General features: G+C 35.4%; 5 protein-coding genes across 7 annotated transcripts in view; 1 reads left to right on the top strand and 4 right to left on the bottom strand.

Annotated features, from left to right (window-relative positions):
* LOC143602573 (D-ribulose kinase-like) overlaps positions 1-1,528 on the bottom strand; it is a 4,985-nt gene extending 3,457 nt beyond the window's left edge. For 2 of the 3 annotated variants that reach the window (XM_077079635.1, XM_077079634.1), the window contains exons 1-2: positions 1,391-1,528; positions 1,117-1,307 (exon numbers count right to left, since the gene is read on the bottom strand). In XM_077079635.1, coding sequence (XP_076935750.1) covers positions 1,117-1,181 — 65 coding nt within the window. In that variant the 5' untranslated portion in view covers positions 1,182-1,307; positions 1,391-1,528. Of the gene's footprint in view, positions 1-1,116; positions 1,343-1,390 lie in introns of those variants that run through there. The other variant, XM_077079636.1, reaches the window with a different exon arrangement.
* A 16,021-nt stretch (positions 1,529-17,549) lies between these two features.
* On the bottom strand, positions 17,550-18,404 carry LOC143602572 (uncharacterized). Its single transcript, XM_077079633.1, has one exon. It carries the CDS (start codon positions 18,402-18,404, stop codon positions 17,550-17,552), a length of 855 nt encoding a protein of 284 aa, XP_076935748.1.
* Positions 18,405-48,737: 30,333 nt separating this feature from the next.
* Positions 48,738-49,541, bottom strand: LOC143602571 (uncharacterized). The gene is made up of 3 exons (XM_077079632.1): positions 49,302-49,541; positions 49,044-49,235; positions 48,738-48,947 (listed from the first exon to the last, which is right to left on the bottom strand). Exons 1-3 carry the CDS (start codon positions 49,539-49,541, stop codon positions 48,738-48,740), a joined length of 642 nt encoding a protein of 213 aa, XP_076935747.1.
* A 13,357-nt stretch (positions 49,542-62,898) lies between these two features.
* Positions 62,899-69,562, top strand: LOC143602569 (DNA (cytosine-5)-methyltransferase CMT3-like). Its single transcript, XM_077079631.1, has 20 exons — positions 62,899-63,159; positions 63,437-63,474; positions 63,560-63,662; positions 63,754-63,861; positions 63,933-64,052; positions 64,129-64,228; positions 64,312-64,508; positions 64,592-64,657; positions 64,736-64,987; positions 65,429-65,487; positions 66,100-66,166; positions 66,262-66,591; positions 66,667-66,735; positions 67,649-67,732; positions 67,809-67,896; positions 67,977-68,089; positions 68,158-68,262; positions 68,348-68,391; positions 68,476-68,649; positions 69,391-69,562. The coding sequence occupies exons 1-20, from the start codon at positions 62,899-62,901 to the stop codon at positions 69,530-69,532; spliced, it is 2,520 nt and encodes an 839-aa protein (XP_076935746.1). The 3' UTR covers positions 69,533-69,562.
* Positions 69,563-69,677: 115 nt separating this feature from the next.
* LOC143602574 (uncharacterized) lies at positions 69,678-70,706 on the bottom strand. Its single transcript, XM_077079637.1, has one exon. The coding sequence runs from the start codon at positions 70,614-70,616 to the stop codon at positions 69,678-69,680; it is 939 nt and encodes a 312-aa protein (XP_076935752.1). The 5' UTR covers positions 70,617-70,706.
* Between the last annotated feature and the right edge of the window lie 1,383 nt (positions 70,707-72,089).

Genomic DNA, 72,089 nt, shown 5'->3' with positions numbered 1-72,089 from the left:
ATACGTTATTTTGTGAGCTCGTTTACTTGATGTGTTGAAAGGCGAAGATGTAACTATGGTCTATGGGTCATGCTTATTTGATACGAGAAGAAATAAACATATACTTATGGGGTCCTTTGAACTCACCAACCAGTTTATAACCCATTTAACACATTTATTGCTACCTGCTTACAACTTGCCAACCCGTTCAAACCGTTTACAACTTGATTACAGCCCGTTAATGAATGTGTTGCACTGTTGCACACGTTGTGTTCGGGTTAGACGATTTTAATTATGTCTGAGTTGTGATTGATGCATTTGACAAGAATATATACATATTTCATAAATTCAACCCATCAAATGGACTAATATTTATCTTCAAAATTGACAATATATTTTGGTTTTTTGGATCATTTTATTATTATTTAACATCTTAAACCTTTGCAGCCCAAAGTTCCTTTGTGAAGATTAACTTGATGCCAAATTTATATCAAAGTAATGTGTTTGAAATTAAAATCCAGAATTAAACTGTGATTCTACCAAGAACCCTACATGGGGCTTATATTTACAATGCATACCACCATTAAATTCTTCGTTACGGTTTGCCTGAATATATTGTACCAGATGGGAAATCAAGCAAACAAATCATGATTGTAAAGTACAAGAATAACCATACCCAGAAAAAATCCCACCAATAGCAAAGCTATTAGCAGGGTCTGGGGAGCGTGAGATTTAGGCAAACTGTACCAAAAACAAATAAAAGTTTGTAAAGTACAAATCTTTAATTGATGTAATTATGTAAATCTTACCATATAATGTATATGTGTGGGCCTTTAGGGGCAAAGCGAAATTACACTGGTTTTGACGTTATTTTACTAATTTTGTGAAAATAACGTTTAAAAGTTGTGGAGGGTTAATCAGGCGTCATGTGGTGGCGTTGATAACCGAAAGACAAGAGTACATGCACCAATTGGCCGATGGTTGGGATCTATGTGCCTTATGTCCAAGGCTTGACGCAAAACTATTATGGAGCTGGGGTCTCACCGAAAACAACCACTCTATTCCTACGGGATTACCCTACCATAGCTTTGTTATTGATATGATTTATCAAGTACGACGATGATGATGCAATCTTACCATATATAGAGGATAATCCCTCTTTCCTTCAGAATGTATAACCCCGTCCTTGTCGATAATCGCATACCGAGCTCCAGATGTACCGAAATCCATCCCTAAATATAGCTTTCCCACACCTTCAACATCGTTGATCGACTCAGCTTTACAACTACTCCTTTGTAATCGCATTCGCCTTATTAATTCTGAATAATCTGCAATGTTGTTGCAAACCCATATATATGTAATTATGAACAATTCAGTAGTGAGAATTCAAACCCAGCAAAACAAGGCTTACAAGTATTCGAGTTGCTAGATTGCATTAGACTTCTTGGTTTTGATTTATTATTATATTCATATGCAAGCTGCTTGTTGTTGCAGAATAATAATAATTTAGTTGTTGAATTATAACTACCTGAAATGTTGGGAAAGTGTGTCTAGGAATTAGATTATTCGTAACTTTAACAGTAAGCATCAGTAGCTAAGAAATAATATGGTTGTAAAAAACCCGACTGGCGGCTATTATTAAAATCGCTAGTCCCTACCAAACGCCCGATTAACAACTACTAATAAGGATAAGTGAAATGAAGACGATACTATGAAAATGTTGGAGAGAGCAGATGTTATAATGATGAAGTGAGGCTGCTGCTGCCATTTTGAACAAATGGATAATACGAGTAAGGTTGTAGAGGAAGCATAATAATTTTGATGTTTTATTATTATTGTTATTATTATTATTATTATTATTATTATTATTTTAACGGACAACGAATCCTCCAAATATGTTATTGACTAAATTTAATTCATTGGGATACACTCATATTTGAATCCGGTAAAAAGCCTTACCTAAAATCGACGCCCGTACATATTCGTCCGAATGCACGATAGTGCAGTGAGATAAAACTCGTTAAGTTCAAGGATCCAACTAGCGAAAGTCACATACTCGCATAGTCTCTCATCATCACCCTAGAGCTTCTGAAACAAAATATTGGGAGAAGAAATTGACACTAGATCACATGAAAACATCAAGTGTCTCTCTTACCATTTCACCACTGGGCTCATCGACAATAACTTTGATATTTAATAATAATTAAAAGTTTTGAATTTCCCATCAATATTTAATCATATTTAGTTTTTGATATAACTAGGATTTAAAACCCGCCGTTAGACCAATTACGTGACAAAGAAAAAGAGCCGTAAACTTTTAACGTTAGTCAAAACATAAATGAAAAGAATAAATATACAACCAGCTATAAAAGAACTTGAAACGTTAAAAAACACTATTGAAGCATATTATAATAATACAGCCTCGTATGTTGCGGTCGGACGTTAAATTAATCAGACCCGTTTTGTGTTAAGCAATTAAAATTGTCAACAATCGAACTTCAGGCTCATATCATATTCATGGTTGCTTGTTTCCAAGACCCATAGTTGTGACGCCAAGAGTTTATCATCATCATCGACCTACGTAAACCGAAAGGGTGTAGCATAATTGTCAAAGCATTTCGTCAAACACTTCATGTGCGATGTACCTAGTAGGGGTGTTTAAAGTCTGATATCCGAAAATCTAGAAATAATAATAATTATAAAAAAATTAAAGAACTACTTTTAAAAATATATTTTGGCTATCCAAAATATCCAAAAAAAATTATCCAAAGTATCCAAAAAATATCCGAAATATCCGAAAATTATTCAAAATATCCAAGAATTAAGCGAATTTTAAAAATAATATTTATTATTTAATAATTAAAAATATAAAAATTCGGATTCGAATTTTTGGATACAAACTCGGATTCAGATTTTCTTAAACACCCCTAGTACCTAGGCTCAGAAAACTAGCACAACCTTTCAAAAACTCAAATGGTCATTAAACACCTCAAGTGCAGTGCAGTGCGTCTAACGTCACAATAGATGCAAGGCACTGCACATTGTAATTTACTATTTCAGCTGCTGAAAATTATACGCATACTTTCCAAATCATATATTGTTTGACCGCACCCATGCAACCATGAACATTGTAGAGTTGTTGAACTAAGCCTAACCCAGCTCCCACGGTTGATGCAAGTATGCAAGCGAGCGTACCAAGCGAGCATTGACTTCTCAAACCAAGTCATCCAGATTTTTGGACTCTTTCTCCTATCTTTTTAAAAACATTTCTTCTCTTTTCATCTTTCCCTAACTCAAGAACCGCCATATCTACCTAATATTTTGTAGCCTTCATCAGTTTATGTGGGCATATTGGTTTTGTTGATATGATTTAAAACATATCATGAGACCTAAGGCTAAGGGAGTAAGGGGTATACACCCCTCAACACTATTCCTCTCATTCACGACGTCAGCTTTCCCTCATCATTCAACATCACCCTTCAACCTAGAGATATACACCCTTAAACACCATTCTTCATTTCCTATATTTCTTTTTTATTTAATACAATTTTTACATTTAAAATATATATTTGAAGTTATAATATTTAATAAAATAAATTAAAATGCATAAATTAAAAAAGTGAAAACGATTACATTAATTAAAAAAATACAAACCATAAACTAAAAAACTAGGGAAAAAAGCTAATAAAAAGTAACATAAGGAACTAAAAACTAAAACTAAAAAACTAGAAAGTTAAGTTATAATTTTGGCCAATTTTTCGTTTCAATGCCAACGTCAACTCGAGCTCTTGTTCTTGAAGATAGCTAAGATCTCGAGTTAAAAGGTAAATAACTTTCCGTTCGGCGTCGTATTTCCGCTCGGCCTCCATTAAACGAAGCTTTTCCCGTTTTATCTCGGCCGTCTCTTCGCTTATTTTTTGCCTTATTTTCATTTTCTCAATTTGCAACTCTTTAAAAACTTGTAAACTCATCATTTATAAAATTCAACTTCGGGTCGTCGATTGAAGACGATCCGAATCGTTTTCCCTTTGCCTTATCCCTCCCAATCGGGCGTTCCATTTCAACCGAATCGTCATCGCTAAAATCCATATTAAGATCTTGGTTACAACGGGCATCCGAACGACCCGCACTATAGTCTCCACTTTCGGACGTTTTTTGTCCGCTTCACCGACTCAACCTCGTTCAGCACCGAATGCCACTTCGCACAAAGTCGAACAATTTCCCAAACTTGTGGGTAGGGAAAGACATGCTTATGTTTGGCAACATATCGATCGTTTGCCAAATTGTATATATCGACGTCATTACTACCACTCGTTGGATTATCCTTGGCGTTGTTGTAGAGATTGTTAAGCCTTCCCACCTTTTTATTCATCTCCCTCAATTTTCCGTTTATGGAACCATGTCTCCGATACATCGGGACTGATAAAATTTCATGATATTTGAGTGTGAACGGTCTTCCAAATACTAGATTCCGTTTGAGCATTACCTAATAACATATAAATAAAATGTAAAACGTAAACATATTAAACAATTGATATCTTTAAAAAAATTAAAATTGTAAACAATACCCTTTGACGAATTCTCGCTTTCGCTAACCTAAGCTCTTGCCAAAGCGACTTCTTCGGTAGTGTTCCACATGTTAACCTTCTCTCAACCCGGAGATTCAACAATCAACAGTTTCGGGTTGGGTCTCTTTAGGGCCTGTTTTTTTGATATATTTGTTTTGTGGGTTCGGATTGGGTTTCCGGCACCACCTCTTGGCTCTTGAACATCGTCATCGGTATGAAGGGTTTGAGTTGGATTGCTTTGTCGTTATAGCTATTTGTTATACTTGATCCATTCGTCATAACCTAAAACCGCACCTTGCGTTACCTCCGGAGTAAAGTTGGGATCCATTTTGGGTTAAAATGTATTTGAAATTGGTTGAAATGTAGAAGAGTAGAATGGTAAAAATATGTTGAAATGAGTTGAAATGGATTGAAATAGGTTAATATATATATATATATATATATATATATATATATATATATTAAATAAGTTTTTTTTAAAAAAAAATTGACCGTTTGCAACGGTCACAAAACCAAGACAAAGGGCTACTAACACGAGTGACCATCCTCAGTGAGGTCAGGTCAAGCGTGACCAAAAATAGGGGGTGGGGTTTGCGTGAGGCCGGTGATGGTGAGTGGCCAAGTGGCTGCCACCTAGGACCAGTGCGGGTTACCCACTGGTGTATACCCCCTTCGCCTAAAGAGTTATGTCTATGTCGACAGCGCAGACACATGATTTTGCTCAACGGGTCCCATTTTTCCGATGTTCAAAATTTTCAGATCGGTTATTATTCGGGCCGGGTCGAGGCATTGTTCCATACTCCCATTAAAGTGCTTTGTTGTGATAACTATTCTGCTTACTTACATGATCAATCAATCTCTCTTTTTTGTTCTAACCATGATATCTATAGGTCACGCATGCATCTTTTGGCCGTTTTCATTGAACAAATAACAAACCAAGCAAAATACTTTATCCGTCTTTACACTATACTCTAACCAATACGTAAAGTCGTTAAACCAATCGGGATGAAATAGTCTTCATCTACCACCAACTTCTACCTTATGGCATTTTCTTTGTAGCAAGTGTAATTTGTAATTTTTGTCAACTTTGCTTAAAATTAACAAGAGATTAATGATTTCATGTCCAACTTGATATTAGTTGCTTATGAATACTTTAAAGTGTTAATTTTATGAAGATTATTTTTGCTAATCTTTCTTGTTATTTAGTTGCATAAGTAACCAATCTGAATCCCTATGATGATTTGATATCTATGGATTGGATGATTAATTTAATTATGACTTACAAATCTATTAATTAATGTTAAAAAAAGTTTATTATTAGGAGAAAAAACGAAAGTACATATAGCATATGCAACGTCCTTTATAGTATTTACTTACTACTACAAAACTTGCTAGATAAAGATCGTTGAAATTTACAACTGACAATAACGGTTGCAACAAGATGAGCTAACCATGGGAAATACTTTATATATATATCGTTGATGATTGTGCAAAGTGGACAAGGAATGGAGTTCAATGATTTATGGTTTAAGTTGTTCTTGTAAGAGTTTTGGTTTTATATTACAGTTTCGTGTGATATAACAATTGGGTTGCACTGAATTATTATTGTGTTGTTAGCGGATAATGAAAAGTGGTTAGTATCAGGTGCAACATAATCCGATATGTGTCACTTTTTCTTACATAATTATTGATGGTTTTAATTTAAATGTGAATATGTGATTTATGGTATCTGATGACGAATGTTGTTTTACTAAAAAAAATTATGCATGAGTCAATTTTTGTCGTTTGTTTTACAGATTACAAAAGTGGAGATATATCTCTCAACGAGCATAGATAGTAATGGAATATGTTTTGTTTGGGTTCGTGTTAATTTTTTTATATTGTCTGTATTTATGTATGTGTAACAAGATATAGTACTTGACTGATAGAGCATCCCCTTTATTCTCTATTCTTATCTTTATAATTACATTAAAAACACATTTTTTCTTCTTATTTTCAACTAAATAATATTTTTTATACATTTATCATTACTTTTTATTTCTCCTTCATTCACACCCACTTTCACAATACATTAAAGAATTATAGAGGTGAATAATGTGTTTCTTCAAATTTAACAATGAACAATAACATTTTCTCTCTTCTCTCACAACTACTTTTAACCATCTCTAAAAAATGAAGAATCCCCTCACATAATTTGAAGAATGGATTAGGAATGATCTTAATTATCATATAATAAGTCACTAAGAGGTGTCTTTATTTGGTTAATGGCAAATAGGTTTATAGAAGATCCTGAATAGCATGTAGGTTTATTTGATAATGCTAGCCAACAATCTCATTCCGTAAGTATGATGTACCTTATTGGCAGATTGGTCTATCTTGTAATGCTAGCAGCTTCATTTCATTTTTGACAAATCATAAAATCTATAAAACATGTTAGCAGTGCGATATTATTCGTGGATTGATATTTACTCAAATCATTTTGATGCTTAAACAATTAGGATTGTGTGGCTTGATAAGTTGACAGTCGTTGTTCTATCTGTTTACTCTTTGACAATAGTTCAATGTTGTTTCGACGCCCATATTAAGCATATATATTTTTCTTACTACTTTCTTATTTGATATTTCTATGGTAGGTTTTGGTGGAGCATGTATCTTCTTTATGTATTTGTTTTCTTTTCTTTATACATTTTATTATTCTATTTGTTTTAAATATTTTAACTTGAAATATTTATTATGTGGGTTTATTTCTGGACCATAACGAACATATTTGATAACGATTGAATTCACATCGACTGATCGCCACAATGCCCATGTTTTAACGATCGAGTAAACATCATTTTAAATATGTTATCTGTATCATAAGCTATACAAGTGTATGGTATCATGTGTGTATACTAATTTATGCCTAACGTGTTATATGCTTATTTGGTTAGACAGTCGTAATAGCCATCACCCGGTTCATCTGGCACCGCGCTTATTGACAACTTACTTGCTTGCTTATTTGGTTGGACTGTCGTAATAGCCATCACCCAGTTCATAAGGCACCGCGCTTATCGACAACTTATTTACTATTGTTTATCTCACTTGACACAGTTTGCAATTTTATTTATTATTATATATTCACAAAATCTGGTGTTTTACTCACTCAACCTAGTGTTGACGAAATTATTGTATTTTTAACGCATATGCGGGTTATCGTGTGATATGATTACCAAGTTGGTTTGAAGAAACTTAGGATTACATGCTATAGAGAATAAACAAGAACTTGAATTTTTATTTTGTCCTTACTTGTTCTATTTATGGAATCATGTACTTTGACTTTTTGAAATTTGTTGGATTACTTAAATTGGAATAATATATATTATAATTCTAAATTTTTTCATGATAGTACCTTGAGAGCTGTGAGCAATCAGCTCACGCCCGACATTTCCGTCGTAGGTTGGGGTGTGATAGATTGGTATCAGAGCCGAAGGTTTAAGATAGGTCGTTAGTGGTGCCATAGTAACATGCATAGGAGCCCCATACGTGCTTATATGTTTGCCTTATGTGTTCAAAATTAGGTGTTTATAGCTTTACTTAGTAAAATTATTTGTTCTTATTATTTTATTGCTATGCACGCACACACAATTCCGAGGCTATGCCTCAACTTTCAAAGATAATTTTTCTAAATTAATAGATTGCCTTTTATATTTGGGAAAATTCCTTAAGAATTCCCTACTTTTGTTTTTATCTTCACCTTAAGGCTTGGTAGTATGACAAGTTCCAGTAGTAACTGGAAGGGAGAGTACTGTGAGTTGGGCATTGGCAAACCGGTTCCGAGAACCCAAAGTAAGACGCTATTCCTTACCTGGAGGATAACTTGGCCACAATACTCGAACTTATAGGCCAAAGCATGAACAAAACTGTCATACGACCGACACCGGTTACCGAATTCACGGTGGTTCGTGGCTAAATTCGGTCTTTTCTGATTATTGTGTTTTGATATTTAAAAAGTTATTTGAGTGAAGAATCCATGGAACACATGGGCACGCCTGCTATCCATTTTTCAATTTGTGTTGTGTTTTTGTTGGAGTAATCATACGTGGTGATTCACGGGATACTCCAACTACCCACATTTTATTTCGTTGGTTCGATAATTAGTTGGTACAGTTAAAATGCCATGGAACGCTCATGGGCCGTCCAACTCTATTGTATTGATAATTCGTTAATTAGTTGGGACAGTTAAAATGCCATGTAATGCTCATGGGCCGTCCAACTCAGCTGTTTTTATTCGATAGTTCGTCGGGCCATTCAAATTGCCATGGAAAACTCATGGAAGGCCAACACACAAACTTTGTTTCGTTAATTGTTTGTTAACTTAGGTTAATCAAATAAATTTTTAACTTTTAAACTGACCTCATCTCCTCGTGTAGTTATCACGTATTAATCATATTGACTACATCATCTAATAACTATTTACGCAATGTACCATTTATCTTGTAATCTCTTACTTTTATTCCTCATGAAACGACACAAATCCCCCACTTCTAAAAGCAAATTTTTTATAAGTTATCTAAGCAATTAAAGTTTTATTAGTAAATGATTTTCCTCAACTTATTCTTATAAATCTTTATTTTTGATCTTTGTAGAATGTCTTCCCTATGAAACCACCGTCATCCTCGACATCAATCGATTGATTCTCATCACCATCGTATAGCTGCTTGTATAGCCAAAGAGTAACTGCTGTGATCCCTAGGTTAGTGACCCAAGTTCAAAACATCCATGCAACCGATCCAACCTTTTCCACTAATCCCTCTTCTGGTAACCGCAAATCATCTACCTTCACTCAGTCTCACAATAAGAAACGTAAGAACCCGACTGCAACCAATCCTAGCCAACCACAAGCCTCTTCAACTTTTCCGAAAAAGAGACCTTACAAGAAACGTAAGAACCCCATCTGCAATACCTGCAACTGTCACCACCCGACCAACCTCAATCGTCGTCTTTGCACCAATTGTAACCGTTATAGCCACCTTTCTAATATTGCCGTCAAGTCCACAGTGCACCAACTTCTCCACAACGATTTCAGACGCCCATTTCTCGAAACGGTACCATGCCATCTACTCAACCCGGTGTTTCTAATACCAGTGCTTGCTACCAATTTGGAGACCCAAATCATCTCTGTAATTCGTGTCCTCATCGTATCCATGCTCAACAAGCTCAAACTATGACTACACCCTACTACTTAACCCATGCTCACCAAGCTCAAACCCATCAACCTCATGTCCTTCAAGCTCCTCCTATTAATCAAGGTCAACCTTACTTAACCCAACTCTATCAAACCTCGCACCCACAAGCTCAAGTTTACCGAACATATTTTAACCAAACAACCCTCATGCAAACCATTCAAGCTCAAGTTATTCAAGCAATGCCGAATCAATCTGCCTCGACTACTCAAGTCTTTGTGAATGCAACTCCTCAAGGTGCTTCAAGCCAAATCAACTAAGCTACTCAAGGACGCCGGAGACTTTTGCCGTTTTCTTTATCTATTATAATTTATCTTGTCTTTTTCAATTATGAATTATAACGCCTATTATGGCATTGAATTATTTCGATTTAAACTATTAATCTTTTGCATACCCTATCTTATGAATAAAACTTATTTTTATTAAAAACTTACTTCTATCTTGTTTACTTATCCTTCATTTATTAACAACAATTATTAATAAGTTACCCTTTTACAACTTTCATGACTTATACTTTTGTGTTAAAAGATGTCTTAGAAACTCTTTAATATAAATCCACCGCAACTTTCTAATGTTTTATACATTGGTTTTATAATTAAAACTCATTAAAACTTTTGTTTCCTCAAAACCGTGTATTTTCAAACGTTTGTAAACCCACACGATTAGACGAATCATGTGGACCATTCGACGATAACAGTAATTATGGTCCGGAACATAATTATTGAAGTCATCGCATGGAAATCATGATACGTACAATTGTGTGTCGTAATATAGAATCGAAAGTAGTTGGGATAACGGTACAGATGTAAAAATGATAAGGACACGGTGGATACGCCGATGGTACATCCTATAAGTAAGTGCCCCTATCGGATTTTCATTTGGAGCGTTGTTTTAACTATTCAAAGTTCTGTGTTATTATAAATTTTAAACAATATTTTAAAACTTTCCTTTTCTCAAAATTTAATTGCTTTGTTATCGTATCTTTTAATTTCGGGACGAAAATCCCTAAAGTAGGGGAGATTGTAACAACTCGGATTTTAAATTATTATTTTATTAACCGTTACACGACCCGTTTTATTCGGGAAATTTTATCTAATAGATAAATATCGCATTTATCGAGTCATTATTATTATATTAATATGTTAATATTATTATTTAAATATTTATTTAATTACTAAAACAACTTTGAAAAATATACATTTTCATTTTCAACCCAAAACTAAACTTGTAACCCTTAATGCTCCCATCCCTAATCTTCAGGGACCAAAGTGCAGCATTTGATTATCTTATTATATTATTATCTTAACCTGTATCCATAAACCAAATTCACAACCCAAGACCCATTGGCTAACTTGGACCTCAATTATCAGCATAATCATGGAAATTGTTCAATGCATATCGTTATACTTGCCTTAAATGTTATTACTGACATAGTTAATCAGGAAATTGAGATCAATTGATACGTATTGCAAGTTTAAACGAACAGTCTATATCGATTTTGGGTATTATACCTTAGAGACTATAATAATCCAATTATTTTCGTCTCCACACTCCCACAGACATCGCCTGTCGAAACCCTAAAACCAATTATATTTTCGTTATTGTGTGTGGTCGTTCTTAATCAAGTTATTGGTCGGCTACTGACATCGCAATTAAACCCGTCTTATGACGTTATCGGAGGTAATTGTTTAGTGCTTTCAGTTTGCCTACAATCAAGAAGCCTTAACCTTAAGGTTAATTGAATCAAAATTAAATGGATTCATCAATTTGATTTCTAGGGCTCTTATTGTATTTTAGGGTTTCGTCTGTTATTGTTATAAATTATTATTATCAGTTAAAAACCAAATAACACACCAGCTCGCATGGTTGGTGTGTGGTTGTGTTTATGGTTCAAGCCGTTGGGGCGCAGGTTCGAACCCCCTCCCAGCCCTTTATATTTTTGGAAATTGTTTTTAAGTTTTAAGTATCATATTAACCCAACTAGGTTAGTACCCGTGTTACACACGGGTTGATATTAGATATATAACAAAATGTATATAAACTAACATACAATATAATAATATATAACGATATATAAACATTCAAAATATAATAACATATAACGATATATAAACATTCAAAAACATCCACAAAAAAAATACACCAAACCACTGTCTACATAATAACTTAATAGAAACAAACAATTCATTGTCTTATTAAACACATTAAATCATTAGATATTAACATGATTTGAACAGGATGACCTTGAAAGCTTCCGTCCAAAACAAAACCATGCACCTTAACCACCTGAAAAATATAAACAAACCATGGAACGTTATTAAGTATTAAACCAAAAAGTTAATGTATATTATAATGAATGGGTGATATCTACAATATGTAGCTACTATGTTGAGGTCAAGAGAAAATAAATCAATTTTATAACCTAAGTTTATAACCAGAAACAAAAAAACTTAATCAATTTTGTAATTACAAATCAAAGTATATTGAAAATATAATATTAGAGAGACAGACATATTAAAAGTAATCACTAATACCCAATAATTAAAATTCTAATACCGTCACTACAATCTTCATGCTAACACAAACTAAATATAAACATAAAAGGTATACTCTAAAAGAATATATAAACATGTGGATTTTAAGTTTACCAAAAACGAACTTACATCACAACCCACCAAAAATCGCAAACTGTCATAACAACCTGACAAAACAAAATCAAACTGTTATAAGTGTGTATTGTACTTTTTTAGAAGCCTATGTATATGAAGTAAACTACTAACATAAAGGAAAAAAGCAAAGTCAACAATAAAGTCAAAAATTATATTTATAAAAAATCTAACTACATATGTCATCTGATGTACCTTAAACTTCTGAATCAGAACCAAAATAGCTTTGAAGATCATCAAAATCGGATTCATAATTTTGACAATCTAACAGCCATTTAACCTTCTCAGCCCCCTCATTCTCCAAATCCAAATGTGCTCTTGCTTTAAAAATGTTAGAAAGCTTCAAGAAATCTAAATCTCTTAAAAGAAAAATGTCACTGGATTGCAATATGGACTTTGGATTAACAGTCTTTTGTTGCCCATTCACATATTTGATAACCACATTATTTTGCAAAGGATAAAAAAACCACTCCCTAACATTGACAAAAGGAAGTAGTTCTTGTTCATGTTGTAAAATCCCTTCATTTAGAACATTCAATAGTTCTCTCTCTTCGTCGTTAATAACTTGTTTGCGGTTTCCGTATCCTATTATTTGGTACTTAAACAGAATGATAAACGACAGAACCGATTCAATAGAGGGTTTATGGATTGTAGACAGATCGCTAAGAATAAACTGATAATTATTTGTTTCGGATGAAAATTTCCAAGAAACAATTGTTGTCAATGTTGAAGATGATGGAAGAGATGAAAATTTCAAACAAACTGATTATTGTGTTTATCTTTCAAAGAGTCTTTTTTTAATTATTAATAAAAACGACGGTTTATTGATTCCATAAAACTCATGATTATCCCTATATTTATTAAACTATTGATGAACATTTAACCTATTCTCCTATTTATTTAATGTAGTAAATTGATAAGATATAAATGTATATAACATATATTTCGGATATATATATATATATATATAAGTATAATATTAGCCTATAAATAAAAGTCTATAAAATTAAATTTCAAAAATATAAAAGATATACTACAAAAACCATAAACAACTAAACATAATTGAACATACAAACATGTACCTATAGTTAAACAAAATAAAATAATACAATTCTTTTATTAAAAAACCTTAAACATATTTAAAAAGATACAGACGTAAACAAAAAAGTATTGTCAAAAAGTTCATAGAAGGTTTCCAAATATTTCCTTATACACAACATTTTTGGTTTCACTAATCAATTTGGATTCTTAATCTAATAAAACAATCTTAATACCTTCGCGAGTCTTCACTCTAGACAAAGCAACATAAAGCTGGCCATGGGTAAAAACCGGGTCTTTTAAACATAATCCAACACGTGATAAAGATTGTGTGACACCCGGTAATTTTCCATATTCTTTAATCTTTATAATTGATCAAAATTACGTGTCATTTATATAATTTATATGAGGTATAAACCATAGTATACTTGAAATGTGGACGAGAACAGTCGTTAATGCCTATAGGATTGTATAAAGTGCCGATGAGAACGGCTATATGATGAAGATAGCCCAGTAATAGTTTAGAGGTGACAAATATATCAAGCTAAATATATATCTATAATCCAATATAAGGGGTAATGGTAAGACCATGCCCAGTAATGTCCTAATTCCCTAATTTGGACCAAAACGCCATAAACGTTTAAATAATGGAATATAGTCGCTGAACCGGCCAAATCAATGATACATTATACAGTGAGACGACCAAGATATGAAACTATGAAGGAATTAAAGGTATACTAGTCAAAATAATATGAAGTTAATAATTTAAACAACCCATGAAAGATTACAATATGGAGCACTATTTAACCGAATATAACTCCGGGCTAAATTTAAATATACATCATACCGGGAACCGAAATAAATACCGGGTTCCATACCATCTATAATACCTTATAGGTGACCAAATAAATTAAGAGAAACTCATAATACCCAAGTCCAATATAAATTCCATAACCTGTTTACTCGATGATCAACTCGTCCTAACGACTATCCACTTAAGACCCGAACCAAGATTGAACTTAGCACTACATTTGGACAACCAATATATTTATTAAATGACCATAATACCTTCCCTTTGCAGCCCAAAGCCGAACCCCAACCTCTTCCCATTCAATTTTAATGTACAAGGAACAAACACCACATTAAATCTTATAAACCATTATCCATGCACCCATATGTATCATGATCATGTATCATCATCATCACCAACATCATCATAATCTTGGTTACTTGCAAGATCAACCAAAGTCCCTAAAAGCCTTCACAAAATCTGCCCACATTATAATATTACAAAGACCATACCTTTGACCATTTCACTTGACAAGATCTTGAGGAGTTAGCAAGATTTCAATCCCTAAACTTAAGGGATGATGTCCCCTACACTATTATTAATATACACCATCAGATCTTCAGCTGAAATTCACCACAAACATTCAAGAACACAATCCAAATCTCCCTTGTTCCTCTCTCGGCCGAAGAACAGCAGCAGGCCACCAAACAGCCGCCTCTTTGCAACCCGTTTTCTCTATAATTCTGCTCTTAACATCTTGAACCCTATATATCGTTGGAAAGCTAGAAGAAATCCTTAAACCGTGGTAGAAAGCCTTGAACGGATCTCTGCCCGGAAGACTCGGTAAGAAGCTTTGAACCTTCAAAGGTCACTACTGGAAACTGCATTTTCCAGCAGTACCCCCCTCTCTTCTTTTGTTCATATCTCACAAACCACTTGGTATTTTTGGGTGATTCTTGTTTAGGAATCCAAGGAAACTCGCAAGGATCACGAACCACCTTTTGAACGTCCATTTCCGGCTTCGTTTCAGCACTAGGTGAGCCAAAACGTGAATTGTAACAGTTTATAGTGGCTGGAAAATCATGAATTCTGTCCAGCCACGGTTTCATCATTTTACTTGACCCTAGTTCACCTATTTCATGTTATTTAAACATAATGTAGACCCTCAACATCGTGATTAACGTCAAGGAACTTGGATCTCGCCTTAAACCCGCTCAAGAACGCCTAAAAAACCGACATTCCCAAGGTACTAATGCCATGTAATGTTTAGTAGAAAAACATGGATTAAGCCTAAGATACATATACATAATGAGGTGATGAATCATGAACATAAACTTGAAGTGGGTTAAAATGACATATAATGAGGAGTAAATCATGTTGGGTAAAAATTACAAGTGTTAAAAGGGTGTTTAAGGAAGGTTAAGGTTAATAGAACACTTAGTTAAGATCTTGAGTAGTAAAACCCACTTATAAATAAACAAGATGATATAAATGTAAAGATGGAATTTTGGTTATGTTAAACTTTAAAAAGGGTATAACTAACGTATTAAAAACCGTATCGGGTTTATCATAAAAGTAAAAATAATAATAGTAATAATAATAATAATAATAATAATAAAAGTAACAAAAATAATAAGAGAAACGACTACGGGAAATCGGATACTACAATATATATAAAAGTGCAATCCTTTGCACGGAGGATACATGGATATAATGGCTTTAAAACAAAGAGATATATATATATATAAATACACTCGTATAATCCTATGAATACACGGGGAATACGTGTAAGATATATATAAGTAAATGTAAATATACAATATTGTATGGGTCAAGGATAATGGTAAAAGCATGTAATATAATTATAAGATTTAAAAAGAATATTAATAATACTTATAATATATACATAACAAAATAAGTATACAAGTCATACACATATATTCCTATATATGTGCAACAAATATAAAATACGGGTTTTTGTGATGGACATTGCGAGTAACTGGAAGGGTGGAGGTGCCGGTAGTCGGGACGTCCTGTCTAGGCTGGTAAACGAATATATCATAGATGGGCCCGTTACCTACCTGGGGACTAACGATGAGAGCACCAAAACCTATTAGGCTAAAGCATGTCACGAACGTCATGATTACCGACGAATAATTTGTATCGAGCATTCCCTAATGCTTGGAGGATATATATATAAAGAGGATATAACGGATATACATAACAAGTATAAGACGTTGTCTAACGTCCGTATTGCTAATGTATAAAAAGTATACATATATACCGTCACCTCATAAGTATGTATCGAGCTAAGTATTAATAGTTATATATTATGTACTGAAGTGCATACGTATACGATATAATACAGGAAACTCGCCAAGTATAACGGAACATTATTCCTCATTTAAGGTGAGTCTCACAGCCCCTATTTTCACTATTTTCACTATGTTTTAAACTGTTTTCGGGGCGAGGGACACGTGTTTAAATATGTTTTATCATGGTGTATATCTTGATTTACAATGTGCGTGTACATGAGATATTTGGCGCGCTCATGGTACATAAAGTCCCCGGTATATATTGTAACCATAAACTATTGGCAACTATAGCCGAGGAACTCTACGGGTAGTACTACTGGTCTGACCAACCCACTCGTAAGTGGTCGCGCCACTTTATAAGACGGGTGCTTAGTTTTCCGATTTATTTATTCCCTCGTGGACTCGTGGGATGTTATGTGGGGCTTTATGGTGTATATATATAGTCAAGGAATGGTTACGAACTCATGTATTCACGTTACACTGCAAGTCATGGATACTGCATTCATGACGTTATGAGAATCATATTATAAAGCATTTTATCGAGTCACAAAACTTGTGAACTCACTCAGTTTGTACTGATTAAATTATTTTACGTGTCTTTCAGGTATTTAGCTACGTGGAGAGGTCACGGTGTCTCACTACGGTTTTATGTTTAACTATGGAAATTTCATGTATGAGGATTTTATATTTTGGAGTTTTCACGGTTATATCTCCCTTCGGCAGGACATAACTGTGAAATCTCAATATGTTATATGTAAATTTTTTTTATGGATATTTTTGTAAAACTTATATTATGAATGAAATCCTCATGTATTTTATCATATAGTTGTTGCTTAAACGCGCTCTCGAAAAACCTTTCATGAGTCGCACACCGGTTGTTTCCGCCTATGGACCGGGTGTGACTGATTGTCCTTGACTTTTATTAATAGTCATTGCAAAACAAACCGATATAGGAAACTGTCTCCTCTTTAACTTGATGGAAGCTTCTTATCAGACGGTGTAAGACTTATTCTGCTAAGTAAAGTACGAAATCCAATATTAGTACCAGAAACAACCTTAGCTTCAATGACGCGTTTACCCAAAGTAGCAACTTGTAGTCGAGTTCCATTGCACAACCCTTTTCTCTGATTAATATTCCGTAGTAACATAATAGGAACTCCAACCTTAAGTAACAAACGATGGTTTGGCATTCCGGACATCTTTATACCATTAAGAAAATCAGGAGAGTACAACGTGGGATCAAAATCCTCATATACATTTTCAACCACGTCGATGCTATCTGAACTTAAGTACTCCATTTCTTGACCAGGAAAATACGCTAACATACGATCATTAATCTCTTGAACCACATCATTTAAGGGAGCAAGCAACGCCCGTTCTTGAAAGTAAGTAAGATCATTAAACCTATCTAACATAGAAGGATAAACAAAGTCTATTAAATCAGACATAGGATCAAGGGAATCTTTTATTAGAAGATCCTCTGGAATTGTTATAGTTGCTTCACCATCATTAGGACCACCAAGATTACCTTGACCAATATCCAACAACCAATCAGCGAATTGTTTAATCTCTAAAGTATTTGACATTTGAGAACCAACAGTCAACCTCATGTTCTTAGTTAGTTTTAAAACCTTACAATTTGACCATATGTAAGAAGAACTAATTGTGGCGTTCACACAATCGTTTCTTGTTCCATTCTGTACAACAGGTAAAATTTGTCTGAAATCACCACCAAGAACAACTACCTTACCTCCAAACAATGATCCAGAAGTGTTGCCCAAATCAACGTTCATAACATCTTCTGTCCAATGCTTCGAATGCATGTTTATGAATCATGGGAGCTTCATCCCAAATTATTAATGATGTTTTCTTCAATAACTCTGAAACATCTGTATTTCCCTTAACCTGAAAATGTTGAATATGTCAACATTATATTCATTAAAATAATTTAAAAACATAAATTTAAATGTGAAATAATCTAGACTTAATGAAATTTATAATAGTTATCTGACATTGGGAGTCCTCGGTAAGATTGATTGGAATAAGGAATCTGGAATGAGCCGTTCTACCGCCTTCTAATAATAAAGATGCTATTCTACTCGAGCAGCATTAAGAACAATTTCTCCCTTTGACCAAATTGAGGCAGATAAAGTTTTCCATAAGTATGTTTTGCCGGGTACCGCCGTAACCATACACGAAAAAAACACCACCTTTTTTACGTTTCATGGAATTGAATATTTCGTTGTAAACGCTTTTTTGTTCATCAGTTGATGTGTACAAAAGCTTAAAATTATTTGACAAAGAATCCTTATCATAAGATAATTCTTCCATCATAAGAGGATTCATTGACGTAGACACAGATTCCTGATATGGAAAAGGCATGTGTGAAAACCTACGTAGAGATGAATTGTTGGATACCAAAAAATCCTCAATCTGAAATAATGCCAAGTTCCTCAATTGCTCGTCACTAAGAGACAAACCTGAAAAAAAAATCTACCTTAAACTAAACTACAAAAAGACAAGTTCACACATATAACAAAACTAACCTGGATTCTTGTGTTTCTTTTGTTGATGATAAAGAATCTCGTCGACTAAAAATTGCCATGTATTATCCCAAACGTAATCAGGTCTTGATAAGGAGGATGTTATAAGCATTGTTGCAAACAAATTTCTTAAATAATATCCGTTTGCGGTATGGCTTACTTCCTCAATTGCTTCTACGTACTCCTTATCATCGTCTAAAAGCCCTCTTCTATAACATGCATCTCTAAAAGAATCATAAACAAAACCATCTACTGTTCGAATATCTTCAAAATATTTCGGTCCTTTAACCTTGTTTAAAAGTACTCTTAAGTAGTATGCCTCGTCAAATGATGCTGGAACGGCATGAATTCTACCAATAGCAAACCCACTTTGCCTTTCTACCCATTTTGGTGGTGATGTTTTTTTTCCATACAAACTGTGTTGGAAACTCAACATATGATAGCCTCCTTGCATGCTCGTAATTTCTATTTGCTTCCATCCAACTAGTAAACATTGAAACTGAATTGGAAGTCTTGGTAAGAACATCTTCAATATCTTCCTCAAGGCCATAAATTACTTGTTGTTGACCAGGTAAATGAAAAGGAAGTCTCGTAACAGCGGGGACCCTGTAATGAACATCAAAAGCAAATATTCTCCAAGCAGCCTCACATGCAAAAAGATATCTACAATCGTAAAAAGCTTTAATCTCATCTACTTGAGGATCTTCATTGTCGGCGGTGTTATTTTGGACAAGGGAAATTGTAGCTCGATCTGGACCCTTATTTATATATTTAAACAAATACTTGATTGATCCTTCTTGATTGCACCACTCGACATTTATATGGGCTTGATACTTTCGTAAAAGAATTTTTTTTGTAAGGCACAACACTTCTATTATCTAGATTTATACCTTTCTTAACGACGTAACGTCCATTGTCTCTTCTTTTATAAAGCGGAAAACCGTTGGAATCTATACTTGTCTCATTTTGAAATCGTTTTGGGAAATTTTTTAAACATTCTCTATCAATCATGCAGCTACAGCTCGGATTAGCCTCACCACAAGGACCATGAAGCATATGATCTGACACAAGCTGGTATAGGTCTGGTTCAGTGACCTTGTCAGGAATTTCACTTGAAATAAAATTATCTATATGGGACGGATTGTGAATTTTATTCTCTGGAGCAATGAATAGGCAAATATGGGCATGAGGCAGACCACGTTTCTGAAACTTAATTGTGTAAACGGCTGCATTTGGAATCAAACAAATAAATTAGCAAAAATTAAATAAAATATTAAATAGGGAACCGAACCTGCTTTAATTTTTCCAAACAAAGCCTTATCCTTCAATAACTTAATTATTGAATCAAGCTTCATTTTGAAAATCCGTCATAGTATATCTGGCATGTCTTCAGAATTTAAATTGGTATCCTTTAAAAAACGTTTTACTTCTGGCCAACCGGGATTGCACGTAATGGTTAAGAAAAAATCTGGATAACCGTACCATCTACAAAGACACATAGCATCCAAGTAATTTTGCATCATATATCTACTTCCACCAGTAAAATATGACGGAAGAATTACACGCTGCCCAGATGTTGAAATATCTGAATTTCCTGCTGTCTTAAGGTTTCGAAGGCTTTCATAGGTGTCAGACCTAAGTTCACTCTGTTTTCCACGTATAAAATGCAACCTTTGACTTTCAACCATGGTATATTTGTCATACAAAAGCTGCTGAAAAAGCCTTCTTCCATTTAAGGGTAGTGAGAATTGGTTTGGCCTATCTTGTAACCTATATGCAAAGAACTCTCGCATCGTGCACTTCTTACGGGCAGCCGTAGACGAAGGATCGACATTCTTGTGATGAAGGTCTACTTTATAACCATCCTCACCAAATGGATAAAGCAAAGGAAATTGTAGAGGAGTATAAGAAGGATGAAGTTCACTAATTTGTCGAAGACCACCAGACCTGGAGTTAACTATTATATCTCCCTTGTCCATTGTATCACCAATATCTCCAACAATAAGAGCAGCAACCTCAGAGGCAGTTGGTAAGTTATAAGTCCTAGCATCGTATTTCCTTGTTCCAACAATGCGGAGCTTCAAATCAATCTGTGGATTCTCTTTAAAAGTATCACGTACCATACGATATGCCTGAACCAATGGATTTTGTGAGTCTAACATTTCCTTGAGATAATTAATAATATAATTTTCGTAATTGTTGGCATCTGAAGATGATTCACTGTAAGACAAACAAATAAACTTTTACATTAATATAAAGGAAATATATGATAAAACAGTAATTGTTTCAAAAATGAAAAACATATAATGTTTAAAAGTAAGCCTTACCCAAATACTCGTTGTCGGTTTGATATTTCGTTCTCCGTATCATAAATGTATAGTTGAGCAAACTGAGGTTTGTTATTATTTAATGGAAGAAGACTTCCTATAGAATGGTAGTTTTCTCCGCCAAGTCTAAACGTGTAAGGAGTGTTTCCTCTATTAATGGAATTGTCAATTTTTCCACCCGTTGATGTAAAGGAAAACATAGAATTGAATCGTCTAATATTTTTCAAAAATACTTGCTTATAGGATCTTCGCCACGAAATAACTTTACATAAGTTTCATGAGGTTGCTTTAAATCAGGAAGTTTAACATTTCCATTGCGACAACATAAAGAGAACGTTGTATCGGTAGTTTTTTTTCCTCTCCTAGATTCAACTTCCCACAACTGATGGTTGGTTAATTTGTATATGTTTTAGTTCGTTTATTATTTAGTATTAACTGTTTATTTTAGAACTATCGATACCTCATACGTGTATTATTGGATTTCATGTCATAGGCGTTAAAGCACTCATTTTAGACCTGTTGTGACACGGAATGAAGACCCGGGATGTGCAGCACGTGAAACGATAACATTTGCTGAAGATTGGCTGTAGCAGAACCCATCGCGGCACGCGATGGGTGTGTCGAGGATCCCATCGCGTACCGCGATGGGACTTAAATGAAGACGTTGACTTATGGTCAATCGCGGTACGCGACGGGCCATAGACGACCCCGTCGCGTACCGCGACGGGAGTGCAGACGGGATTTTGAGTTTATATATTTATTTTCATCAACAACAAACCCTAACTCCGTTCTTAGAACCAAAAGGCGATTCCATCAGTCCAAGAAGGCGATTTCCACCATCCTAGCTCGTGTCAAGAACCTCCGCATGATCTATATCACCCGTATTGAAGATATGATGATGTCTAGGCTCGGCTAATCTCCTAGATACGCACCTGGGATGTATAGTTTGTAACTCTTTACAGTTTTCTCTTGTGAATAAGAATACTTATGTTTTGATTATTGAAGATTGATATATGATTATTGATGTTTAGTATTTCTGTGTGTTCTCTGTTTAGGTTTACGTTGGTCTGAACGATCTGTTACCAGTTGCTAGATAATTAGTCATATAACTGTTTGGTTAGATTGAATACGATAAAACGTGCAATTACCCTTAACTGAGTCACACTGGCAAGAACTGTTTGATAACCAGTGTCGTGTGTAAAGTAATTGTTGACGTCTAAGGTTTTGTCTGGTTGACCAGTTTTTAGTTATTCGTTAATAATAAATCTGTCAGGTTGCATGAGATATTGTTTGGTTGCTTACTTGAATTCCCGGGTGTGATTTGCTTTGTTAACTGTTTAAAACTCGTTTATTTGTTCGTTGCTTAGTTCTCTTAATTCAAAATATTGCTTGTGTGATCAACACTAAAAATCATTCATTTCATAATATTAAATTGTTTACACGAATACATTAACCACATACTCCTTGTGATACGATACCCTACTTGCTCTAACTATTTAGAATAATTAGGTTTTTAATTGACTCAAACGACGGTCATCAAAATGGCGTCGTTGCAAGACTCACATTTGAAACTTTGATCACCATGATCAACGTAATCTATACAATAAATGAGACATATAAGTTTATGACCAAGATTTGTAATATTTAATGTAAAATTATATAATGTATTAAATAATAACCTGTTGATATGCCTTTAAAAACATCAACAACAAACTCAAAATCGTTTAACTGCTGCATAGGTATAGGAGTAGTATTGGTTGTTTTCCTTGGTCTTCCAACACGCCTTTTTAATGACGTACTTCCAGAGTTTATGTAGTTAGAAACAGATCGCTAAAATTTGATGTTGTATTAGGGATGATGTTAGAGGAAAAAACACAACATGTTAAAAACAATATTTTATAACTAAAAAAACAAAAAATAGATTAATATTACAAATGTATGACTAAAAGGAAAAAGGTTTTACTTGAAGAAGACGGCATTGTTTGAGAAGCTTGGTTTAAGGAGTGATTTAATTTATCACATCTACAATTTGCTTTCTTTGTTTTCGATTTGAAGAATAAAAACTACCAAGTTGCGTAGAAGTATCATCTGGAAATATATTTGTAATATAAATATAATGAAAAATGAATAATGAAAATGACAGTAACTAGAGAATTAGAATACTTATGAATGACAAAAAGAGAAACGAACATTGGTTATTTAGGGAATTATTGTTTACGCTTGGTAGTGTTGACGGAGATAAGTTTTCATTTCCTTTGTGAATTGTAGTAACACAACTCCTTTGAACTTCATACTGTGTACGGGTTCTAATGTTTGAATTTGCGTTTATAATTTTAAAATAAGTCCAATAATGTAGTATAAATAAATTTACAAATATATTACAAATATAATATATATAAAACTTACTTGAACCGTTTTTTGATGAATAGTTTTTTGATGTGTAATTTTGAGATATACTAACTAGTGTATTGCTTAAAACGTTACCTCACTGGCCGATTTGAGGTTGACCTTTATTTCAACAAACATAGGATACGAAAATAGATTAATTCAAAGTAAATGAAAACATTAATATTACAAAACAACCAGGCCAAACATTTTTAAAATTAATATAAATTGTTTACGATCGAGATATTACCGTATTGATTGTAATGATATACCGGATATGAGCATCCGTTAAAAAATGTGAAAGGTGGATTCGAATGAACATTTTGAACATTATTTGTCTGGGTTGTGTTGGAAACATCATACAATGGGTCTCTTGGAAGATTACATACATAAAACATGAAGAATTCCGTTTAAATGAAAAAACAATCGACTGAGTTGATACAAATATGAACAAAGACTGAAATACCAGTTGGATCGTAGTTCTTGCTCTTTAAAGTGGAGAGAACAGTTTTACGTTTCTTAGAAGATGAAGACATGATTATACGAATAATGGAAAAAAAATGGTGGAAGATATGTTGAAAAATCATAGAAAATGGTTAATAGAGGAAAAGATTATGAATCAGTATTTAAGGAAATTATAATATTAATTAAAACAGAAATAAAATGTAATTAATGTAACAAAATGGAAAGAATCTTACGTTAGGGAATATGATATAAATTTAAATTATGAATATGTTTAGGAAATCGTAATTAAGTTTAATGTAAGTCTTTATTATTAATCTATTTTTACCAGGTTTAAAAAATAAGTATGAATAACATAAATTTTACATTTAGATAGGTTATGGTTATACAAAAGATTTTGGTTATCATGATTATGATAGTGTTGACAAATATTCGGTATAAACATGAATGAATGAAAAAAATAACAATACATAAACACATTATTTCTAAAGCAAACAAAATAAATAAAGATAATTGTTCTTACATTAAAGTTTTAATAAAGTCGAAATTATTAAAATTAAAAATGAAAGCCAAACATCAGAAGTAAATAATTTTAAGAACAACTAAAGCAACATCATTTTTATAATAACGAATAACTAAACTCTTGCCAAAACATAATCGATTGTTGATTACGTAATCCTTCCATCCAATTAACGTAAAACGACCCTTCTCGTTTTCTCCTCCGTTTTTAACTTTAAAGATTGTTTCATTGCCTGCCAAACTCCTGAACTTAATTAAGCGCCTTCTTTTCAGATTCGCAAGTCTGCCAACTTCACCAAATAAATAGTATTTTTTATAAAATTTAAAATTTATCTCCCATGAATGGTTATGATAAAAAATTAACTTAATTACTCCGATTTGAAGCACGTCTTGAAACTGGGATTCAATGTTCTTCTTTGAAACAACATGTTAGAAAAATAGAACAACATAATATATGTTAAAACCATTTTAATATACATGTTTCTAACACTAACTATTAATTAAAAAAATAAATTGAATTATACCAATTTATCATTCATTCTATTATGATCGTATAAAAAAAATGTCTGTCGATGCCCAGTAGAAGTTGCCTTATTTGAATAAAAATAATCCTCTTGTAAGGACGAATCTTCAAAGAACACATTAGATCAGTAACTCCATCACCCAAACAAACTGTTTTTTCATGCTTTTTTAACTCCACTTTTGATGATCCTTTGTAATTTCAATTTCAACTGTTTTAGGCAACAGGTTAAACATCAAAGGATTTTGCAACATAAATTCTATTGGAATTTCCTAATAATAAAATTAAGATTTACAACAATTAGATATTGAACGTTTAGACAAAAATATTATCATAGAATTTTAAGAATACATGAATAAGAAATTTCGGATCTTCAATAAGCATAAGAAAAGAAGTTGTCATTACAAAAATAATCTCTCTACATGATTAAAAATAATATAAATTTAAAATAGTAGTTATTAACGGATTAATCTAAGAAATACAAATTCTATAAAAATAGTTAAAATTAAATTATACATTATAGGTAGTAAATTAGAAATTAAGGGATGGATACATACATGAATGACGGCAGGAAGATGATAAAGAATATGTTAAACCTAAAAGATGATTAGGGATTTATAACACTTTTTAAAATAATATTCTAAGTTAGGTAATAGGCGGCAATTTTGTTAGACTGCAAATCATTAACATAAAATCAATATAAGAGGGGTGGTTATTGAAAATGAAAACTACATTCTAGAAGAATCAAAACAAATTAACAAATAAAACACATTTATTTGTTAGTTATACTAAAACATTTAAACATAAACTATTAACATGTAAAACATCTAGTAAATAATCTAATTTAATATAAAATTAATATATATACTACTAAACATAAGATGCTATAACATTTATGATACGTTTTGAACGACAACAAAATGACAACATGTATGATGAACAAATTATGATAAACATATATTTTATAAAATCTGTTAAGTTTATAACAAAAGTTATTAAACTGAACAAACATAAAGTGTCAATTGTAGCAGAACTTAAACAACCAAACATAATATTCTTGAACCCAAACATGGATACCACAAAAGCTTGTTTAAAACTTATTCAAATACTTGTGACATGATCAGAGAATGAGTTGGACGGTTGTACTCGAGTAGACATTTCTTCCCCAAATCGAGTGAATTAAGACGAACAAATTCTGGCCAGTCATGAACTCTAAACTTGTAATTACCATGATTGTATTCAATGTGGATTCTAGTCATCACATCCTCACCATTTGGGTTTATCAACACCAACCTAGTCTCTTTATCTAATCCATTGTCACGTGCAAATTGAACAGGTAAACGCTGTAAAATATATAAACAAAAGTATTTAGTGTTTATAATAATACATACTTGAATACAAAAAAAGTAAGTATACCATAACCAATTTATGACATGAAAAAAAACTTACCAAATGATCCCTGATAACAACCTCAAGAAAATTGTCACTGACATCCTCATCTCGAATCCAAACACGCTCACCTTCTATATCAACAACACCAAAGCTATCATCATCTAATAATAAAAACATAGAACAAAAGTTAACAAATAATTATATTTTGATACATAAATTATGTGAATATTAGGAAATTAACCTGAAACAGTAACTATATCAACATTGTCCGAACCACCAACAATATTAATTTGTTGAACAAACTGTGTCCGTTCAACACCACGACTATCAAACACATATAACCTGAGAGTATTGGGATCAACCGGTAAAAACACAAGATAATCATTAACTTTTAAGTTAACATGCCTTGCTAAACTGGGCCACTCACCAACAAATGCGTATCCAGGAATACTGCTTTTGACACTTTTAAACACAAGATTCCATCTACTTCCATCAGCTGCAGAAACATCCCAGTTGGCAGATGACTTTCCACGATTCAGATATGAAAGAAAACGTACAAGCTGATCGTCTCATAATTGCTGAGATACAAATTTATATAACATTGTTAAGAATACTGTAAAAGACAAATTTTAAGAAATAAACATATAAATATATAAAAATTTAAAACTGATATATAAGTGAGAATAAAAATACGCTTTAACATACCAACTTATTCATTGTTGGATAGAAGACATAGACATCAAAAACCTTATGCTTCCAATCCGAATGTTCTGGAACATATAACAATCTCAATAAATGGTAAACGGGTTTCTTGAAAATATAAACATTATATTTTAATCTTGGAATATAATATTATAACCTAGATAGCATATCTATGATATTTATATTCATCTTAAACTTTAATATTTGTAGAAGTTAATTACATTTTATTAAGTCAATATTGAATACATTTTTTATAGTCAATATTGAATTATGTAATCCCAAATTTAAAGAATTAAATTTTTTAAAACGTAAAATAATAAAATTAAACTAAAATATATGAGTTGCAATAAACAAAAGAACCAAAATAAGGGTAAGGATAATATAAAGAAATTAAAAACCACCATCATAAATAAGAAATGTATGTAAATAAAATAAAAACCCAACAATAAAGTCTTCAAAAACACCACCAAAATGAAGTCTTAAAATATAAATAACACCGAACACACTCAGGTGTATTTATTATTAATTATTAAAATGTAAATAAAATAAAAACCCAGCAATGAAGTCTTCAAGTCACTTCTCGACCTTCGGAGTAAGAAATTTAACACCATCCTTGCTTGATCCAACAACGCTAACCAACTCAGCATCATCTTGAACATCGCTTATCTTCGACTTAGTAGAAAAAAATCCCGATGGTTGATCACCCTCAAAAACATCCACAAGCTTACGCTTCAATTTGTCATCTGAATCACTACTTGACAACTTGATCTCATTCACTTCATCATCAACCGAACGATGAGAAACTGGAGTCTTGTTATCCCCATTCTCAGAAATCTGTCAAAAAAAAAAAGGTGTAAACAATATAAAAACAAACCAAAAAAACAAAATAATGTAAAGTATATAGAAGTGGAAAAACCTTTAAAGAAGCAGAACTTGTAGATTGAAGATCAGTTAAAGAATTTCCAAAAGTTAGAGATCCAGAATCAGAAGGCTACAAATATAATACAAAAAATTAAAACATAAGGCAATAATGTAGTTGATACAAGTTAAAGGCAGATGAATTTACCACTATAAACTCAGGCATTAGTCTTTTCTCAATAGCAGACATTATTTGTTGATCATCTGTTAGCTTTGATATACCGTATACCTCAACATTATTCCTAAAATTGAAATTGGCAGTCTCAACTTTAAAAGCAAACTTCTTTTCTAACAAACAGTTCAACTCATTGGGAAATTGTTGGTGCATGATGTCAGTAGTTCAGTATCTAGTGTCTGTAATCGTGTTAGTTGGATTTGTTTATATGTTTTAGATAACTTGTCTCACAAGTTCACCTGTTATAAGCGAACTTGTGGAACAAGCGAAGTTATTGACAACTTCGCCTAGCATGTTAGGCGAAGTTGTCGAATGATATATATGTATAGCTACGGCTTATTTTGTAACCGTTGTTCAGTACGTGTAATTGTGATTTGGCTATCACGTGTTAAAGGAGTTGCAATACAACGTGTCTATTGAGTATTGTAACGTGTCTTTGTACTTGGGTTTAACGTATATCACGTCTAACACTCGTATCGTCTTACGTAGGGATTCCTCACCTACGTAATACGAGATATTTCCGTGTAGATCCGGCTGGGAACCTACAATTGGTATCAGAGCATTTGCTCGTGATTGTGTGGTTCGGGATTATCACACGAGTGTAGAAATCATTCCGTTCGACTATTCGCGGAACGAGTTTACGTTGAAATACCGAGTTTTTGTGTCCTACTCATCTCCCACTATCAAATATAACCCATTACACCTTCGCATACCTCGCAATACGTCAAATTAAAACCTGCAAAAACCGTTTGTTCATCAGGCGAAGTTGCCGCCACTGTTTGTAGGGTTTAGGCGAAGATATAAGTTTAAGCGAAGTTACCTTTAACTTCGCCTATCTCACAAGTTCGCTTAAATAAGCGAAGTTGTCATCAAGCGAAGTTAACATCAAGCGAACTTAAGAAGAAAGTGAAGTTAAGAGTTTCAGCGAAGTTAAGTATTCAAGCGAAGTTAATCTTAAGCGAAGTTAAGAATAACTTCGCCTACTGGGTACTGTTCAGAATGATAAAATATTATTTTTGAGTTCCTTTGTGTTTTCGAATCGTATTTCTTTCAAAGATGACTTCTATAAACATTACGGAACTGGTGAAGATGGAGGTGGAAGCAGGTTCAGCTACTAAGGCTCCGAAAATGCTTAAGGGTATCGATTTCGTGGCTTGGAATGATCGGTTTGAGCAGTATGTTAAATATCAAGATGCTAAGATGTGGGTGTGCATTCAAGATGGATACATTCCACCAACGGCCTTGTTTGAGGGTCGTGATCAGATTAAGAAGTACAATAAGATGGAAGAGGAAGAAAAGAAGATGTATGAGGCAGAGAGTAAAGCTCATGCAGCAATCACCATGGCTCTTCCACAAGAGATTCTACACACCTTCAAGAAATACAAAACTGCTAGAGAGCTATAGGAAGCTCTAGAAAACCGATATGAAGGTAATGTGGGGATACGTGCATCCAAAATTAAGCTGCTAAAAACCCAATTCTCGGTGTTCAAATATTTGAAAAATGAATCACTTGATGATATCATCACAAGATATTATCACCTGATGACCGAACTCAGCAATTACTCCATTGTATACCAAGAAGAGGAGATAGTAGAGAAACTTCTTGATGCTCTTCCACCGAAATGGGAAATGTACACGGTTTTGATGAGAGAAGATAAAGAGTTTGCCGATATTGATTTGGAAACAGCAGTCAATAAATTACGAACTTTTGAACTAAACATGGTTCGGAAAGAGACACCAACTGATCAGGTTCAGGATCCGGGAATGTACGGTGCAAAAGTTAGTTCAAGTTCAACTTCAAGGTCAGAATCAACTGCTTACTACTCAAAGGGAGACTCAAGCTCAAACTCAACTCAAGATGGTCATGTGACTCTCAACTTGGACGGTGATGTATGTTTTGTAGCTGGAGGAAGTAATTCTTCAAAACCTCAAGCCACAACTGGTAACTTCTCATCAAATGCTCCAACCAACAAATACTCACAGATGCCCATGAGTGTTAAATCAGCTGAACAGCAGTTTGCTCTTTATGCATCCTTCATTGCATCTTATGAAAATTACATCAAAGGTAAAATAGTCGACCCTGCAACTTTAGATGAAGACTATGATCAGATTGATGCTGATGATCTGGAAGATATAGATCTGCAGTGGCATATGGCGATGATAGTAAGAAGAGTTAAAAGGTTCATGAAGAAAACGGGTAGAAAGTTCGTTGGTGAAAGACTAGGGTTTGACAAGTCAAAGGTTCGATGCTATAACTGTCAACAAAATGGTCACTTTGCCAAGGAATGTACAAATGAGAGAGTCGAACGCAGCCAGACCAGGCCTGCACAGAAGAATGGGGGAGATAGTGAGAATAAGGCTATGGTATCTAGACACAATAGTGGGTATAACTGGAATCTACAGGTTGAGGAAGTCTTCGAACATGCAAATTTGGTGAACATCGAAACTGCAGGAAGTGAGAAAGAGACAGGAGAAATTCAAGCTTACATGGCAGAAGTGAACGATCAGCTTTCTGAGGTAAGTCCTGAACTCCCATGTATGCAATGTGAAAATCTGTCTGAACAATTGAAAACCGTAACTGATCAGTTTATTAGTTTGGACGCTCAATTTAAAACATTAAAAGAAGATCATCATTACACTAAAACTAGAGAAAACAGTTACAAGGTAAAAATAAAAGCTAGTGAGAAAGATATCAGGAGTCTTAAAGCCAGTCTAGCTGAGAAAATACAAGTAATTGATCTTACTTATGAAGTCGTAGAAGAGAAAACCATACTAATTGCTGAGAGGGATAAACATATAGCTGATTACCAGGTAAAAGTGGTGGAACTGAACAGAAAAATTGAACAGTTTAGAAATTCCTCTGCAATGCTTGATCACATCATAAGTGTTCAACGTTCCCCAGTTAAAAAGGGGGGAATTGGATATTCTGAAGTTCCACCACCATATAATCATAACTATACGTATAATCCTAGTAATCAGAAATCTGTTGATGATGAGATTAGTCAGACAGTTCCTGTCAAAGTTTCGATTAAAGAACCTGAAGTTAGTCAAAGCGAAACAAGTACGCCTATTTCGGATGTTAAGATTTCTGTTCCTAGTTCTGTCTCATCAAATTCGGACAAGACATCCGAATCTAGTGAGATAAAAGAAGAGGTAGTATTACTAAAACGTGGGGAGGAATATAAGCCAACTGAAAAGATTTCTCCCCTAAACCCGTTTGTCCCACCATATGTTAGACAAACGAATAGTAATGTAACCTCAACATCTGAAACAACTGTTGAGACGAAAGTTGAACACAGGAGTTGTTTCAGATGCAATCAAATCGGACACCTAATTGCTAATTGCCCTCTAAATCAGAGATTCAGAGGTATGATGCCTCCGAAAACTGAGAATAAAACAAATAGTAATTACTATAATGTTAAGAATGTTAACTCTCCAAAATTCAGACATTGGAGTAATCCAAGATTTCAAAGAAATCGATCTCAGTTTTTCCCAGTAAACAACCGAACCAACAATTATAATTCAGTTAATTCACTAAGGTTTGGATGGCCTCATAGTCAATTCTCAAGAAGGTATCCTTATAGAACTTACAGAAATTATTCTCAAACTGACTTTGAACAGCCAAAGTACGGGATGCCATTTAACAGATTTAATCGACCCAAGACCTATAGGTCTTGGGTCCCCAGATTTTAATCCTTTGCTTTAATCGTGCAGGAACAGTTGAACAGGACTGTCAAAAATCGGTGGGTTGTGGATAGTGGTTGTTCCCGGCACATGACTGGTAACAAGAATTTGTTACATGAATGGAAACCTGTTCAAGGAGGAAGAGTAAGTTTCGCTGGAGAGAGCGGTGGTAGGATTACGGGTATTGGAACAGTGACAAATGGTAAAATGAAACTAGAGAAGGTGAATTTTGTTGAGGAGTTGAAGCAAAATTTGTTGAGCGTGTCTCAGATTTGTGACAAAGATTACACAGTGCACTTTACTAAAAATGAAGCTATTGTTCTGTATCCTGGTTTCAAGATACCAGAGGCATGGGTGGTGATGAAGGCTCCAAGAGAAAAGAACACATACGTCATGGATATGAGGTCAACTGAGATGACATCAGAAGAATCATGTCTTCTGTCAAAGGCAACTGAATCTGAGTCCGAGTTATGGCATCGAAGAATGGGGCATATACATCTTCGAAAAATGAACTACATTGTCAAGAATGGGCTGGTACTCGGTGTTCCCTTAAAGAATTTCAACTTTGAAGATCAATGCTTATCGTGCAAGAAGGGAAAACAACACAAGAAACCTCAACACTCCAAGATGGTTAACTCAATTGTCAGTACACTAGACCTACTTCACATGGATCTCTTTGGTCCCGTGAATATAAAGAGTCTTGGTGGAACTTCATACTGCTTGGTAGTAACTGATGATTACTCGCGATACTCTTGGGTGTATTTTCTGAAGACAAAGGATGAGACGGTTCAGTTGGTAATTAACTTGATTACCAAGGTTGAGAATATTATGGGGAGAAAGGTTAAGTACATCAGGAGTGATAATGGGACAGAGGTCAAAAACTACCAGATGGAGCTGTTCTGCTTACAGAAAGGGATAAAACACCAGTACAACGCCCCGTATACTCCGCAACAAAATGGGGTGGCTGAGAGGAAGAACAGGATGCTAATTGAAGGAGCCAGAACCATGATGGCTGATGCTAAGCTTCCCGTGGTATTCTGGGCTGAAGCAGTTGCCACAGCCTGTTATATCCTTAATCGTGTTTTAACCGTTAAAAGGCTAAATAAAACTTGTTATGAACTTATGCATGGTCGAAAGCCAAAATTGAATGGTCTCGAACCATTCGGGTCCCCATGTACGATATTAAAGACAAACTCTAAATTTAGAGAGAAAGCCGACGAAGGTATTTTAGTCGGATATGTTGTTGGGACACCCAACAGAAGTTAGTTCAAGTTATCGAACAGTAAGGTTGAAGTGGTATGTAACACCGACATCACTAGTTACAAACCACCAATGCCCAGCACGGGACCCGCTGAAGCTTTTGACTATGATAGACTGTTTAAATCTTTTAATGTGCCTTACTTGGATTGTGCAGAAGTTGATGAGAAAATTGCTTCACAGATCATGTATGACGAGGAGGAAAATATTGTGCAACGTCCACGATACAATGAAAGTCAACCTTCCACATCAAGTACAGTTAATGCTCCTGCCGCCTCTACTGAAGAAGAATTCTACAACCCTTTTCACTCTCAACAACAATCGCCCATTGATGAACTCTCTTCGAACCTGGAAGATAATCTTCAAGTCAGTTCGGTCCCGACTACTGGAGTTCACAAAAATCACCCTTTAGAGAACGTGATAGGTGATCTGTCTGATGGTGTACAAACAAGACGAAGCTTGAATGAGCACACCTGTGTTTACGCAAGCATTAAGGAAACAAGTATCATTAACGAGTGCTTGTACACCTGCTTCATTAGCCAGATTAAACCAAAGAACTATCAAATGGCTCTAAAAGACAGCTCGTGGGTCGAAGCCATGCAAGAAGAGTTAGCCCAGTTCGAGAAGATGGAAGTATGGAAATTGGTTGCAAAACCGTATAATGTGCATGCGATTGGCACCAAATGGGTTTTCAAATGCAAGAGAGATGAGAAAGGGATAATTATCAGGAACAAGGCGAGGCTGGTCGTTAAAGGGGTTTAATCAGCAGGAAGGAATCGACTACAATTAAGTGTTTGCTCCTGTGGCATTATTGGAAGCGATTCGTTTGTTTTTGGCATTTGCTGCACACAATGAGTTGAAGGTGTTCTAGTTAGATGTGAAAAGTGCGTTTCTTAACGGTAAAGTCGATAAGGTTGTGTACGTTGAGCAGCCTCCAGGTTTTCCTGACCCAGACTTTCCTGATCACATGTACAAGTTAAGTAAAGCGCTATATGGACTACATCAGGCCCCTCGTGCCTGGTACGCAACCTTGTCTGATTACTTACATGAGAATGGGTTCGAAAGAGGAAAGATCGACAGCACGCTGTTTGTCAAGAGAAAGGGGGGAGATTTTCTTCTTGTTCAAGTCTACGTGGACGACATCATCTTTGCTGCATCAAAAGTCGCCATGTGTCAGGAATTTGAAGAAGTCATGAAAAGGAGGTTTGAAATGAGCGCAATGGGTGAATTAACGTTCTTTTTAGGATTGCAGGTCGATCAGAAGAAAGATGGGATGTTCATCCATCAAACTAAATATGTCCAAGACGTTCTCAAACGCTTCAAGATGGAGGACAACACTCCATTTGATACTCCGGTTTGCGTCAACCACAAGCTGGGTGCTGATTCAGACAGTGACGCAGATGTGGACCCCACCCAATATCGAGCAATCATAGGTTCTTTAATGTATTTAACTGCATCTAGACCTGACATTATGTTTTCAGTTTGTCTCTGTGCTCGATTTCAGGCAAGCCCAAAGGAATCTCACATGAAGGGAGTGAAGAGAATACTGCGGTATCTCAAAGGCAAGCCTAAGCTGGGATTGTGGTACACGAAAGGGGGAGACCTGGACTTGGTTGCTTACACGGATTCTGACAATGGAGGTTGCAAGCAGAATCGGAAGTCGACAACCGGTGGATGCCAGTTTCTGGGAGGAAGATTGGTGTCTTGGCAGTGCAAAAAACAGACCTCTGTAGCCATTTCTACCTGTGAAGCAGAGTACATGGCAGCATCAAACTGCTGCTCCCAGGTTCTTTGGATACAACAGTAATTGCGCGATTACGGTCTGAATTTCACTCAAACTCCTATTTGCATTGATAACACTGCAGCGATCTCAGTAACTAACAATCCCGTAAAGCACAGCAAAACTAAACACATTGACATTCGTCATCATTTTATACGGGATTGTGCTGAGAAGAAATTAATAGTGCTCGAAAAGGTTGATTCGTTAGATAATTCGCTGATCTTTTTACTAAAGCGTTTGACAGAACTCGTTTTCAAAACCTTGTTAAGTTTAATGGGATGATCAATCCCGAGTAACCGTATTTTTTGTTTTACTTAAAAAAAATAAAAAATAAAAAAAGAAATGTCATTAATGCTTAGAAGTATGTCGGTTGCTTCAGTTTGAAGGACATATCTTCGGATGTGTTTGGTCCTCACTTCTACCAGTAGATTATAAGGATAGCCATTAACCAGATGACTGAAAGCGACTGGGGCGGTTTATGATGTTTTTTTATTCCGTCGCTGAAAATAGTCACTTAGTTAAAAGGACACATATTCGTATGTGGTCGGTCCGGCTGATCCATTGGATCTTCAGGATAGCCGTTTACCAGATGACTTTGACTTGATCGGGGCGATAGAATTTAAATTTTTTAGGGAGATGAAATAATTTTTCAAGTCTACTACTTCGTAAGAAGTTTCTATACAATGTTTATATGAAAATTGATCCAACCTTGGAAAGTGATACACAAACTATTTCTGTGTGCTTAACTAGTGAAGTTATTAGGCCTAAAAGACTCTAGAACAGTCATTGTATGTTATGGTACCTTTTTATGGTGCGTAAAAGTAGAAGTGATAGTAACTAAATCTTCTCGATTTAAAGGGACAACTCATTAAGAATTGTGTATGTCTCCATATATATCTTTCCGAACGATAGGCAGAAAAGTGATTACCCAGTCATACACGAGCCCGTGAGTAATCTGATTCGCTAGAAGATAGTGTGTCAAATAACTGCAATGATCCAGATTCGGGACTTGCAGTAGTCTACTGTTTGAGGCTATGTAAATCTTTATATATATATATATATATATATATATATATATATATATATATATATATTATTAAGCCTTTTGAAGTCTATTATGTAATACTTATCAATCAAGAAGCAAGAACGAGAACGAGACGAAGACTCTAAAAGATCAAGATGTATTTATAGCTTAATCAGACACTACGGGTCGAGGTCAACTCGGGGTGACTTGGGGAAAGCCAAATAAGCTTTGAGAATAGATAGGAGGCATCACAATCTCTGATGTGGTGTCCATTTATATTTTGAGCTTAATTGAACCTAACCCGTATCACAGAAGCGATGAAAACCATACTAAGTTGTTTACCTGCTTACAACCTGTTTCTTTATGTCATAATACAGCTGAACATGGATCTATGTGACAGCCATCTAATTAGTATGATTCCTGTTCGGATCTTTTCTAGAACATGCTAGTCCCTATCAAGACTAAAATTTGATCCCGTATACTTTATTTCTAACTTTTTCATTGTATACTTTGTTTTATGGTTTAATACCTGGTTACTTGGTCTTTGATCGTAACATGTAACTCTTTAAAGGAAGTTTTTAAAGGAAAATTGAATAATGTTCAAACTTATAAGGGTCTGTTTTGCAAGTTTAAGAATAAGAGAAGTTGTGAAAGGGCGAACTTGTTACTAGGCGAAGTTAAGGGGTAAGCGAAGTTAACCCTAACTTCGCCTGTATAATGTTCCGCCCTATATAAGGGTCAACTCAGTCAAAACTTGTACATATTTTCAAAACCCAGCGAAGTTATATTAAGCGAACTTGTGATATTAAACCCTCGGCGAAGTTAAATCTCGATTCAAACTTGTTGTTTATCTCCGTTTTTAATCCGTGATAAAGGTGTGTAAGGTCGAGTGACTTATACTTCGCATTAATGGTGTTAATCAAATGTCGTTTCGGTCCGATTTGAGACCTCGTTTATGCAAACCATTACACAAACACTTTTAAACTCGTTTTTACGTGGTCGTAACCAACTTGATCGTCGAAATCTCCATAAAAACATGTTTGTTTGAGTCCACAATCACCAAATTCACATCGTTTGGCCGCCTAAACCTTTGCCGTTTCAGTTCAGGCGAAGTTATAGTTTAGGCGAAGTTGTTCTCAACTTCGCCTAAGGCTTAACTTCACCTGTTACTTTATATTTTAATTAATCAGGGGCGAAGTTGTTCAAGGGGCGAAGTTATGATTAGGCGAAGTTATCCTTAACTTCGCCTTGGGCTTAACTTCGCCTGAAGCTTTACTTTATTTAAAAGATTAATCTGTTGTCAGGCGAAATTGTTGTATAGGCGAAGTTGTGCTCAACTTCGCCCAATATCTAACTTCGCCTGTACACTAAATTTTATCTTAACTTCGCTCATGGTAATAGGCGAAGTTATGCTCGGCTTTGACGATTCTCTAACTTAGACCGTTTGTGGTGCAGATATGGCAGCTGTAGCGGGAGCCGGTGGCGCTGGTGGTGACGAAGGAGGAGATAACAATCGTCAGTTTTTCTCGGGGCATAATACGTACATCACTTTGGACCCTGATGCGACCGGTGTTGATGATTATCGCGAGATCATCACTTTTCTTATCCGCTCGCGTATCTTCCATGCTATTACTACAACTCTGCCCATCTCTTTACCAAACATAGAAGATTTCTGGCAGACGGTTGAATATGATTGCAGAGTCGAGCCCCCAGTTATGCGTGCAACGGTTAACAATCAGGAAGTGCAGTTCTCATCAGAACAGATACGGGTTGCTTTGCAGTTTGGGGATGAAACGAGAGATGATCCTACAGACTTCGTGGCTCCATTCAGAGATGGAGCTTTTTTAAGAATGGGCTATTCTGGTCCATTGGGGGATACTCAGAGACGCAATGGGTTTTTGTTAGAACAATAGCGCTTTCTCATGCACGTGATGATCGTGTGCATGTCGGGTAGAAAGGCTGGGACGGATGGAATGGGTGTGACGATGCAGTCGGCAATGACAGCACTGACTTACAACAAGCATTATAGCTTCAGTCAGATGGTGTTCTATGAGATAGACCGTCAGAGACGAGCGGTGGCGCGTGAGAGATTCTTGATGTATCCAAGATTTTAACAAATGATCTTGAATCACGTGGCTCTGATTCGGTATGTGGAGAGTGTCAGCAAGAGATCTTCGCCCAATGTAGATCATCAAGTGCTAGAAGTAAACCAGAGCTCCGTCCTCGACATACTCCGTTATTTGGGTACTTGATCAACCCGGAGTATGTTGCAGCTCGTGGGGACGAGTTTCGGGATCCGGCACCGCAACAGGCTGGAGCACCTCAACCACCACCTGTGGTACAGCAATCTCTTCCTGCTGCTCCTGTTGTGGCACCGGAGGAACACGTCGACCTTGAAGCTGCTTTCGGCGGTCAAGGATTTTTCGATATGGAACGTGTTGATCTAGAGGAAGAGGTACAGGTCTCGGCTGCACAGGTTTCTAGTGTGGATGTGTCGATGGCAGCTACGACTGTGGCTGATTCTGAAAGAACTGATTCTGATTCCTCAGATGAAGATGTTGCTGAAGCAAGTCTGATTCTGATTACTCAAGAAAGAATTCATGGGAAGAGAAAGAAAGACACAGATGACAGTGAATCAGACTTTGAGGAGGATTTGCATCGGTTGGTTCGTCGAGCGAGAAGGGCAAGAACAGGTGAATGATCGGGAGCTGGTGAGAGCTCGAGGGTGGTTCGTTTTTCTCCACCCGCACTGTCTGGTATGACTATGGTCCCTACATCGTTGACAGTTACAGGACCGATTGCCTCGGGTGTTGCCGTGTTGACTACCTCATCCTCCTTTGGCATACCACCCACTACATTTCAGCTCTCGGCTCCAGAAATTGTGTCCTTGCCACCTCCAACTCTTACTCCATCGGAGGTCATTGCAAGATTTGTTGAGTCTACACTGGTTGCCACTGCAGGGTTGTCTGTTACGATACCACCTGCGGTTACTTTTACGCCTGTTTCTGATGTGCCGGTTACCTTGGGAATCCCTCCTTCGTACGCTCAAGACATTTCACATATGAGGTTTGATTTTGATGCAACCTTATCTGACTCGGAAAGAATAGCAGCTCTTGAAAGGGTCATGGCAGACCAGTCGAGAATAAATCTGATCCAGACTCACGCTATTCAGCGCCTTGTTGCAGAGAATCAGATTCAGTCGTCTCTTCTGATTGAGCACGGTAAACTTTTTGATGCCTTGAAACAGTTCTTGGCATCTCAGGGGGAGACGAGCTGTAAGGGTGATGAGCTGAGGACGAAGAAGAGTAACGATCGAGACGATGATCCCAATGCATCTAAAGGTGCAGGTGGTGAGTTGCCAAGAACTGAACAAGCTCTTGGGACTTCCACATCTCAGGGGGAGTCTACTGGTACAACTGGTGAATCAGGGGGTGATGATGTGGTGGTAGTGGATGCTGAGGAGGTGTTGGATGTTGATGTTGCAGGTGACGACGATGTGTTACCGATTGAGGAGATTGAGAAGATTGGGGCTGGTATTGTGATTGACAGTGAGGTTGAAGAAGAAGAGATTGTGGAGGATAACATTGAGCATGAAATTCCCGAAGTTGATAAGTCAGATATGGGTCAAGATATGGGAAACGATGAGACTGATTGGGAAGAGCAGCCGAGATGGAAAGAAGGCTACGCTTAATGGTTCGTAAAGACAAAGAAACCGGCGATTCCTACTATGTTCAAGAAGAGTTACAACATCAAAGGATATGGTGAATCGAAGAAGGGGATTATATGCTGGTTATATGATGAACAGTTGAAACTATTTGTGATTAAACGCTTTGACGGAGTACAGTATTTCAAAAGATTGTTGAGATCGTTTAATACCTTGCCGGAGTGTGAGGTGAAGGACTTAGCCAAGTTGGGGTTGATAAACAGGAGTGATGATAATATGGCTAGGATTATTGGAAAGATCGTGTGGAAAGAAAGCATCAAAGAGAAAAAGTTCGACTTATTAAAGCCGCAGAAAGGAAAGCTCGTTGAAGATAAAGACAGAGGTATGAGAGCTGATGGCAAGCCTTGGATGATAATGAAGTATAAGCCGATCCGTTGTTTAAAAGAAGTGCTGATGAAACAGATGCCCAAGGATGTCCTAAAGAATCTGAAATGGTGGTATGTCGATAGTGAAACAGCTGAAGCGGTGATGGAGGATGAAGATGAACAAGAGTTGCTAAGAGTGTATGATCCAATGCACTTGGTGAATCTGTCTCAAGCTGACTTGCAGGTGCTGAACGAGAAAAAGTATTCTATATTCCGGCTTGGAAAGAAGAAGCCAAGAAATATCAGCGAGTAGTTACGGTTTGTGTCAGAGAAGGCGTACATGCTTGAAGACGGGTGACTCGATTTTTGGAATTACAAGACACGTGATTGAAGATGAGATATGAAGCTACTGCCAAGGGGGAGTCTGTTGGTGCATGATGTCAGTAGTTCAGTATCTAGTGTCTGTAATCGTGTTAGTTGGATTTGTTTATGTGTTTTAGATAACTTGTCTCACAAGTTCACCTGTTATAAGCGAACTTGTGGAACAAGCGAAGTTATTGACAACTTCGCTAGCATGTTAGGCGAAGTTGTCGAATGATATATATGTATAGCTACGGCTTATTTTGTAACGGTTGTTCAGTACGTGTAATTGTGATTTGGCTATCACGTGTTAAAGGAGTTGCAATACAACGTGTCTATTGAGTATTGTAACGTGTCTTTGTACTTGGGTTTAACGTATATCGCGTCTAACACTCGTATCGTCTTACGTAGGGATTCCGCACCTACGTAATACGAGATATTTCCGTGTAGATCCGGCTGGGAACCTACCGAAATCCACTATGCCCAACATCATCCTAAAAAATTATAATAAAAACATGTGTTACATAAACAGTGTTTTATATAAATAAAAAAATAAGCAGTAGAATATGAATACATAAAAACATAACCTCATCTTTAGTAGCAAGCAATTCAGATGCTGTTTTGTTGATAATAAGTTTGGCATCCCGATCAAAAAGGGTTAACGAAACAACACCACTACCATCTTGAACTCTTAGCTTAATCTTAAACCTGAAATAATTTTTTTAATCAACAACATAGCAACATTTATTATTAAAACATATTTACATATACAATATACAATATACCTAGGAGTAGGTGTAACACCCAAAGTGTTACATCTCTAATTCTTGCATTCATAAACATCTTCACCTTCAACCACAGTCACGATCACCTTACGACTACAACTATTGCAACCGACATAGTACCATTCTGAATCCGGACAAACCGCCTTTATGGTCCCGAGTACTATAATACTCTTTGGCTGAAATAAATCAATTAAAAAAGATAACATAACCTTATGTTAAATGTTATAAATTATAATTAGATGTTATTATTAAAAAGTACATGCAATATAGTGCAAATTTCACAAATGTTGAAAAATGATGTAGACATCAGAAACTCTTCATCAAGAGTAGACATCAGTTTTACAGGAATCGGCCTACAAACAACACCATCAACATTGAAGTCTAAAAATTCAAACAAACTGCAAAACAAATTTATAAGGATTTAGAAATGCAAAGAAAATAATTATTGAATAAACAAATCAAGAGATATATTAATAATATTACCGTGTCTTATAATCTTCAATCTCAGAAATACTATCATTGATGAACACACGAGTAACATCAGAACCGTAGGAATTAGACACATACGGTTTCTCTAAAAATTTACACACAAGATAGTCATTATGATATTAAAATAAGAAAGTCTTAAAAAAAATAAATTACGTATTAAAAATAAAAAAGCAAACCTTTATGGTATTTAACTCTACCAAATTGCATGAGAATAATCATATGTGATTCATCAAAATGGTCAATAACATACTTAGAGAACTGTGATACGTAATCCCCCCAAAGAGTAACGTAAACACTGTCACCGCTGTAAAAATCACAAATATTAGAACAAAAATTTTATAGTGTTCCAATATTAAGAAATATTAATACAAACTGACATATAAATTAATGAAAAACATGTACCTGATATCAGAAACCTCCATAGTTAATCTTGCATTTCTTTTTACATCTCTCATATTAGAATTGTTATCTTTAAAAACGTGAACAACATGTCCAATTATACCTGGAAGACATCGGATTAAAGAATTAGAAATACAAAAAATGTTGATAAATAAAAAAAAGTAAACTATTTAAATAATACCTATAGTAGCTTTCAACGGGATCTCTTTATCAATAACTGACTTGAATGAGTAAAACTTAAAACCGAATGTAGGACCATCAAACTGGCTACAAGGATTAACATGGGTACTGGAGTTTAAAACTAACTTATTAGGGCAGTCGATAACCTTGTAATTAGACGCATTAGATCCAAGGCTAGGGTTGACTATAGTTAATGTAGCATTCTCGTTTAAATAACGTTTAAAACGGAATATATCTTGTTTAAATACTATAGACTGCATTCGGTTACCCTGGATTTAAAAAATAACAAACAACAAATTATGAACCATAACAAAAGGGACAAAAAATCATAAACATAAATGGTAAAACTAAAGATTACCGAATCATCCATAAAAACCATCTCAATCAAGAAATCATCATTAGGTTTATTGTTATCCTTGACACTCCAAACCTTCAACACTTTTACCTTAATTGTAGATGGAGTAGTTCTAAGAACATCAATCTCGTGTAACATAGTAAACTTCTGGGACTCCATTGACCTTTAGAAATAAGAACAAAATTAATTAGTAACGTATAATGAATGAAAAATGTGAAAGATAAAACAAAAAATATTAAAAGTAAAATTGACATTAACTTGGATGAAGAAAAACAATGGAGGTTCTAATGGCTCAAGGTGATGAGAAAGATTAAGAAATGAACGAATATATAGTGTAAATTATTTAGTTATTTATGTAAAATGATATATAAATAGAAATGATTTGGAATAATTGGGAATTATAATTATAATTCTGGACAAATTGATTTGGACATCATATAAAAGTTTCAACTTGATTTTGACTAAATGCGAATTATATTGTTCAACCAATAAAAATATTTTTAGTGTTACAAAATAATCTGAAACATTAATATATTTGATTTGGACTAAAATATTTTTAGTGTTACAAAATATATTTGTCACATATATTGTTTAAATAAAATAAAATATATGTAACATTAATTGGTTAAGGGATTGTCAAAATAATATGTCATTAGAATAATACAAGTCGAAACATTTAGAACCAGAATGAATGTCATTTAAATCAATACTGACTTTTCAGAATTAAAGGAAACATGTTAAATAGGAAACATGAGACTTTTTGACCATATATTAAACGAAATTAAAAGGAAATATGTTAGTAAAACAATTAATATGGATATTTTATTATAAATTAAAATTAAAATTCAAATCATATACCAAAAATGTATAGAAATACCATAAATAAATTGTATAACTTGATTTACAATTTAAATGTAAATTAGTAAAGTTGTTACTCCGTATTATGTATTATTATTTATAGATTATGAACATTTAATTTTAGATAAATTGTATAACTTGATTTACTTATTATTTTGTAAATTACGGTTAATTAATTTTAAGAATATTTGTATAGATGGTAGTGACAAAGTTCTATATATGTGTAAATGTTATTTTAATGGTATAATTGATATGGTCAAATAGTAAATGAGGTAAAAAATGAATTATAATTGTAAATTCGTTTTTCTTTATAAATTAAGGAAACTCATTGTATTAATTGAGGAAAGTCAATGTATAACACCGAATTCCGGTTATGTCCACAAATTAGGAAAGTCAAACTATTATAAATAGAATAGTTAATGGTGTAATTTATTAGCAAAATGAAAACAAATAATATTAACTTTTAACTAAAACATATGAAATTGAAATATTTAAATACATGAATATTGAAAATTAAAAGTAAATATATACATGAATAAATAATAAAAATACATATACTATAGTTGAGTCGAACAATAACTTGAAATAATAAAATCAAGAATTAATAAATATATTATGGACTTTTAAACAATAATTAAAAGACGGAAAATTTAAAAGGTGTTACCGGAAAAACGATATTGTAAGAATGACCATGGTTTACCGGAAAAAGCGATATTAGTATAGATGAGTCGAACAATAATCTGAAATAATAAAATAGACAATTAATAATTATATATGGAGTTTTAAACAATAATTAAAAGACGAAAAATTTAAAAGGTGTTACCGGAAAAACGATATTGTCAGAATGACCATGGTATACCGGAAAAGCAAAAGGAGCATCTATTAATCTTGTCATTAACTTGAAATTATAAAGTAGAATATTAATGTTGAATGTCTTACCGGTAAATAACAAATATCGTTGTTAACCATGAAATCTCATATTTTGATTGACAAAGTTAAATGAAGTATTGAAACAAATATAAAAAAAATCATTGTTATAAACATGAAAGGAAAAATAAACCGGCAACACTTACCGGAAAAACGTAGAACGTCCACATATCAACTTCATGATCGTTTATGATTTACAACTTAAACTGATTTTTTTAAAATCAGTTAACAATGAAAATAAACATACAAAGCTTATAAGAAAGAATAACCGGAAAAATAATAAGGTTGCCGGAAATTAATTTATATAAGTTTACCTTGCATCGGAAAGATTAACCAGAAATAAGAGGCTTAGAGCGGCAATTAGGGTTTCTGAATAGTGCCAGCAGATGAAATTAGACTTAAATATAGTATTTGAATTTACGGGTTAATGGGTTAAATGGATAATGAAGACCCGCGAGAAAATAACCTTAAATGGGTTAATGGGTTGAATGTAGTTTAATTGCTGAGTTGGCATGCTTAAGAAAGGAAATGGGTGACATGGAGTTGAGGTGGCATTCTATGTGGACAACCTAGAATGGTGACATGTGGAAATTGTTCCTTGCTTTAATTGTATGTATAGATAATTAATGTTATAAGTATTATAAAATCATAATCAATTCATATTTTGTTAAAAACCGACACATTGACTAGTCTTTTCCGAACCTCGGTTAAAACCAAAAAAATTGCGTCCAATAGGATTTGAACCTATACTAAAGGTTTAGAAGACCTCTGTCATATCCATTAGACAATGGCATATATGTATATATATGTATGTATGTATATGTATGTATGTATATATAAAAGTTATAAAAATGAATGAAGATTTGAAAAGATTATGTTTATTTAAAATACGTAATTTAAAATATATCTATACCTTATCTTTTTACATAATTAATTATTTGGTTAAGTATTTTGTTCAAAGATGTATTTTATATATATAAATATTTATATTATACTAGTTTAATCCTCCCATGTTACGGTGGTTTATTCAAGTTTTTTTAATCGTTTTGATGTATTTTGATTATATATTTTATTTTTTAACGTAGTTTTGTTTTAATTTAATACATATATATTAGTTTGTTATTATATTTTTTAGCGTTTGAGTTTTCTCAATTGAGATGTGTAGGCTTTTTAGATTTTTAACGAACAAACATAAACGGACACGAGCATGTTGATTTTTTTAAATGAGCAAACATGAACATAAATATTTGTCTAATGAAAAAGGGGGTGTTGATGTAGTTGACAATGGTGGGTAGTATCGGAAGTTAACCGCCGATGGAGATGAACAGCAACAGAGAACATGTAAAAGAGATAGATTAAATTAGGGTTTAATGATGAAAGTGTTTACCAATAAATAAGATCTTATAACCCATTTGAGGGCTATTAAGGTTTGGTAAGACCTATAACCCGTGGAAATTATTCTTTGATGGTTTAGAGTTTTTTCACAAATAAATGAGATATTATAACCCGTTTAGGAGTTATCTGGGTTTGGTTTGACCCATGACCCGCAAAAATTATTGTTTGATTATGAAAGAGTTTCATAAATAAATGAGATGTTATAACCCATTTAAAGACTATCCGGGTTTGGTGAGACCCATACCACGAATTCGGGTTAAATGCTTGAGAAGCCTCAATTTAGAAATCAAGCAATCTGGTGGCTCTAGAGAACGGGGGAACAACTTGAGAGTGACACGTAGGATTTCATGGTAAGCAATTATATAGATAGTTAGATTACAACTTTAATAAGTTATAAGTACAAATCTACCTATACTAATAAAAGAAAATAACTCTGGACACATGGCATTCTGAGGTAAATTCTCACTATCAAATTCCCGTCAAAATCACTTCTTTTCAATTGACGGAAAAGAAAAAAAAAATTGGTTCTAAATATAGTATTGATTATAAATTCAACATACCATATTAATTAATCAATCTCCATTGATTGAATTATTAATGCCATAAATTATATTCTAAACATACATAATATAAAAAAATATTAATATAATAATGAGAAAATTCCAATTTGCCTCCCTGTGATATATCGGCGGGAGATGGATTAGCCCCTGAAAACTAATTTGCGCATTTTGTTGTATTTCTCCGGCGGGTTCCTCTGACTCCTACCGTCAGTTGACTTACCGTTGACTCGTAAAAAATTGGCGAATTTACTATGTTACCCTTCCCCTTCTTTCTCTGATCGTCTTCTCCATCTTTTGCTGCCGATTAACATCGATTAACATCGGATGTCAAGTCAATACTCCTCGGGGTCACCTTCCAAGCCTTATCGTGTAGGCGACTGTTGTGTGAGATGCCCATGTGGTGCCGGGACATGTTACCGGATATCCAGGACTGCTGCGAACCCGGGTCGTTGATTCTTGTGCTGTGTAAGTGTTTAATTAGGGGTGTTCAAGAAATCCGAAATCCGAAAAAAACCGAAATCCGAACCGAAACCGAAACCCAAATAAACCGATCCGAATTCTTTTTCGGATATTCGGACCGGATCAATCCGAATATCCGAATAAGTAATTCGGATTTGGATCGGATTCGGATATGAAATTTTAAAAAATTCGGATTGTTCGGATTATTCGGATATCCGATTAATCCGAATAAAAAATATGTTTTTATTGGTATTTTCCGGTTTGGTATATATTTTAGACTATTATTTGAAGTTTAAACTTTAAATTTATGTTAAGAGTAATTCGTATTTTCTGGGTTTGTATGTTTATTGTGGTTCTAAACTATTAAATATTACGAACAAATAAATAGAAAAAATTTTAGCTTTATTTCCGATTATTCGGATAATTTTGGATTATTCGGATATCATCCGAATCCGATCCGAATTGAATTCGGATAGATTCGGATCGATAGGAATATTCCTAATTAGGATCAGATCGGATTTCGGATAGGGTCTAAAAATTTTCAAATCCGAATAATCCGAATAATCCGTTATCCGATCCGATGAACACCCCTATGTTTAATTACTCACGAATTAGGGTTCTAGTCTGTTTATCGATGATGATTCCGGCTGTCGTGTGGCTTAGGTCAATTTTAGGGGTAATTGTTCTAGTCTATGAATCGAATTAGGGTTGTTTGTTTGTTGATATATCTAGTCTGTTACAGATGGGGAGTTGTAGATGGCTAAAATGGGCTGATGATCTCACTTGCCCTAGTTGTGAAAAGGTAATTCAAGCAATGGTGAAGATGATGAACAAGAAAGATGAGTTTGCAAGAATGAAAACCAAAGAAGTAACAAGCTTGAAGATGTTGCTAGGAATTAGTTGGTTTTTGTTCTTTGTTTATGTTTGGGTTTATTGATTAGTTGTTAACATTGTATTTTTAGTATTGGATAATGTAATCTTTGTTGTTGTTATTGTAGTTTATGTTAAATGTTTAGAGTTTCTTGTTTCATATATTCACTTTGAATCTTTGTTCCACATTATTAGTCATGTTGCAGCCATGATGAAACTGAGAAGGATGACAATGAGAATGTTGAGTTTGGGAAGGATGTAGTGCAGTTTGACAATGAAGCAAGTCAAATAGAAGACAAAGAATGTCAATTGGGAGAAGATGAGTTGCAGGCTTATTTTGTGCAAGAAGATGAATTATTATACCAATTGAAGAACTTTAAATGGATCCGGGTGATGATTATGACCCTAAGGTTTTGAAAGCAGCTTTCGACTACACCAATGAGCTGGAGGAATATTACTATCATGATCCATATGAAGACGATCCAGTGTGGGACTCTGACTGGTCAAATGATGATTGTCATTGGAAATAGCATCGTACCTGGTTTGCATTTGAAATGTATTGTAATGTGTTACTTGAAATTGACATGGTTAATGTATTGTAATGTTTGCATGTTTTGAGTAAAAAAAACTGTCAAAATAAACACAAACTGTCTCAAAAGCATTAAACACAAACATTCAAAATTAACATAAAAACCATCATATCCCAAATGAAACATACATGCCACAAGTCTTAAATTGTTTCAACCACAAACCATGATAACATACACCATCAATCTTACTCAAACACACCTTGTTGCCATCATTATGGTTGACTTGGTGCCTTGCAAGTTCTGATGTTGTGTCCGAAACCTCCACATCTACCACAACTCTTGGACTGCCCGAACTTAGTAAGTCTGCCTCCTACAGAAAACGCTTCCCGAACCTCTTCAATTTTCAGCTTCCTCTTCTTGCTTGCTGCCAATTTCTTCTTCTCACCGAGTGCCTTCTTCCTGCTCTTCTTCGGTCTGCCAATCTGAGTATGATGTTTAGGTGGAGTTAATATTGTTGGGAATTTTGTGGGAGTCCACATATCAGGGCCTGATATGGGCCTGATTTAGTGGTTGTACACCTTCTTCCAAGTGTCTAACCAGTAAGCTTCATCAACCCACTTCTCCAATGGACCGACAGGCATGTTATTTTCTATCATGTCATATAGGGCCGCCACCGCATGTTTGAATGGCATACCCGTCAAGTCCCATCTCCAGCATGTGCATGTCCTATCCTCCACATTCACCACACATTGGCTTCTCAGACTTTTAACCTATGAACATAATTGCATATTAACAACTGTTTGATTGTAATATCATAGTAAGGCAAATAATGATACCTGGTAAGTGACTTCATCAACCATCATAACCGACAGTTTGCTTGCTTCTGTTTGAATTTCATCCCATGCTATAGTTGCTTGTGGTATTAATGGGCCCATGGCAGTGGCTTGCATCTTCTTCACATTCACAATCCTCATGGTCATATACTCTCTAATATACTCCAAACATGTAATGATCGACTTGTCTCTTGCTCCAACAAGTTGCTTGTTGAAAGATTCACATAGGTTGTTCAACAGCATATCACTTTTTGCCCTGCCTGGAAAATGTGATCTTGACCATCTTGCTGTCGGGGTCTCACTAAGCTAGAGAAACATATCAAGATTTGTTTTCTTAATCTTCTCCATTGCCATGTTGAAGTATGGGACAGAAGTGGCCGATGCTGCCCTATAAAACAAGCCTCTATACAAATCTCCCCTCCAGGTTTGCCTCAAGTTATCATGGATGTGTCTACAATAAAACCGATGCTCAGCCCTAGGGAAAACACTCTTAACTGCTTGAATAAGTCCCTATAACAGTCAAATCAACATAATTAGTGTACATGAGTTTGCCTATTACAAATATATGCTAAGTGTACATACCATTTGTCGGTCACTTATGAAAGTGAAATTGGCATCATGAGGCAAGTCAAGATCATCTCCAAGGAGATTTAAGAACCATTTCCATGAGTTTGTGCATTCGGCTTCCACTATTGCAAAGGCAACATGATACAAGCAATTGTTACCATCCGCCCCGACAGCAGTCAAAATCTGTCCGGGGTATTTCCCTTTCATAAAACAGCCATCCAACCCAAGAAGTTCTCTACTGTAACACCCTTGGCAAACACAACATCGTCCCACTCTTAGGCTATCCCACATCGGCCGTGGACAAGAGAGATCCTTGGTTCATAAGTAATGTCCTGCCTCTTCAATCACCAACGCGTTTTGGGCTTAGTTGGTTGTGGAGCACATGAAAAATCCACGGTTAAGCGCGCTTAGGTGAAAGTAGTACTAGGATGGGTGACCACCTGGGAAGTCTCTACATGGGCAACCAAAAACAAAGCCGTGAGTTCCCGGATGGGCAACCCATCGGGGACAAAGCGGATAATATTGGTGGTACGAGAGGCCGGGATGTTACAGTGAAGATACGAAGGGGGGAAAATAACCTACGTCGATCAAGTTCAAGTTTCTGAATTTTGTAAAAGTTTGTTGGTTGGAATACTTTGTAAGTTACAATATGGTTGTGGTACAGCTTGTTATTTTCATTACAAACATCCGCGTATTAGTTTGGATTTGGGTTTAAAGCCATTGGTTGAAGATTATCATTTTCTAGATATTTGTGCTTTGGTTAGAGGCAGTGATGGTGTAGGTAGTCACATTGTTGAGATTTTTGTAGAACATGGCAGGACTAGTAGTACTTGAATTGTGATCTATGATTATGGATTTGTACCTGGTTTTAAAGTATTCATGAAGTAAGTTGTGAAAGTGTCCATGAAGTGAGTGGTGAAAGTGTTCATGAAGTGAGCGGTGAAAGTAGTTCTAGTGAGGAAGATGGTGACAGTTATGACAGTGATCTATCAGATTAAAGTGATCATGAGTATACGACTGCCTTTCAAACACCCTTGGAGGATGTAGAAGTTGACATGAGGTTGTATAAAGCTGTTGTAGATTTTGATGTGGAAGAGGTAGTAGGTGATCATATTAGTGATGATGATGGTTTGAATCCTTGCATGGATACCTAACATCACAGATATTATTAGGGTCTGGTCCCTAACATCACAGATATTATTAAGGTCTGGTCCCTCTTCGTTACCATACAACCATGTCTTTCCTTCGTTTATTAACTTTATCGCATACATACATATAAGAAAATACATTATACTTACCTTATACGTAACACTACAACCTGACAGTACATGGAATATCCGAAGATCGTTCACGTACTAACAAACAATCACTCATACATTTCACATCATTCATATAAGGCATACACTTATCACTTAGTATAAGTGTATTAACAAACATATCGAGTATGCACACAGCCCCGAAAACATAACACATAAGTGGGGCTAGAAACTCACCTCAATGCGGTTGCGTTCACCGTTTACGGTTATTCCCTTCTTGAGCTGTGCACGACTACCTGTATAATAATTACAGTATTAAGTACCGCTCTAGTCATCTCATTGCTACTTAATTAGTCTTACACGTCTAAGCTGTTTTACTTCATTAAATCATTACATGGTTAGTTAATTGTTAGTCATTTACCTTTAAAGGTATCTTTCATAAATTGCCAAACTCCAAGGGCTGTTATGTAATTATATAATTCTTTTCTAAGTCCAGGGACCATTCTGTCTTTATATTAAACTCCTAGTTCATTACTTTGCCCTTAACGAATTGGGTAAAGAATCACCCTCTGATTTGCTAAGCTCCCATAACGAACTAGCTAACGAATCACCCTCTGATTCGCTAAGCTCCCATAACGAACTAGCTAACGAATCACCCTCTGATTCGCTAAGCTCCCATAACGAACTAGCTAACGAATCACCCTCTGATTCGCTATGCTCCCATAACGAACTAGCTAACGAATCACCCTCTGATTCGCTAAGCTCCCATAACGAATTAGCTAACGAATCACCCTCTGATTCGCTAAGCTCCCATAACGAACTAGCTAAAGAATCACCCATAACGAATCACCAATAGTTCTTATCCAGACTTTGACTCAAGGGTCAAAGTCAAAATCGTCAAGAACAGCAAATAGTCGAGGGTCAAACTTGCGTATCTCATCCTCAGCTTCCCAAGTAGCATCTGAACCTTTGCGATGCTTCCATATCACTTTCACTAAAGGTATAACCTTGTGACGAAGCTGCTTCTCCTTGCGGTCAACTATCTCGATCGGTTGCTCAATGTAGTTCAACTGTTCATCAACCTCAATGTCCATTAATGGCACGTGGGACGTGTCATCAGCTAGACATTTTCTTAGATGAGAAACATGGAAGGTTGAATGAATTCCTTCTAACTCTTCTGGCAAGTCTAGTTTATAAGCCACTTCGCCTACACGATCTATAATTTTAAACGGTCCAATGTACCTTGGACTCAACTTCCCCCTCTTTCTAAAACGTATAATTCATTTCCAAGGTGAGACCTTAAGCATCACATTGTCATCAATGTTAAACTCAATTGGTTGTCGCCGCTTATCCGTATACGACTTCTGTTTGTCTTGAGCGGCTTTCATTCTTGCTTTGATCTGATCGAACCTTGAAGACGTTTCTTGAACCACTTCTAGGCTTCCCATTTCCTTCTGACCAATCTCACCCCAACACATCGGGGTTCTACATCGTCTACCGTAAAGCATCTCAAACGGTGGCATACCAATACTTGAATGGTAACTGTTGTTATAGGAGAACTCTGCCAGGTGCAGATGATCATCCCAACTTCCACCAAAATCTAAAACACAAGCACGCAGCATATCCTCAAGGGTTTGGATCGTCCTTTCAGACTGTCCATCGGTTTGAGGATGATACGCCGTACTGATGTTCAACCTCGTCCCCATAGCTTCATGGAATTTCTTCCAGAACCTCGAAGTAAACCGTGTATCTCTATCAGACACGATCGATAACGGTACTCCATGCTTGGTTACAACTTCTTTAATAAACAAGCTTGCTAACGTTTCTGATGAGATGGCCTCTCGTATGGGCAGAAAGTGAGCACTCTTGGTCAAACGGTTCACAATCACCCAGATAGTATCATGATGCTTAGCTGTACGAGGTAGCTTAGTTATGAAATCCATGGTGATGTGTTCCCATTTCCACTCAGGTATCTCTAGCGGTTGCATCTTCCCATAAGGCTTTTGATGTTCGGCTTTGACTTGTAAGCAAGTTAAGCACTTACTAACATAATCCATAAATCATTCTTCATCCCAGGTGCAGATGATCATCCCAACTTCCACCAAAATCTAAAACACAAGCACGCAGCATATCCTCAAGGGTTTGGATCGTCCTTTCAGACTGTCCATCGGTTTGAGGATGATACGCCGTACTGATGTTCAACCTCGTCCCCATAGCTTCATGGAATTTCTTCCAGAACCTCGAAGTAAACCATGTATCTCTATCAGACACGATCGATAACGGTACTCCATGCTTGGTTACAACTTCTTTAATAAACAAGCTTGCTAACGTTTCTGATGAGATGGCCTTTCGTATGGGCAGAAAGTGAGCACTCTTGGTCAAACGGTTCACAATCACCCAGATAGTATCATGATGCTTAGCTGTACGAGGTAGCTTAGTTATGAAATCCATGGTGATGTGTTCCCATTTCCACTCAGGTATCTCTAGCGGTTGCATCTTCCCATAAGGCTTTTGATGTTCGGCTTTGACTTGTAAGCAAGTTAAGCACTTACTAACATAATCCACTAAATCATTCTTCATCCCAGGCCACCAGTAGTCTCTTTTCAAATCTTGATACATCTTTGTAGCTCCTGGATGAATCGAGTATCTTGACTTATGAGCCTCATCTAAGATTTGACTTCTAAGATCACCATGGCGTGGGATCCACATATGGCCGAACCTAGTCTTAACTCCATGAGTGTTTACCATCAACTCATCTTGCTGGCCATAAATCCTTTCTTTCTTTACTAACCCTTCATCTACTAACACCTCTGACTGCACCTTGATGATTTCTTCAAAAAGACTTGGGTTCATGATCAACTAGTATGACTTTACTGTTGCAAGGACTTCCTCATTCTTACGACTTAACGCATCAGCGACTACATTATCTTTACCGGGATAGTACTTAATGTCGCAGTCATAATCCTTAATCAACTCCAACCATCTTCTCTGCCTCATGTTCAATTCTTTCTGCTCGAAGAAGTACTTTAAACTCTTATGATCAGTATAGATAGTACACTTAGTACCGTACAGATAATGCCTCCATATCTTAAGAGCATGCACTACAGCTTCCAACTCTAAATCATGCGTCGGATAAGTACTCTCGTGGACTTTCAACTGTCTAGACGCGTAAGCTATCACATTTCCTCTCTGCATCAACACGCAACCTAGCCCTTGATACGAGGCATCGACACAAACAACTAAATCCTCGTCACCATCGGGTAGAGCAAGGATTGGAGCTTGCGTGAGTCTCTTCTTTAATTCCTCAAAGGCTTCTTCTTGAAACTTTCCCCAACTGAATACTACTGACTTTCGGGTCATACCGGTCAACGGTGCGGCTATCTTGGAGAAACCCTCGATGAATCTCCTATAGTAGCCAGCTAACCCTAAGAAGCTTCGTATATCAGTCGGATTCTGTGGAGTCTTCCAATTCGTTATCGCTTCAATTTTAGCTGGGTCCATGGTAATCCCTTCAGGATTAATCACGTGACCAAGAAATTGCACTTCTCACAACCAGAACGCGCATTTCGAAAACTTAGCATATAACTTCTCTTTCTTCAGAGTTCCTAATACTTCTCTCAGATGCTCGGCATGGTCAGACTCGCGCTTTGAATAAATCAATATATCATCAATGAAGACGATAACCGACTTATCCAACATCGGCCGACACACCCTATTCATCATGTTCATAAATGCTGCAGGAGCATTTGTTAGACCGAATGACATTACGAGGAACTCATAGTGTCCATACCGCGTTCGGAACGCTGTCTTAGGGATGTCTCCTTCACTTTCAGCTGATGATAGCCTGATCTGAGATCTATTCGTGAGAACCAACTTGAACCTTGCAGTTGGTCAAACAGATCATCAATCATTGGCAAAGGATATCTATTCTTTACCATAAGCTTATTCAACTCACGATAGTCTATGCACATTCTCATACTTCCATCCTTCTTCTTCACGAACAACACTGGTGCCCCCCCACGGGGAAACACTTGGTCTTATGAAACCTTTGTCGAGGAGTTCTTGCAGTTGGGACGTCAATTCTTTCATTTCGGACGGTGCTAGACGGTAAGGTGCTTTCGCGACGGGTTGGGCACCCGGTAATAAGTCTATCTGGAATTCTATCTCTCACTCCGGTGGCAACCCCGGAAGATCCTCTGGGAATACTTCTGGGTAGTCGCGCAAGATAGGAACATCTTTCATTTCTTCCGTCTCGGCCGTAGCGTTGACAACATACGCCAGGTAGGCACAGCACCCTCGCCTTAGCAAACCCTCGGCTTTTATCATCGAAATGACATTAAGCCCAGAACTTTCCTTATTACCATAAACCGTCACCGCACTACCATCCAAGGACTTTAACCTTATTATCCTACTCCTACACACTATCTGAGCTTCGTACTCAGACAACCAATCCATCCCCAAAACCACATCGAACCCTCCTAAGGTCATAACATACAAAGTAACAGGGAACTCATGTCCCTCCAATTCTATCTTACAGTCTTTAACCATTTTCATTATTTTAACCGAAGTGTCACTAGCGGTTTCTACCATAAGAGTTTTAGACACTTGGCAGCATTTCATTTTAGCTAGTTTACTAAATGGTGTGGCTACGAAACTTTTGTTTGCGCCCGAATCAAACAATACTGAAGCGGGAATACCGTTTACCAGAAACGTACATGTGACGACATCGGGAATCTGCTTAGCTTGCTCTTGGGTAAACATGTAGGCCCTAGTCCTCGGCCTTGCTTGGTCAGCATCTTTATTCCCACTACCTCCATCCTCACCATCGGTGCACTCTCTCGCCATGTGGCCTGTCTTGCCACATTTGTAACATGCTGGCTTCGCACTGCACTCATTGGCATAATGCCCTACCTTCCCACACTTATAACACACATTAGACCCCATCCGGCATTCTCCACCGTGAGTCTTTCCACATTTACTACAAACCTCAGAACTCCTACTCCACTTACACTCACCACCATGCATCTTTCCGCAGGTCTTACACGATCTCTTCTCCCACACTTTCTGCTTCTTATCTTTGGAGTTCCATAATTGAGTACCGGGTCGCTTAACAGGAGCAACCCACTTCTTATCTTTCTTTTCTTCTTCCACCACTGCGTCATCCGCAGCCAGGTCTGCATAAACCACCTCTGCGAGCTCGACAGCAGAGTCAAAGGTAGCAGGTTTACTCGTCCTGACTAGCACGCGAACTTTCTGTGGCAATCCCCTCACATAACACTTGATTCTCTTGGCCTCAGTGTTAACCATATCGGGTACCAACCTAGACATTCGATTGAACTCGGTGGTGTACTCACGATGTGTCATTGTCCCAGCTTTCAAGTTCAGGAACTTCATCTCTGCCCTCTCAACCTCGGCGTCAGCACAGAACTTCTTCATCACTAACTCCTTCAGATCCTCCCACTTCATCGCTTTGATCTCTTCACGGGTCTTCCTCTGCTCCACACTCTCCCACCAATACATAGCCTCATCCTCGAATGATTGAGTAGCATAACCTACCGCTTGGTCGGGACGGCACTCGCTAATGCGGATAATTTTATTCATGGCGGTTATCCATTTAAGAGTAGCGATTGCGTCTCCTAAACCAGTCAGCTTAGGCGGGTCACAACCTTTGAAGGACTTATAGTTGCAACCGCCTCGGCCCCTCTTCCTATCATCAACTTTCACAGACCTTACCTCACTTGAATCACCCTTTTCCCTCTCATCATCTTTCCTACCATCACCACCTGCCCCTTCAGCAGTTCTTTCACGGCTTCCAGCAGACCCTCCAGGAGTTATATTCTTCACAGCAGTAGCTACAGCTTGAACAATAGCTGCTTGAATCACGGGATCCAGTTGGACTCCTTCGTTGTTCTCCGGGTTTCTTCCAGTTGCGCTTCCTTCAGCTTCGGTATTGGAAGCTGTTTCAACCGAAGGTCGTTGGGCACGACGAGGCCTACCGCGTCTTCGACCTCCCGCTTCCACATTTCCTCATGTTCCAGCCATCGTATTCTAAAAGGGAAAACATAAACATCATCACTCAAGGAACTATTTAGTACAAGGATAGTAAGGCTAACAGGTAATAACAGTGGCCAATTGTGATTAGTTGATCACGTTACTTTCCGTGTCCTATACACTCCCCCTTATGAGTCTATTTGTGTTGGTTCTATTCTAAACAGTTAATCAATCAAATAATCATATCCCTAACATTCACATATCCTTTCTTTAGCAATCAAGCTAACATTAACATACATATTTATCCATACACTTTACCGTTACTGGGCTTGCTTGAGTGACACATGGCTATCTTGAACTGGCATCTTCTTTCTTTTCTTACATAAATCCCATTCTCTGTTCGAGTCTAAGCATGTAGGATGCTTAAATCTCTCGAACTTTACCCTGATACCAACTTGTAAGGCCCCGTTACCGGTGCCCTACTTTGGACGTTGAATTTACTCATAAACACAGTTCAAAATATCAGAGTTAATAAAAAACATTCGCGGAACATTAAAAACATTCAAACCATTACATTCCATAACCATAATTCTTGTCTTATCGAGCATTCATAGTCATTTAAAAAAACAAAACATAGTCTTTTCTCTAACATCACAGATATTATAAGGGTCTGGTCTCTAACATCACAGATATTATAAGGGTCTGGTCCCTAACATCACAGATATTATTAGGGTCTGGTCCCTAACATCACAGATATTATTAGGGTCCGGTCCCTCTTCGTTACCATACAACCATGTCTTTCCTTCGTTTATTAACTTTATCGCATTCATACATATAAGAAAATACATTATACTTACCTTATACGTAACACTACAACCTGACAATACGTGGAATATCCGAAGATCGTTCACGTACTAACAAACAATCACTCATACATTTCACATCATTCATATAAGGCATACACTTATCACTTAGGATAAGTGTATTAACAAACATATCGAGTATGCACACAGCCCCGAAAACATAACACAGAAGTGGGGCTAGAAACTCACCTCAATGCGGTTGCGTTCACCGTTTACGGTTATTCCCTTCTTGAGCTGTGCACGACTACCTGTATAATAATTACAGTATTAAGTACCGCTCTAGTCATCTCATTGCTACTTAATTAGTCTTACACGTCTAAGCTGTTTTACTTCATTAAATCATTACCTGGTTAGTTAATCGTTACTCATTTACCTTTAAAGGTATCTTTCATAAATTGCCAAACTCCAAGGGCTGTTATGTAATTATATAATTCTTTTCTAAGTCCAGGGACCATTCTGTCTTTATATTAAACTCCTAGTTCGTTACTTTGCCCTTAACGAATTGGGTAAAGAATCACCCTCTGATTCGCTAAGCTCCCATAACGAACTAGCTAACGAATCACCCTCTGATTCGCTAAGCTCCCATAACGAACTAGCTAACGAATCACCCTCTGATTCGCTAAGCTCCCATAACGAACTAGCTAACGAATCACCCTCTGATTCGCTAAGCTCCCATAACGAATTAGCTAACGAATCACCCTCTGATTCGCTAAGCTCCCATAACGAACTAGCTAAAGAATCACCCATAACGAATCACCAATAGTTCTTATCCAGACTTTGACCCTCAGACTTTGACTCAAGGGTCAAAGTCAAAATCGTCAAGAACAGCAAATAGTCAACAGATCTTAGATCTGCAATTAAACCTTCGTTTCTTAACCAAATATCACGATTTTGGTATCAACGGAATCGTCTGACTAGCGCCTACAACCCCCAACCATCAAATCGGCCTAACATCGATGTTTAAGGGGTGCGATTTAGGCATATAGGTTACGGGTTTACTTAGGTTTACAATTAATCCATCAAATGTTAACCAATTTCCATAAGATTTGTTGTTTTAGATTCGTTTATAACAAACTAACACAGATCTATGATTTCCTTAATCAAACCGAACCTATATGAACGATTTCTAAATATAAACGTACCTTAGACGAGTCGGTATTCGAACACGAGCTGGTCTTTGATGTTGTTTTGGTTCGTCACAACGATCTAGCACCAACAATCTTGGATTTCGACTTCGGATCTTGGTTCGGGTTATAGGATGGTGTGTGTGATTTCCAAGGTGTTGGCTATGGTGTAGACAATGGATAAAAATGGAAAGGTTTAGGGTTTAAGGGGTATTTATACTCCCTTAAGCCCATGGACCTAAGGCCCATTCCATTCCTTATTTTCCATTTTCTAAAGTCCAAGCCTACCTTCTATTAGTTTATTTATTTAAACTGACACACGACACTTTATAAAATGAACAAAATTTATTTTATTAATTCTTATCAAAAGCAGGATGTTACAACAACAGAGATCCTTGGTTCATAAATAATGTCCTGCCTCTTAACATCACCAACACGTTTTGGGCTTAGTTGGCTGTGGAGCACATGAAAACTCCACGGTTAAGCGTGCTTAGGTGGAAGTAGTACTAGGATGGGTGACCACCTGGGAAGTCTCTACTTGGGCAACCAAAAACAAAGCTGTGAGTTCCCGGATGGGCAACCCATCGGGGGCAAAGAGGACAATATTGGTGGTACGAGAGGCCGGGGTGTTACAGGTGGTATCAAAGCCACTCTTGTGCCGTTCGGGATGATCGGACATGCCTCATCGAGGACGATGAGTCCAAAGGGGGTTGTTTGTAACACCCTTGGCAAACACAATATCGTCCCATTCTTAGGCTATCCCACATCGGCCGTGGACAAGAGAGATCCTTGGTTCATAAGTAATGTCCTGCCTCTTAACATCACCAATGCGTTTTGGGCTTAGTTGGCTGTGGAGCACATGAAAACTCCACGGTTAAGCGTGCTTAGGTGGAAGTAGTACTAGGATGGGTGACCACCTGGGAAGTGTCTACTTGGGCAACCAAAAATAAAGCCGTGAGTTCCCGGATGGGCAACCCATCGGGGGCAAAGCGGACAGTATTGGTGGTACGAGAGGCCGAGGTGTTACATTCGCTGCCCCTCGGTAGTGAAATACCCTCCATGGAAAATTTGTATGGTGAACGCATGTGAATAGTCTTCACCTATAACAACCATTCAGCCTGTTAACAACAATCAAGCAAAAAACGAAAATGTTGAGCAAACTGTAAAACCTTACCATATAGGTCGTCCACTGTCCGGCCTAATAGAATACGAGCTCGGCATTGCGATGTGTGTAGACGTGAAGAACGATCAGAAAAAATGGGGGGGGGGGGTTCAATGATCTAACGATGGCCAAGAAATCAATTTTGTGATGATAATAGCCCTAATTCGGGGGTTATAGTGTAGCAGAGGAGAAAAAGATGTGCAGAGACGAGTTTACCCTTCACCATTAATAGTTAACGGTAAGTCAACTGACAGCCGCCGGAGAAATACAGGTGCCCAAAATGCGCAAATTAGTTTTTAGGGGCTAATCCATCTCCCGCCGATATATCACACGGAGGCAAATTGGAATTTTCTCTATAATAATTATGTGTCATATATGTATTTTCTTTAAAATTGATATGTATATATACAAAAGTTTATGTTTAAAGAGTACAGTAACATTCAATTTTTTGAGACATCTTATATTGAAGAAAACTATAATATTTTATTTTAATTTTTTTACAAATATTAAGTGTTAAAATTCAGAAACTAATTTTCCAATTTTTATATTTATTATAAAATTATTATGATAGTTGAACAACAACGTGTTAATAAAAACAACATGAAAGATGTTCAAAAAGGAAAATTTGGTGTCTTTTTTTGTCTATGGGCGAGTATGGAATGCATAACATTGTTGTGAAAGACTTTAGCTACATCTTTCACATCGAAATACCTTATTGTTTTAAATGTTGTTTTTAGTGGCTGCTTCATTATTGTATACCGTTGGTAGAACAACTCATTCTCGATTTAAAATTCAAATATATTTGATGATATAAAACGACTATATTTATAATACATTTTTTTACATAATATAAAGAGACTTAATTTTCTTTTTTATATTTGTATTAAATTATTCATTGTAATTTATACATTAATTTATCTCGTGTAATACACAGGTTTCTAAAGCTAGTAATTTATTAAACACTTATATTTTTTCTACAATATTAATTTATAAGTAATCTTTAGTAATAAGAAGCTTTAATAAATTATTTTAAACTCTTGATTCCGGTCAATCTCAAAATATTAGCAATATATATATATATATATATATATATATTACGACTATAATATTCTTAGTAAAAAAAGAATAATTTTACAGTTATATCTCTTTTAATAATCGTTATAAAATAAATATTTAATGGATTACTTTGATTTCAATACCAGTTCATATCTCGTTTCTTTATCAGTCCATCTTTTAATCTGTAGTTATTTCTTCGATTATTACTATTTAGGAATATTTCAGTTGATACATATCGACAAGCATGACTCATAATATTCGTTTCTTTATCATATTCCAACATTTGCTTATTTACTAAGGTGAGTATCCCACTCTACTCTTTTTAACTCATTTTTACTATTTTGGGACATATCGTTCTAATTATTTTATTATTATTTAATACTCAATTGCAAATGTTAATCATGTGTGTATACTAATTTATGCCTAACGTGTTATATGCTTATTTGGTCAGACAGTCGTAATAGCCATCGCCCAGTTCATCTGGCACCACGCTTATCGACAACTTACTTGCTTGCTTATTTGGTTGGACCGTCGTAATAGCCATCACCCGGTTCACAAGGCATCGCGCTTATCGACAACTTATTTACCTGCTCACTGGTTAAATTGCTTATCTCACTTGACACAGTTTGCAATTTTATTTATTATTATATATTCACAAAATCTGGTGTTTTACTCACTCAACCTAGTATTGACGAAATTATTGTATTTTTAACGCATATGCGGGTCATCGTGTGATATGATTACCAAGTTGGTTTGAAGAAACTTAGGATTACATGGTCGAGAGAAGAAACAAGAACTTGAATTTTTATTTTATCCTTACTTGTTCTATTTATGGAATCATGTACTTTGGTTGTTTGAAATTTGTTGTATTACTTAAATTGGAATAATATATATTATAATTCTATATTTTTGCATGATAGTAACTTGAGAGCTGTGAGCAATTAGCTCACGCCCTGACATTTTCGTCATAGGTTGGGGTGTGACAATGATCCAAACCTTGTAAAAAGTAGCATGGGGCATAAAGAGTTTTGGCCATGAAGATTATGTGACTTTAGATCCACCGAGCTTGCAAAGCTTGCTATTAGGTATGTAAATAGGTAGAACGAACACAAACACTTAATCGAACAAATATTTGGTGTTCATGGTCGTTTGTTTAAAACACGAACATGTTTGGGTTTGTTTATTTAAAATCTAAATAAACCGTTCACGTACAAACATAATTGAACAAAGATAAACAAACGTAATTGAACACCTACACACATAAACGAACATGAATAAATGAACGAACGAAACGTTGTCTATTTTTAGGATATTTTTTTTTTATTTATATCCGTTCGTTTATTAAATAAATGAATTTCTCACCAAACATTAGGTTCGTTTACTGATGTTGGTTAATCTTACACAAAACACTTGCATAAAAAAGACAAGAGAATGCGAAATTCAAAAAGTGAGACGTGGAGGTTATTTTCAATTGTTCCCGCCCATCCAAAATGCATTAGCCCGCCCAGACGCTCACCTCACCCACCCCAAATAATATAAACCCTAACTAATACTCACTCTCGTTACTCACCGGAAACAACAATGGCAAACACCAAGAGCAAGAGGAAGTCATCATCTACTTCCGCCAGCAAATCAGATCCAGAATCCTCATCTGTCTCGCAGAAGAGAACGAAAAAGATACTCAAACAAGAGGAAGAGGAGAATGATTTGGCCAATACTACTGCTGTTGAAGCTCCGGTGGTTAATAATCTAAAAGACAATGAGGATGATGAGGGTCGGTTTATCGGCGACCCGGTACCCGAACATGAAGCTATACAGCAGTGGCCTCATCGTTACCTCACTGTAAGCCAATCAATTTATTTTATTTATTTTTATTTCATTCTTAGCATTGTCTATTTTTAGGTTCATTTGTTTATATTCATTCTGCTAAAATCTAGGGTATACATCAATTCTTCAAGAAAATGGGAGGAAATTTAGCTTCATTTATATCTACATTTGTAATATCAACACTAATTCAATCATTTAATTAAAAATATTTTATAAACACTACATCAATGCAATTGGAAAAAATTGTAATGCACATGTTCACTTGTTTATTTGTTTGTTTTGGATGTTACAGAAGACAAAAAAGACTGGAAATACAGAAGCCCCTAAAGGGTAAGTTTTTATAATATTTTCTTTTTACTCAATTTGTTGTAACCAAATTGCTTCTAAATAATGTTTTTTTTGTCTGAAATACAAGGACTGTGCCTCCAAAAGAGTATATTCAAGCTAGACGACACTATACTCAAGCACTCGTTGATAATCGTATACCTTTTAAACTCGGGGATGATGCTTATGTCCAGGTAGATTTTTTTTGTTGTTGTTTGTTAACCTCATACTCACATGAATTTAACTTAGCACAATTAACTATGGCTCATTTGTTTCCTACTTTAGGCTGGTGAGGACACGCCTCCTTACATTTGTAGAATTGTGGAAATGTTTGAAGGAGTTGATAAAGAGTTATACTTTTGTGCTCAATGGTTTTATAGAGCCATAGATACGGTAAACTACATTTCAACATCATTAAGTAGTTTTACTAAGATATGGTTTAATAACCTCTATTTCTATTTCAGGTCATTCAGGCCTGTTCTAATCTCATTGATGAAAAACGTATCTTTCTTTCTGAAATAAAAGACGACAATCCTCTTGACTGTCTTGTAGAAAAGCTTAAGATTGTGCGGGTTCCTTTAGATGTAAGGATTTGAAAACCAGCATGCTATTGTTTATATCATGTCATTTAAAGGTTTAACTTTTGTTGGGTTTTCTTAGGTGGATGTTGCTACTAAAAGGGCTATGCTTTCAAACAAAGACTATTATTATGACATGTTATATTTGGTACCGTTTTCAACTTACCAAAACTTACCCCCTGGTAATTATGTTAAACCAATTCTTTTGGATACATAGTATGTTCATGTACATAAATTCTAATTTGAACAACTGTAATGTAAATAGACATTGAAGCTGATGGGAATGAATCTGATTCAACCATATCTTGCGAGTCTGAATCTAATGTAGCTGTCACTAAGGTATCTAAGATTAAAGAAGATAAGAAACCTGCTATGAGGATGCTTGATCTTTATTCAGGATGTGGTGCGATGTCTACCGGTCTTTGTTTGGGTGCTAATATGGCAGATGTTAATTTAGTCACGGTATGAGTTAACTGTATCAATTTTGTGTTTATTTTTGAATAGTATCTGTTGTGACACTTTTTTAAAAATGTTTTTTCTTGTAGAGATGGGCTGTGGACTTGAGTAAATATGCATGTGAAAGTTTGCAACTGAATCATCCAGAGACAGAGGTGTGTTACATTTGCTAAACTTATTTGCATATGAATGTTTTTTTTAAGTTAATGGTATTGAATAACTTATCGTTACAGGTTAGGAATGAGTCAGCAGAAGATTTTCTGTTGCTACTGAAGGAGTGGGAGAAGCTTTGTCAATCTTTTTCTTTAATCGGTGGTGGTGATTCTTTGAGTGTTGAAAAAAATGAAATGGAAGATGCAGAGGATGACGACGACGATGATGATGATGATGGTGGACTTGATGAGGAAGTGTTTGAAGTTCAGAAAGTTTTGTCCATTTGCTATGGTGACCCCAAGGGAATCAATAATCGTGGGTTGTATCTTAAGGTACATAGTTTATTTTGTTTTTTCTGTTGCACTGTGTGAATAAATATGCCTTTATGGTAGGAGTGTGAATGGGTCGGTATTTGTAAAGCCTTTTTGTTTTGGTTTGGTTTTGGTTTATTCAGTTATGCCCTTTGTGCCTGAAATTTTTGGGCTGGAAAAAGTTGTTATTTTTGGTTTTGGTTTGGTTTTAATTACATGCAAACTTAAACTGAACCAAAAGGTTGGCTTTAACAAAAACATAAAACCAAACCGTCATTTAGGTTAAGTTACATCATTTTGAGGTTGTTTTTTTGTTTCAAGCACACTCCTGCATTTTAGTATGTAAATTACATTACATCATTTGCTGTTTTGATTAATTAGTTGTAGTTTTTTCTCAACTCAAGTTGCAATTACAATATCTGGTGTTTTAATTTAGTAACACATTTGTTTTTGCATCACCAGATTCGTTGGAAAAACTATGGTCCAGAAGAAGATACATGGGAGCCTATAGATGGCCTGGGGTATGCACATTACTTATCAACATTTAGTATCTCTGTTATAAAAAAAACTTATTCATAATTACTTTTTAAAGCTGACAAGTAAATCATTTCATTAGTTTGACACATAGTTATTAAAAGCGTGCGCTTTTTGCGCTTAAGCGCATTTAAAGCGCCAGGTGCATTAATTGCGATTAGCATGCAGCAGATATTTAAGGCGCATTCTTATTTTCCCAAGCCTCTCCATGCGTATTAAATTCCCTTTAATAATCTGTTCCTATTCTCTAGGAGTCCCTAACACTCCATTATTTAAGGGGTTCCACAATCAATATTATAGCACACACAATCATCAATAAACTAAGAATTTTCAGGTTAGTTACAGGTTAGTTTTGTTCTTAAAAAACCTAAATTCGGATTTCTTTCTTTAAAAACCTAATGTCAAGGACTGTGAATGTATGTGTTCTTCATAAGATGTTCTATTTAAGTTAAAATTTTTGTTTTTTTAATGTGTGTTTTTTTTCATAATTGGGCGCTTTTTTTGTGCTTATCGCCTGGCCGCTAGACCCAGCCTCAACGCTTTCGAGCGCTTATCGCATTTGATAACTATGGTTTGACACCAATGCATTTTTTTGTCAGCGATTGTCAGGATAAAATAAAGCAGTTTGTTACAGAAGGTTTCAATTCAAAGATCTTACCTTTACCTGTAAGCACATAATCAATATACACTTTCACAGATACAAGTTATTATTTGTGAATATTAACTGTTGATCATTGATCGTTGACCATGTTTTCCAACAGGGAGATGTGGATGTCATTTGTGGTGGCCCCCCATGTCAGGGAATAAGTGGGTTCAACCGTTTTAGGAATAAAGAAAATCCATTGTCTGATGAAAAGAACAAACAACTTGTTGTGTACATGGACATTGTAGAGTATTTAAAACCAAAATTTGCTTTGATGGAAAATGTTGTGGATATAGTTAAGTTTGCAAAAGGTTTTCTTGGAAGATATGCTTTGGGTCGTCTTGTTTCTATGAATTATCAAGTGCGTGTGGGTTTGATGACAGCTGGCTCTTATGGGCTCCCACAGTTCCGGATGCGCATGTTTATGTGGGGTGCTAGGCCCAGTGAGGTTATTATTTAAACTTATGTTATATTTTTGATTTTGTAGTTAAACATGGTTAATAATACTCATTTTATTTTGCAGAAATTACCACAATATCCTTTGCCCACACATAATGTTGTTACGCGTGGTGTGTCTCCTGTGGAATTTGAGGTATGATATGGTAATTTGTTGATTCATACTGCAGGGGTTGGTTTTGGGGTAAAACCGAATCAAAAACAGAATTTTCGGTTTTTGAGTTTTTGTAAACTGTCAGGTATTTGTTTTTTTGGTTCAAGTTCAGTTTGGCTTTCGTTTTACTACTTGGGCTTTATATTTTTTTCATTGAAAATAATTGGTTCAAAATTATGAATTTGACTCTAAAATTTGTGTGCTGATTTTTTTATAATTATTGATTAATTTATCAGTATAAACAAACTAACATGAACGGAGTTTCTTTGGTTCATTTAGTTAAACGAACGGATGTAAGCACATCTTGTTTGTCCATTTATGTTTGTTAGCGTATGTAAACATTCATATTTATACCAGTTTATGTTTAGTTAATATATTTATTTAAATTCTTAGACCCTTGACGACTGAGTTTAGTTTTATCAACTTTTTAGGCCCAGCTTATTTAAATTGGTTTTTAACTCATCTATGTTCAGTTCATGAACTGTTTGTTTATACTGTTAACAACCTAACATAGATGAACATCAATGCATTCATTTTCTTAATGAACGATCACAAATAAGAAAACCCTGTTTGTTTAACTGTTTTTGTTGGATCGTTAGCTCGCATAAGGTTAAACAAGAACATACCCTGTTTGTGTTTGTTTGGTTTTAGTTACACGCAAAACGAAACTGAACCAAAAATTTGGTTTTTACAAAAACATAAAAGCAAAAAGTCGGTTTTGTTTGAGTTTTTTTGGGTACAGATCAGTTTTTGTTTTGTTTTTTAACCCTTTTTCATGCCCCTAGTTTATAGTTTGTTCCAGAAATTAAAAATGTTTATTTTTTTTTTACTTTTTTTGTTTTATTTTTTTTTATTTTTAACCTGTTTCATTGGAAAATTCACTTGTTGACCGCAGTCAAACACTGTTGTTCATGATGATGTTAAAGTCGAGTTGGAAAAAGAACTGTTTCTTGGTGATGCAATTTCTGATCTTCCACCTGTAAGTAACTAACTATACTTTGTTATTATAAAGTTTCTCATTCTTTAACTCTATTAAAGAATAAATACACTTATAGGTGACAAATGACGAAATAAGAGACGAAATTCCCTATGCAGAGCCACCCAAAACCGAATTCCAAAAGTTTATAAGACTCAAGAAAAAGGGTGAGTTTCATTGGTTCACAATATCTTAATTTTATTTTACATTTGAATTTTTTTTATTTAATTTTTTATTTATAATTCAGATATGCCTGGATTTGCTGGTGAAGACTCTTCAGACCATCTATTGTATGATCATCTTCCGTATAAATGCAACATTGACGATTATCTACGTGCCTGTGAAATCCCCAAGAAAAAGGTTTGGTTATTTTGCTGATAAATATGTTAATTAATTGTCATTTCTCATTTCTCAAAGTATGTTTTCAGGGTGCAAATTTTAGGGATTTAAAGGGCGTTCGTGTTCGTGCTGACAATCGTGTTGAATGGGATCCTGATGTTGAGAGAGTATATTTACCTTCAGGAAAACCATTGGTAAGTGTCACAATTTAATGATTTATGTTTATTATCAAACATTAATTTTGTAATTAAACTTACATTTCATTTTTCTTTGTGACAGGTTCCTGATTATGCTATGACTTTTGTTGAGGGGCGATCATTGAAGTAATTTAACTTACACAAGTTACTTATATGCAAAAATATTATCTTACTTTGTTTTCTTACTTCTGTTGTTTGGTTGATATGCAGACCATTTGGGCGGCTCTGGTGGGATGAAATTGTACCTACTGTGGTAACACGGGCCGAGCCTCACAACCAGGCAATCCTCCACCCGGTGCAAGACCGAGTTTTGACCATTCGTGAAAATGCTCGCCTTCAAGGGTTCCCGGACTACTATAAGCTCCTTGGCCCCATTAAAGAAAGGTAATAAAAAACATCAAACACATCTCTAGTTTTGTTTCAAGCTCTTTTTCCAAAGCTCTAGCTCGGTTGATTAGTTGTTTCTTAAAGCTTGAGCCTGGCTTATATTACTTGTTAGTTAAATTAGTTAATTATACACATTTTTAATTATTTTTATATATTTTGTAGTCATAATATTTATACATTTCATAATATATATTATTCAGTTATTTTATCATGCTTTTTTATATAATAAATATTACTATATTCATAATGCAATAAATATTTATAAATTATATGAACAATAAGCTTGCTAGGCATGTAAACCAACTTGAACAGGGTAAGTGAAGCTTAGGCTTGGCCTTGTTTATTAAAAAGACTTATTTTAAGACTTGCAGTTGGGTTTAAGCTCGTTTAAGATTAGCTTGATGCGAGCTATTAACAAGCTGATTTCGAGTAGTTCATGAACTAGCTTGGGCTTGGGCTTGTTTATTAAAAAGACTTATTTTAAGACTTGCAGTTGGGTTTAAGCTCGTTTAAGCTTAGCTTGATGCGAGCTATTAACAAGCTGATTTCGAGTAGTTCATGAACTAGCTTGGCTAGTTTACACTCCTAATAAAAACTGATAATTTTTTTAATCAAAACGGTTATCTTTTTATAAAAATTCGATAGTTTTTTTTTCAAAAAATAGTTAATTATATTTTATTAAACCTTAAATGTTTGTTCATTAATAAAAATTGATAATATTTCCATAACATTTTGCAGATACATCCAAGTCGGAAATGCAGTTGCGGTTCCAGTTGCACGAGCGTTAGGCTACTCGCTAGCTATGTCGGTCAAAGGTACCGCTACCGACGGGCCTGTTTTTACCTTGCCAAAAAAGTTTCCCAATTTTGAGGCGGAGTAAAATCAATATTTTATTACTTGTAACATTGGTCATGAAGATTAATTTATGCATTGACTCATGAAGATTAATTTAAGCATTGACTCATGTTTTATAACTTCTATACTCTTGTACACTATGCATATGTGTATGTACATTGGTTATTCAGTTATTCATACTTCCATGCATACAGAAAAAGGCTGCATTGTGAGGTATTTGAACTACTGCACGGTGAATCATACTTGCTTATGTTATTATTATCTTCGCTCTTTTGTTCGGTTCCATCTCGGTTATTGTCATCTTTGTGATCTTCATCATTCTCTGAGTTATTAGCTTGACTTGGTTTGAAAATAAACAACCCGTAACTTGATCCAGGGGTCAAGAAAAGCCATGCGTGGACGTCCCAGAACACCTCAATCTGTTGATTGTTAACCAAGACGGTTTGGTTACCACGGAATTTCCATTGCAAGTTTGTTATGTGGATTAGCACAGTCCCGTCTATACTGATTGACATTTCAGGGTCGTTTGGCCCTGCTGTCGAACTTTCCACCACGATGCCATAATCTTTTCTATGTTTATCAAATTTGGCTCGTGTCGTGAAGCTTTTCTTGCCAAAAACGTGTTCTTTTTTGAAGAACAGTAAGGTATCGGATGCACATGGTCGTGCTTTTGTCCTTCTGTATACCTTTTCGGTCATGTCACCTATTAACAACATGACTTCTTCATTACAAACCAATGCAACATAGAAATCTGAACAGGGTTCTGGTGATCCTGTAAAATTTGCTGAACGGAGATCCCAATGAACGACGATTTGAACCCCGTCAACCTCAAATGCTCTGTAGCTTTTCTTGCCCCAAAAGTGCCATGGGGCGAGGTCAATCCTGCAGTTGGTGCAATGATTGGTTTCCATGCTGCTGTCTACGTAGATTGTCAATGAGTGGTTCATTATGTTTTTGGTCCAAACTGCGGTCACGACCCGCCAATGACCACCAATGAGTGCCTGATACATGCATGTAACCGTGTCTTGTGCGGTTTTTGTTGACGTGGAAGGGTCTTCAGCTTGTGAAATCGGCGTCAGTTGATCCTTTGAGGTGACATAAAACGCCATATTGACCGCTTCTTAATCCTCAATCATACCATGTTCTCTTTAACATATGAAATATCAGAATCCTCAATGTTTCTGAGGAAATTAACGTTGGTTTTGATCAAAGAAATCTTTGGTTTTGAAATGATTTTGCAAGAAGATGAATGTAAATGCTTGGGATGGGATCTCTTGAGGGAGAGATGAAACATGCACATAAATCTTCCTACAAATGAAAGATAGATAAAAAAGTACAATAATTTTCTTTAGATTTTGTTAAATAAATTAAATGGACAAACTAAAAGAAAGGATTTACCAATGGATATTAGAGCATATGGTCTATACAAAGTTTTAATTTGGGTATTTTGTTTTAAAAAATTTAGTGTGACAACCTTCGTATAGTTACTAATAACGCCAACGATAAACTACATACTTTATAATTGACGAATTAAAAATATATGTATTAATTATTTTTTATACAAATTATTTTCAAATTTTCTATAAATCTATTTTTCTTTAATGTCAAAGAACCTCTCGACCAATTGTCATGACATTTAAAAAAACATTGTCAATTTTAAGAAAAAAGTCATGTAACAGAATAATTAAGATAACTATATCTACCTATTATAATAAAAGAAAATAATTGTACGTGACACATGTCAGTTTTTGTTGTTAAACCTCATAACATTTTTCCCTTCAAAACCAAGATCTAATTGACCCTAATATATGTCATATTTACTTTCCTTTTACATTATAATTTATATTATATCTATATATGTGTCATATAAATTTATAAATTATAAATATATGTTTTAAATCTATCAATTTATTTTTTTGGTTAATTTAGTAAACTATATATTTTTTCGGTTATTTAGTAAATATATACCAATCAATTTCATATGTAACAAAGTTTATCATATTTAATTTCTTGATTTTTTATGAAGGATTGTTTCGGGTTTTGTGAAACTTAAATTTGATTTATACAGTCAAAACTCAAAAGTGGGAAAATAGATTGTTTAATACAAGTTAAATACATTTGTGTCAAAATTTGTTACGGGTCAAAATGAGAAATCTGAGTATTTTTAAAAGTTTGAGAATACAAATAGATTTATTGTCAGATTTGTTACGGGTTCAAAGTGTTGACTTGAAAATGTCAAACGAGTGAAAGTTAGAATTTTAAACATGATTGGTGTTTCGAATTTATTTTTATTGACATTTTTGGAAATAATCAAAATGTTCGGGATTTGACAAATTGACTATTTTTTTCCCTCAACTTGTCAAATAGATTTATTCCCGACATGTCACCCTCATGCATATCAATGCTTCTAACTTTTATTAAATTTGAAATATTTATGTCAGCATTAACTTTCCTTCAATGATGATCAGAATGTTTTCTGGGAAACATGTCATGTAAAACTATGCTCAAATTAAGAAAAATATTCACAAAATTGAATGAGTTAACATGTATTTTTTATGTTGTCATTATGGCAATTCAAGAAA

This window comes from Bidens hawaiensis, unplaced genomic scaffold (assembly GCF_021521415.1).
Source record: "Bidens hawaiensis isolate Kalapana, Puna unplaced genomic scaffold, B.hawaiensis_p1.1 tig00059180_1, whole genome shotgun sequence".
Taxonomy (NCBI): domain Eukaryota; kingdom Viridiplantae; phylum Streptophyta; class Magnoliopsida; order Asterales; family Asteraceae; genus Bidens; species Bidens hawaiensis.
This window is presented reverse-complemented; position numbering and strand designations above follow the sequence as displayed.

Excerpts from the sequence above, each read along its gene's own strand:
- LOC143602572 (XM_077079633.1), bottom strand. The coding sequence starts at position 18,404 with ATGCATTCGAAGCATTGGACAGAAGATGTTATGAACGTTGATTTGGGC.
- LOC143602571 (XM_077079632.1), bottom strand. The coding sequence starts at position 49,541 with ATGCTGTTGAACAACCTATGTGAATCTTTCAACAAGCAACTTGTTGGA. Across the intron at positions 49,236-49,301 it reads TTGATGAAGTCACTTACCAG|GTTAAAAGTCTGAGAAGCCA; the intron begins GTATCATTATTT and ends TTATGTTCATAG. Across the intron at positions 48,948-49,043 it reads GGTTAGACACTTGGAAGAAG|ATTGGCAGACCGAAGAAGAG; the intron begins GTGTACAACCAC and ends CATCATACTCAG.
- LOC143602569 (XM_077079631.1), top strand. The coding sequence starts at position 62,899 with ATGGCAAACACCAAGAGCAAGAGGAAGTCATCATCTACTTCCGCCAGC. Across the intron at positions 63,475-63,559 it reads AATACAGAAGCCCCTAAAGG|GACTGTGCCTCCAAAAGAGT; the intron begins GTAAGTTTTTAT and ends CTGAAATACAAG. Across the intron at positions 66,592-66,666 it reads GGGGTGCTAGGCCCAGTGAG|AAATTACCACAATATCCTTT; the intron begins GTTATTATTTAA and ends TTTATTTTGCAG.
- LOC143602574 (XM_077079637.1), bottom strand. The coding sequence starts at position 70,616 with ATGGCGTTTTATGTCACCTCAAAGGATCAACTGACGCCGATTTCACAA.